Source organism: Grammomys surdaster, unplaced genomic scaffold (genome assembly GCF_004785775.1).
Source record: "Grammomys surdaster isolate TR1022 unplaced genomic scaffold, NIH_TR_1.0 546, whole genome shotgun sequence".
NCBI classification, from domain to species: domain Eukaryota; kingdom Metazoa; phylum Chordata; class Mammalia; order Rodentia; family Muridae; genus Grammomys; species Grammomys surdaster.
Genome location: NW_021604965.1, coordinates 359,717 through 431,805, shown reverse-complemented (window position 1 = coordinate 431,805; position 72,089 = coordinate 359,717). Strand labels below are relative to the sequence as shown.

General features: G+C 39.5%; 3 protein-coding genes across 4 annotated transcripts; 1 reads left to right on the top strand and 2 right to left on the bottom strand.

Annotated features, from left to right (window-relative positions):
- Positions 1 to 42,340: 42,340 nt before the first annotated feature.
- LOC114633178 (C-C chemokine receptor type 5) lies at positions 42,341 to 47,919 on the bottom strand. Its single transcript, XM_028781787.1, has 2 exons — positions 47,825 to 47,919; positions 42,341 to 45,193 (listed from the first exon to the last, which is right to left on the bottom strand). Exon 2 carries the CDS (start codon positions 45,180 to 45,182, stop codon positions 44,121 to 44,123), a length of 1,062 nt encoding a protein of 353 aa, XP_028637620.1. The 5' UTR covers positions 45,183 to 45,193; positions 47,825 to 47,919; the 3' UTR covers positions 42,341 to 44,120.
- An 876-nt stretch (positions 47,920 to 48,795) lies between these two features.
- On the top strand, positions 48,796 to 49,284 carry LOC114633184 (H/ACA ribonucleoprotein complex subunit 3). Its single transcript, XM_028781797.1, has one exon. It carries the CDS (start codon positions 48,856 to 48,858, stop codon positions 49,048 to 49,050), a length of 195 nt encoding a protein of 64 aa, XP_028637630.1. The 5' UTR covers positions 48,796 to 48,855; the 3' UTR covers positions 49,051 to 49,284.
- Positions 49,285 to 58,668: 9,384 nt separating this feature from the next.
- On the bottom strand, positions 58,669 to 66,362 carry Ccr2 (C-C motif chemokine receptor 2). Of its 2 annotated transcripts, XM_028781785.1 has the most exons (3): positions 66,169 to 66,362; positions 63,354 to 63,449; positions 58,669 to 62,162 (listed from the first exon to the last, which is right to left on the bottom strand). In XM_028781785.1, the coding sequence occupies exon 3, from the start codon at positions 62,147 to 62,149 to the stop codon at positions 61,031 to 61,033; it is 1,119 nt and encodes a 372-aa protein (XP_028637618.1). In that variant the 5' UTR covers positions 62,150 to 62,162; positions 63,354 to 63,449; positions 66,169 to 66,362; the 3' UTR covers positions 58,669 to 61,030. The 2 variants fall into 2 exon arrangements, with proteins under 2 accessions (XP_028637618.1, XP_028637619.1); XM_028781786.1 differs by lacking the exon at positions 63,354 to 63,449.
- Between the last annotated feature and the right edge of the window lie 5,727 nt (positions 66,363 to 72,089).

Genomic DNA, 72,089 nt, shown 5'->3' with positions numbered 1-72,089 from the left:
CAATGACAAAGCAGAGGCATTTAAGGGCTCTCTTAGCTGAAAGTCATCAAAAAACATATGTAAATTATAAAAATGATGGACAGAAATGTCTCTGGAGTGCTGATCATGTACTATAAGGTCTTAGCTGAAAATCAAGTAAATGGCACTGTGGAAGTAGATTTTTCGGGAGCCAATCCTGCCTGTCAATCATAACGCATGATAGATGTATCAGTGCCACAATTCTCACACATACAAAGACAGAGAACACAAATTCAGAAAATATCAAGGAAAAGTCACCTGTGCACTGTTTTTAGAGGAACAGTTTGCTGAGCTATTCAAATCTCACAGTAAGGCTGCTTTAGCATCTAAGCAGGCTGGCTCAGAGGAAGGCCACAACTACTTTCATGCAAGACCAGAAGGAGTTCATTTTAGTTAGCCTTGACTGCTCTCTGTTTCAGGGCTGGTATCACTGTATAAAATTCTATTTTAAAGCTTTATTCGTGTGTGTGTGTGTGTGTGTGTGTGTGTGTGTGTGTTGCGTGTGTCTTTGTACAGTACCAACAGAGGCCACAGGAAGGCAGGAGATGCCTGGAACTGGAGTTTCAGCAAATGGTTAGCTACTATGTGGTTTCTGAGGATGAAACCTGTGTTCTCTGTAACAACACCCACTGCTCTTAACTGCTAAGCTATATCTCTAGTTGTGTTTTTTTTAATTAAAATTCATTTTTATACATTTTAATTCAAATTTATTATATCACTTTCCCCACTCCTGTCCTTTCTCCATCACTTCCCAAATTCTTCCCAATCAATTTCCTCCTTGTTAAGTATGTGTGAATAAGCATGCTCAGATACATGAATAAAATTTGCTGAGTGTAGTTTTTAACAAAATCTTAATTGTTTCACTTTACCAATGAAGACTTGAAGCCAGATGCTGGGGTGAAATCCTGCAAGCTCAGAGATGAAGAGAAAACACACAGCATTTCTCTGTCCTTCATCCTCAGCCAATGTCCCAAAAGGAAGAGAGAGCTCTCCTTCTCCACTCCGTCTCTAACAAACTTTCAGACTGAATGTTTCTCCTCTCTACTTCCTGTGCGTCTCTCTCTCTGCCTGACTCCCTCTTACTCTCTATGGTTTTTTTCCCTTTGTTTACTTCCTGTCAACTGGTTGCTCTCTCTGCCTCTTTACCTATAGCTTCCTTTATTGATTCTTGGATCAAAGGTGTGTGCCAAGGTTGAATCACATCACAACTAGAAAACAGGTTTTTCCAGTAAATAGCACAATCTCAGTGTGCACAGTGTGATCAAATATCCTCCAACAGCTGATTCCATTTCTGTTGGCTGTGTCTATATGGTTTCAGAATTGACCACATTGCATTGGATAGTCAAAGATGGAGCTTGTGGTGGTTTGAATACAGTTGGTCCAGGGAGTGGCATTACTAAGAGGCATGGCCTTGTTGGACATAGGGTGTCACTGTGGAGGTGGGTTTTGGGGCTTCTATGCTCAGGCTCTGCCCATTGTGAAATGGGATACTCCTCCTGACTGCCTGGAGAAGACAGTCTCCTTCTGGATGCCTTCAGATCAAGATGTAGAACTCTCAGTTCCTTCTCCAGCACCATGTATGCCTGGACGATGCCATGCTTCCTGCCATGTTGATAATGGACTGAACCTCTGAAACTGTTAGCCAGTCCCAATTAAATGTTGTCCTTTATAAGAGTTGCCTTGGTCATGGTGTCCTTTCACAGCAATGGAAACCTGAACTAAGACAGGGCTCATCTTAGCCCGAGGCTAATTTTCCCACGTATAAGAGAGTTCCATTCTTTAATGAGCAACAGGATGTTGAAGGCACAAATGTACTTGCTCCCACGGATCACTAGGGAAACAAGGAATGTCAAACACACAGGGGCTTCTCAATGAAGGAGATAAATACCTGCATTCAATCCAAAAGGCTGGGAGTAGATTTTGTTAATGATCTGGTGACTTCTCTGCTATATGTGGAGCCAGACCTCACCCAGATTCTCTAGAATGATTATTGAAGACTCTTTCCTATCTTCCCCATCGTTAAGTGAGATGTCATATATATTTTATGGCTGGCTGATCTCAATGCTATTGGTCAGAGTCCATGATAAATTCTAGGCCTCTTGGCTATAGAAGCCACCCTCACTGTCACATGTACTTTATAAAAGAGTTATGTAGTCACATCTTAAGCATTTTTATGCATTTGGCATTGAACTGATTAGACTGATTGTTGCCTAGAAATCTTTTCCAAAATTGTACTGTGTTTTAAATATGCTGGTAATGGAGTACCTAGTATTAAACTCCCCCAGTCTGATCCCTCAAGTCAATTTGCACCGGGTTTCATTCTCATCTCTTAGTGTGTAATTTGTTTCCCTCTCTGATACCTGTAGGGACACTCCCCACCCCCAGAAGTCTTCCCCACCTAGAGACCTAGAAATCCTTGAACAGGAAACATTATTAGGAATAGAAAACTTGGGAGTGGAAAACACCTCAAAGGCTAAGAGCACTGAGTGTTTTTCAGAGCACTCGGGTTTCATTCCCAGTACATAGAACAGTTCATTGCTATCTGCAACTCAAATTCCAGAGTTCTGAAATCATCTCCTGGTGTCCCTGGTCAACAGGCATAAGTAGGGTACAAAGACACTCACACTAATAAAGTAATGTCTAAAGTTGGTTGTGTGTATGTGTGTGTGTGTGTGTGTGTGTGTGTGTGTGTGTGTGAGAGAGAGAGAGAGAGAGAGAGAGAGAGAGAGAGAGAGAGAAAGAGAGAGCTTTCACTGTAAAGCCTACCAACTCAGTTTTTGAAGAAACCCCATTTTGTATGAGACCAAGGGCTAAACTCCAATTCCAGGTAGAAATCACAAATTCCACTTCAGCAAACATGCAAAGGCAACCCCCTGCCCCATCAGGTTACAGTAGCAGAGTCAAGGTATATATATATAACCTAAGACATCTTGCAGAGAACGGATAACCTAACCATCCTGGTTTTTTTGCTCTCATGTATGGATCCTGCAGATTAGGCCAGAAACGCACTTTTTTCCAATATTAACTTGCTGACCAGTATTCTCACCCATAGTGCAACCCATCTCAAATGGACCTAAAGGTGAATATTATGGTGTCAAGTATCAGGAAGGAACCACCAAAATGTCATGAGGTAAAAATTTATTTTATGGCTGGGCAAGTCTTGCAGTCTCTTCTCAAGTAAGAGAGAGATGTGATTAAAATTCGGGGAGTATTTTTATATTCAAGCTCAAGGCTGAGGTACATAGCAAGAGATAATCAAAGTGGAGTGTTACGCTGTTTGTAATTTAGTTACCCACCAGCGAGTTCTCAGAATATATCATGAACAGGGGAAACAATTTGTGATGTGTAAACCTGAAGACTACAGAGGAAGAACAAGTCAAGAAAACAAGTGACCTTTAACTTGGGACATAATTAGAGAAAACACCATAGGGAACAATATAGAAACAAATCAAATTTTAACATTAGATTTAATTATGAAAATGAATAATGAAGTCAGCTTTCCCTAAACAAATATGATTTTAATTTTTTTCTTTGAGACAGAGTCACCCAGATGACTGTGATTCACTAAGAATATATAATATTTAACTCATACCTAATCTGTAATAAACAGCAGTATATATTTAATCCTATGCCTTTGGCCCTTCATTCCTAGCATGACCATCTTCTATAGAGTGGAGATCTGTAAAGTTATTTGATATTGCTCTGATTAGAAGTAAAGAAAATATTCTTAATAGGGCTCCTTCTTTAGAAAAGTCTAGAATTGTAAATTTGAGATCACTCCCAATCCCAAAGACTTTGGACTGATCCTAACTGTTTGAGAGCTAAAGTTACAAAAAAAATTTCTCCCTGGTATATATAGTTGGAGTGGGAGATTGCTATGTTCTTATCTTCAACAGAACTATTCTGGGTAGTTACCTTTATATTGCAGTCAAGAAACACACCATGGCCAAAGCAAGTTATAATTGAAGGCAGCAAATTGGACTGAAGGTTCTAAAGGGTTAAAGTCAATGATGGCAGCATAAACACACTGCAGCAGGAATAGCTGAGAGCTCATATTTTGGACCTTAGACCAAGACGTATCAAGCACAGGCATAGTCACATGGCAGCTTTTAAAGACTCAAACTGTATCCATGTGACAAACCTATTTCAAAAGGCCACAGCTGTGCTCATTCCCAAACTGTTCCCCAAACTAGAAAATAAGTATTCAAACGTATGTCTCTATGGGAACCATTCACATTTAACCACCACATTTCTGCAACTCTTAGATAGTGAAAACTACTTTTTAATCCTACCACACTCTACCATATTCTTAAATGAGAATGTTATATTTCTAATACACAGTGTCACAGAATGAGATACTATTTCACAAAAGAATCAGAGCATAGCAAATAATGAACAGACCAAAGCAACACCAGCAGGGAAACCCTCAATCTTGTAGCTCCTGGTTAAGCTACTTGATCTTATGATGAAATTGCCTGGATTCCAAAGGACTTCGGCATTCCCGCTCTTCCAGCTATGTCACCTGAAGCACTCACAGCTTCTTTTAGGTCAACTCCTTTACCTGTCTGCAGCTTTGCTCAAAGCTGGTCCTTAGAAATCTCTTGTGTATGGTATTCTATTTTATTTTAGTGAAAGTGGGTTGGTGAGGGTGGAGAGATCATGCAGAGCTCTGTATGAACCAGTTTCATTCCTAGCACTCACATGGCAGCTCCCAACTGTCTGTAACTACAGTTCCATAGAAACTAATCTAAAGAGTGGGTATAAGCTGGTACCTAGCATTGACTTGGGTGATTACCTATATGAATGGTTTTCTGTGAGTCCTGATGTGAGATTAAAAATGTATAGTGATATAAAAATGTACTTCTGTCCTACAAGGGAACATGAGAAAGTTGTTTGAGTTTCTGTCCTCTGACAGTAACTGATAACAAGTGAAGTGAGGAATGAAAGGTATACTCTAGCTGATAGCTGAGGGAAAATACTCCATTATGGTAGGGAAGATATGGGGACAGCACTGGGAATCTAGCTTGATAATTGGTCTGATGTCAAGATTCAGAGATCAAATAGAAACTTACAACAGATTTAAACCTTGAGTCATTACAAACAAACCAATCCTCAACGGAGGCTCCATTTCTGAAAGGTTGCATGACTGTATAACAGTGAGGCCAGCTTGGGATCTAGTGTTCAAATCCATGAACTCTGGAGATTATTTCATATTCAAGCCATACGTGTTAATTCTTGACCAAATTATCAATGACCATGTGCTGAGGGCCATGCAGGAGGAGCAATAAACGGCCTTAGAACCCATGGAATGTGGTCCAGAGCTGAGACAGCCACACTGGGTGAACCTCAGAGAAGCATGGCCCTGAGGACCATGTTCTGAGTACTTCATGCTGTTGTGAAGTTTTGCTCTGCTTGCTGCCCTCACATCCTATTTAATCTAAGAACTGTATGAAAATTCTAAGGGGCCTTCCAGCCCCTTACTGGGCTGTATCTTTGGTACTCACAATAATACTACTTAACCTCTTTCAGACATTGCTACTAGATCAGATTTTATGATTCAATCACCACCCTAGGAAAGAACTCTTAGAGGTGTAGATTTTCATCAATGGTCATCATCCTTAGAAAGGGTTTTGAAAAATTGTTAAAGAAGCCAGGTTGAGATGGTTTCGCTCTTGGCTCTGATGTAGAAAATCTTAGGGAACAATGTGAAGTTCAGAAAGGAACACTCCTAATAGTTAAGCAAGGGACTTTTAAGGTCAGGGAACAAGAACAATGGCAGCACTGGCTGACATGACTCTCACTAAGGCTCAACTGGTGTTGATTGATTTCTTTTACTCGTTTTTGTCCTTAGCATCATGATATGATGTAATAGAAATTTCTGATGAATAGATGTGCGTTCTGAGGATTTAAAGTAGATATGACTGATTTTTATATAAAAGTCTAGATTTGTGATTCTTTAAAGATTCTTATAAGAATAGTTTTAAAGATCAATAATAACACAATTAGCCCTTTCTTTGTAACTGCACATTGCTGCCTTCCAGCAAGAGAAACTGGCTGAGAAAGCAGCCTCACTGGCTTACACTTTGTTAACCTATAACAAGTCGCTTAGTTATGAATGTACGTGGATTCTTGGGAACAACTTGTTTTCTTTACCTCTACTATGCAATGCTATTTCTTATAAAGGGTTTGGGGAACATTCTGTTCTTTCATAGTCATTCACTAGAAAATGGAATCACACTGTAATTTTATACAATTTGAGAGATTTTGCTGGGATATAAGCTTCAGGAGGAAAAAAGTTATTGGAACTTTGTTTCATCCATCAAGTCTGTCTGTATGTACACGTGTAAAGCCTGTGTGGGTGTGTGTTGGAGATTGTTCACCAACTCTGTGTACATGTGTATGTATGTGTGAAATGCTTGGAACCTGCTTGTTGTATCTTTGTTCCCTCCACTCACCAATTATGTATGTATATGTGCATATGTGTATATGTACATATGTGCATGTGTGTATATGATATGTATATATGTGTGTACATGTATGTATGTGTGTGTGTGTGCTATGGTTGGAGTCTGCTTGTTGGAACTTTTTTCCATCCATTCAATGTGTGAATCTCTGTATATATCTTTCAGTTTGTAAGTATTTATGCATGTAGGAATGTATGTATGTATGTATGTATGTATGCATAAATGTATGTGTTTGTATGTATGAAGTTATTGAAGCCAGCATGTTGCTTCAACCACGTGTGTGTGTGTGTGAAATTTCTCTTTCCTTTTCTTTCTCGATGGCCCCTAAGAGTTAAAAGAGTTCAGAGTTTTTGATGGTCACTGGAGTGCCGGCCCCAGTGAATCAAGCTTTGTTCCTTCAGAGAAACGTCTGTTGAGTAATTTCTCTAATCACTGGCTGCCAGAGGCAGCAGCCTCTATCAATCTCTATCTGGACTGACCTCTGTCAGGCCCTGTTGGTTCTGACCCCACCAGTTCCTGGGGTCAGCTGCTCTCAGCATTGATCCCAATTACTAATGCTGCCTACACACCATGCTGCCTGCCTAGATTTACCCCTAGATGGCAGGTTAATGACATCCTTGGCACCTTTGACAATCATGACCTAGTAAAACAGATTAGATTAATACAAATTCCAAGTTCTTGTATAATAATAGTCTCATAGGTGTTTTTCACCTACAGTAAGAGAATAAAGAAATTTTTGAATAAAAGCATTTAAAATTTAGTAGTGAAAGCATGGTGTAGGTATGTTATATAAAAATAGGGGTGGGGGAATGCCTTTTACAGACTTCAGGTTGGACCTCATGACAATGTTAGTCTCTCAGTGGGTAAACACTAAGGTTGAATGACAATGAGGAGTATGAGCCTCCTTCCTGTTAGCATTTTGTCTAAGTTCCGCCCCACAGTTACCTGGCAACTGCCAGGTCTGCTCTGCCCTACAGAACCTGGCAACAGCCAAGAGTACCTGACTCAGTATAAAAGGCCCTGCTTGTTCTTGCCTTCTTGCTCCCTCTCTGTCTCCTTGCCCCTTCCTCATTCCCCTCCCCACTCTCTCTCCACATGGTCATGGCTGGCCTCTACTTCTCTCTATCTCTCTGTCTCTCTCTCTTTCTGTGTCTCTATCTGTTTGTCTGTCTCCCTGTCTCTGTCTCTCCCCTCTCCCCTCTCCCCTCTCTCCTTTCTCTCTGTCTCTCTCTCTCTCTCTCTCTCTCTCTCTCTCTCTCTCTCTCTCTCTCTCTCTCCTACCATATGTGGGGCATAGAATCCAAGCTAACCTGAGAAAGTCCATGGTAGAGTCTCCCAAAAAATGAAAGTGTGGCTCCTAAGGCCCTGCTGAGCTAACAAACACTTGAATGAGGCCCTTGAGGCCACAATTTCACTCGGGCCAACAGATATAGTTGCAACAGATCTCCCCAGGTGGGTCTGCCATGGGAGTGGGCAGAGGACTTTACCAAACTAGCCTGGGTAAGAGTCACACTCCTGCAGTTGCTAAGAGTTGCAGCAGTGGCATGACCCAAGCTCCTCAGGATGTCCATGGTGGCAGAACTCGGCCTGCAAAGACCAGAACTGGACTAACTACTGTAAGTGTCCTGAGCTGAGCAGCAGAGGGAGACAGAGCACACAAAAAAGGAAACTACATTATAGACCTGACCAAGTAAAAGGAGTTTAGAATTAAATGTCTTAACATTAAGAGGAAAAGGATCTGGACACAAAATTTCACAGACAAATATAAATGACTTGAAATAAATAAATTTAAAGAAATACAGTATATAAAGATGAGAGGCACAATATTACAGAGATTTTGGAGTTTATCTAATGCCCTTTTAAATGGGGGAAAAGACAGAGAGAGAGAGAGAGAGAGAGAGAGAGAGAGAGAGAGAGAGAGAGAGAGAGAGAGGATCTGACATGGTACTGGTTATGATTATTGTTGAATTAATAATCCTCATTCTTTTCTTAAGTAAGGATACTAGTTTTCTATGTCTTATCAAAGAAGATCTTAGTGAAGCAACAAGATTTAGAGGAAAATTTACAAAAATTTATAAATTGGATTGAGGAAAATACTAAGATAATAAAGGTATAGAGACAAACAGAGGAAATATTAGAAAAAATTATAAACAAAGTTGAGGAAAATTTTAAGATAATAAAGATACCAGAAAAGGGAAATAATAAAAATTGGAAATATCTTAGATGGAAAGTTACAAAAAATTATAAATAAAGTTGAAGCAGATCATAAAAAGCAGAAGAAGGAAGGCTAGAACCTACAGGAGCACTTTGTAACAAGACTTCACAAGGGCAGGCTGTATCTGTTTAAAAAAAAAACCCAAAAACTAAAAGGCTTCTCCCATCCTTAATAAAGAAATTAGGCAGAGATGAAGGAAATTCCCTGAGTAATCAAGAATTCGAGTGGCAACCTATAGAGGCAAAAATTTAGAACTATTTAAGGAAGCAGTGACAAGCTATGGCTTCCATTCACCATATGTCAAACAGATACTTAATAACTGGGCCACACAGAATTGTATAACTCCAGAAGATTGGAGAAACTTGATGACAGACATCCCAGAGCTTGGCCCTCAATTACAGTGGCAAGCAGGATGGAATGAGGAGGCTTCATCTGTGGAGCAATGAAAAAAGATTAGAGGCATTGACATTGTAAAGGACCCGTTACTAGGTGAAGGTTTGTACTCTGGGTTAAGAGTACTTTTGAGGATGCTGTTCTAGAACAAAGTCACCAAGAGCCTAAATGCTTGAGACGAGCTTGACGGATGACGAGCTGAATCATTTACAAAGATAACCCAGTGTAAAAAGAATCGTTCACTGACTTTTTACAAGGATTAACTCTAGCTCTGAATAGAACAATATCAGATACATCTGCTAGAAAAAATTCAATTGAATCTCTAGCTTTGGAAAATGCTAATGCCAAATGCAAAAAGGCTATTAAATCTTTGAGGGCAAGATCTGTACCTCTTTATGAATGGATTATCTACTACTGTAGATAAAACACCAAATTCTTAGGGATATGGTTGTACTCATCTACTTTCCACCATGACAATAAGTGCCAAAACAAAAAACAAACAAAAGAAAACAAAAACAAAAACCCCACAACTGCTCACAATACAGTTGTGACAATTGGACAAACAATTACAGTAGATGCCCATAATCAAACAGTTCCTAAGAATAAATTCTTCTATAATAGTAATAGTTAGGGGAGGAAGTTTCCTATGCAATTTATTGGAAGGAACGGTCGTATAGCTCATGAATGTAGGTCATACAAAGATATCCAAGGCAATTCCTTAATGTTGGAAAGCTCAAGTCAAGACTAAAAACGACATGAGCCATTTGTTTCCTGTTCCCAGGGAAAAATATTTCTGAAAAGCAATTAGAAAATTCAAGGCCTTATGCTCAAAATGTAAGTAAAATAACAGAGATAGAGCAGCTCCTAGGGATAAAACAAAAGATTTTAAGGAAAAAACCCCCAGCTATTTTGGAAAACTACTGTAAATTATAGTTAAATTAAAAGTTAAAATTACAACTAGATGGACCTGGTTACTCTGTGCTCCATATTCCAGTTCTACAACTCGAATCACAACCAAAACACCCATGACCATCGTGGATCACTAGGTGAGAGAGATTAGGTAGGTGGCAGGTGATTTCCCTACCTGCCCATCACACTAAGGAAACCCAGCAGCAGTAAGCTCCACTCTGACCCAATTGTACTCCATTTCCCAGGCCATAGCTCCACGTATATCCCTGGAGGCCTGCTGCTGAGCAGGACAAACAGAGGCTTGAAATCTTCAGGGACCACCAGGCCTACCAGGATCCCTGGAGACCTGCCCTTATCCAGGACAACTAGCAGCTTGAAACTACCAGGGTCTACCAGCTCTGCCTGCATCTCTGGAAACCTGCTATCACCAAAGACAACGAGCTCTACCTCCAATTCCAGAGACCTGCTCCCATCAGGGACTACTAGGCTTGCCAACACTAGGGACAACCAGATGGCTAAAGGTCAGCATAAGAAAACAATCAACAAAAGTCAGGGCAATATGGCAATCCTAGAACCCAACCCTCCTACTACAGCATGCACAGAATATCCTACCACAACTGAATCACAAGAAGATGGGCTTAAATCTAATCTTATAAAGATGATAAAGGCCTTTAAAGAGGAAATGAATAAACCCCTTAAACAAATACAGGAAACTACAATCAAACAGATGAAAGTAATGAATAAATCTGTACAAAAGTTGAAAATGAAAGTAGAAACAATAAAAAAAAATCAACCTGAGGCAATCCTGGAGATGGAAAACCTAGGAAAGAGGACAGGAACTATAGATACAAGTATTACCAACAGAATACAAGAGATAGAAGTGAGAATCTTGAGCATAAAAGATACCATAGAAGAAAATGATACATCTCAAAGAAAATGCTAAAGCTAAAAACTTTTTAACACAAAATATCCAAGAAATTCTGGACAAAACACCAGAACTAAGAATAATAGAAATAGAGGAGAAAACTCCCAATACAAAGGCCCAGAAAATATCTTTGACACAAATCATAGAAGAAAATTTCTATAACTTAAAGAAGGAAATGTCCATAAACGCACAAGAAGCTTAGAGAACACCAAATAGAGTGGACCAGAATGCTTTGACCACCCACTTCTAGCCCGCCATCCAATGGTAGGAGAGAAAAGATGGCAAATATAACAAGGGATATGGACCTGTTTAGAAGTAGTTTTGGGGGTGATTACAATCTTCCAGCAAGAACCCCAGAAGTTCTCTGCTGTGCCTATCTCAAGAAAGTGAAGAACAAGGAAGACGTGAGACCAATGAAGCGTTGCAAGGCCAGCTATGCAAACGAGCCACCACTGGCCATTGAGTCCTGTTTATAATCTCTCTAAATGGTGCATGTCCTCTCATGGCTCTTGCCTCAGCAAAGCACCGTGTGAATCTGCATCATATGACATATCAAGAAACTTCCGCTTCAATACTCAGCAAAACTTTCAATTACCATAGACAGAGAAATGACAAAAAATAGGAAATGTGTTAGAAGCCTCAAAATTTCACGAAAATCATCATATTAATAGGAGAGGTTGAAAGAAAATTTTTCCATCACCTGGCAACAAACCAAAGAAATAATAATTTAAAATATCCTATATGTTCTCTATGCAAACAAATTCTGTTATCTGCTGGTTGTAACCCTAGGGTACCAAAAGAAATGACATCTGGCATATGGATGTTTTCCATTTTTCAGAATTTGGAAAACAAAGGTATATACACCAAACCATTGACACATACTCAGGTTTTCAACGGGCAACAGCTTTAAGTTCTGAAAAGACAGATTGTTTTATTACACACTTATTGGAAATAATGCCAATTATCAGAATATCTGCACAAATTAAAACTGACAATGTTCCTGTGTATGTATCCAATAAAATGAAATAATTCTTTCTATATTACAGTATAAAGCATGTAACTGGTATAACACACAATCCCACGGGACAAGCAGTTATAGAAAGAGCCAATTGTACCTTAAAATAGATGCTTATTAAACAAAAAGGCAGAGTAAATCCTCCCAGAAACAGATAAAATAATGCCTTCTTAGGTCTAAGTTTGGAGCAATAGCAGAGAGACACTGGGTTATCAAAAAAAAAAAACTGAAAAACTAGGCCAACACACTATAAAGATGTGTTGACATTAAAATAAAAACCTGCTATAGTTATACAATGGAGACATGGTTATGCTTATGTATTTATGAGGAATGAGAAAAATGTGGTCACCAACAAAACTTATAAAGATTAGATCTTTAAGGGAAACCACATAGCAGCAGAAGACATTTGTGAATGTTTTCACAAAGCAAATAAACCTGGGTGATTCACTCTCGCAGACTGTTTCAGTTACTGATTTCTACAAAATATGAGTGCACATCAACTTCAAAAGGGCTAGCCCAAATGATCAATCACACAGAGACTGGACAACATATAGGCTTGACAGACAACACATAGACTGGATAAAAACAGAGACTGTGTAACAAATGCAACAGTTAATTGTTTTTTGTTTGTTTGTTTGTATTAACCATTTTTTCCTTGGGCCCCAAACAAGAATTCTTTATCCCAATTCAGCATGAGTTAATTATAAGAAGACCGTTGTCCTGATCTCTTAAGTTGAAATGGATAGTTTTGGTTGTTTGATGTGCTATGGCTTTTATCATCTTGGATGGTAGGTTCAAATTACTATATACTGATAGAAATTTAAAGTTGTTTTGTTTGAATTATTGATAGAAATTTAAGTTTGTGTTTTTTAATCATTGTACATTGATAGAAAATTATGGTTGTTTTATTTTTATTATACATAAATAGAAATTTAAGGTTGTTTTGTTTGAATTATTGTATGATAATAGAAATTTAAGGTGGTTTTGTTAGACTATATTGTACATATGCTATTTATTTAAAATATGATGTAAAGTTCTACTTTTATGGTTCTTATAACTATATTGTACATAGATTGTTAATGTTAGGGAAAAGTACAGTTTTTAAACAAAAGTGGGGTTATGAAGTATAAGTTTATGGTTGTGTCATGTGATGCAGACACAGATGGCGTCTTGCTGAGGCAGACTCACATAAGGTTTTGCTGAGGCAAGAATGTTGGGAAGACGTGTGATGTTTGAGAGAGTATAAACAGGACTCAATGGACAGTGATGGCATGCTTACATAGCTAGCTTTGCAATGCTTCATTGATCTTGGGTTGTCACTGATCTTCACTTCATTAAGAGAGGCCCAGAGAAGAATTTCTCCTGGCATCCCAGCTGATACTTGTTGTTCCCGCTGACCTGTACCAATTCAGTGGAGGCCTGGCTATTTCTGCTGGATTGTGCCACCACTGCTAATTTGTGTTTGGTATCCTGATACTACTGAACTGGACTGCTGGTATCCTGACAAATGAAGATTTGAATCATTCCAAAAGAACTACTTCTAATCAGCTCTACATCTCCTTGTTCTATTTACCATCTTTTCTCCCCTACCTTTGGATGGTGGGCTAGAAAGAGGGGTAAAAGCATTTTTGAACCCTTATTAAAAGTATGTTTCAAAAAATCAAAGCCTACATAAAGGGGTTAACCATACCCAAGAAACACAAGAAATAAATCATCCCAGAATAATAAATCAAAAGAGAAGGAAAAAATCCTCACACAATCACCACAAAATATCAGGACTCAGTAAATACCACACATTGATAACTTTCAATATTGATAGTCTCAGTTCCTCAATAAGAAGACACAGGATAATATAGAAAACAGGATCCATCTTTCTACTGCATCCAAGAAACACACTGTACCCTCAAGGATAGATACTATCTCAGGGTAAAAGGATGAATACATGTATTCCAAGAAAATGTCCCTAAGTGGTAAGCAGGTATTGACATTTTAATGCCTGATAAAATAGTCAAATCTAATCAGAAGAAATAGAAAAGAACACTAAAGAAATACAGAAAATTACAAACAAGTGAAGGTTATGAATAAAACTCTCCCAGTCCTGAAAAGGTAAATTGAAACTAAAAAGAAAACACAAACCTGAACAATCCTGGAGATGGAAAATCTAGAGAACAGGAACTATAGATGCATAAGCATCACCAACAAAATACAGGAGATAGAAGAAAGAGAATCTCAGGTGTAGAAGATATGATAGAAGAAATCAATAAATAAGTCAAAGAAAATGCAGAATCTAAAAAATCTACTACACAAAACATCCAGTAAATCAGGGACACTTTGAAAAGACCAAACTTAACAATAATAAGAATAGAAAGAGGAGGAGGTAGAGGAGGAGGGGGGGAGGAGGAAGAGGAGGAAGAGGAGGAAGAAGAAGATTCCTAACTCAAAGGCCCAGAAAACATCTTCAACAAAATCATAGAGGAAAATTTCCGTAAGCTAAGGAAAGAGATGCCTATAAAGTTACAAGACATTTACAGAACACTGAATAGATCAGAACAGAAACAAATCTTTCATCACATAATAATCAAAACACTAAATATATAGAACAAAGAAAGAATTTACCAAGCAAGCAAGGGAAAATGGCCAAGTAATATACAAAGACAGACCTAACAGAATTACACCTGATTTCTCATCTGAGACTCTAAAAGCTAGAAGGGCCTCACTATAGTTATAGCAGATCCTAAGAAACCACAGATATCAGCCCAGACTACTATACTCAGCAGAACTTTCAATCACCACAGAAGGAGTGTGAGTCACCATCCTCTGCACCTGTGCTGTTATGCCCGATCCTCCATCTCTATGCATTTCCCTGAGAAGACTGCTCAAGGAGAAATCCAAACTTAGGTGATAGGCTGCCAAGTGTGTCTTCTTGTTCCTGTTTTGATCCTTGTTCCTGTTTTGATCCTTGTTCCTGTTTTTATTCCTGTTCCTGTTTGTGTTCCTGTTTTGTGGGGAGTATAAAAGGGAGCTATGCAGTTGAAAATATAGCATTTGGTTCTTTACCAGATGACTCCTTGTCTTTCTTTCTCTCGCCCTCAGCCCTCTGCTGAACCAAGGAACTCAGTCAGCTATGCTGGCGTAGCTGACAAAGGAGATATGAAGAAATTTTGTTTTGTTCCATAACAAAACCAAATTTAAACAATATCTTTTTGCTAATCCAGCACTGCAGAGGATACTAGAACAAAATCTCCAGCACAAGGAGGGTAACACAAGAAGTAGATAATTCCACACAAGCAAATTCAAAACGAGAGAAACACATATACACACACAGGGGCGGGGGGGGGGGGAGGGACGGAAGAGAGAGGGAGAGAGAGAGAACGAACTACCACCAATATCAAAATAAAAAGGAATTAACAATCATTGGTTATTAAAATCTCTACATCAATGTTTTCAATTTCCCAATAAAAAGGAGCAGGCTAACGGAATATATGCATAAACAGAATCCATCATTCTGGTGGATACAAGAAACACACCTCAGCATCATTACCTCAGAGTAAAGGGCTGGGGAAAGGTTTTCCAAACAAACAGACCCAAGAAACAAGCTGGAGTAGCTATTCTAATATCTAATAAAATAGACTTTCAAACACAAGTAATCAAAACAGATATGGAAGGACATGCCATGCTCATCAAAGGAAAAATCCACCAAAATCATGTCTTTACATCCATGCTCCAAATGAAAGGCACCCACATTCCTAAAAGAAACATTCATTAAATTAAAATCATATATCAAACATCAAACATAGTGGGAGACTTCAACTCCCAATTCTCACTACTTGGTAGGTCATCAAGACAGAAACTAAACAGAGAAATAACAGGAAAGTAACAGGAGTTGTGAATCAAATGAATCTACGAGACATCAATAGAACTGTTCACCCAAACACAAAAGGTTATATTTCCTTCTCAGCACCTCATGGAACATTCTTCAAAATTAACCATATACTTGGTCACAAAGCAAGCTTAAACAGAAGAAAAGTGAAATAATCCCTTTTAGGCTATCAGACCACCATGGATTAAAACTGGGCTTCAACAACAACAAAAATAACAGAAAGCTGTTGTTCGTGCAAACTGAACAACCCTCTACTCAGTGATCACTGGGTCAGAGGAGAAATAAAGAAAGAAATGAAAGACTTTCTAGAAATCAATGACAATGAAGGCATAACATACCCAAACATATGGAACACAAAGAAAGCAATGCTAAGAAGAAATGTCATAGTCCTAAGTGCCTTCATAAACTGCAGTGTTATCATACTAATGATACAGAAGTACACTGAAAAGCTCTAGAAAGAAAGAAAAAGAAGAAAACACAAGCAAGAGGAGTAAGTGGCAGGGAGTAATCAAACTCAGGCCTGAAATCAATCAATTAGAAACCAAGAGAACAAGAAAAGAATCAATGAAACCACAAACTGTTTCTTTGAGAAAATCAACAAGATAGACAAATCCTTAGCCAAACTGACTAAAAAGCACAGAAACAGTATCCAAAATAACAAAATCAGAAATGAAAACGGAGACATAACAATGGACACTGAGGAAATTCAAAGAATCATCAGGTCTTACTTCAAAAGCTTGTACTCCACAAAATTGGAAAATCTAAATGAAATGGATGATTTTTCTAGACTGACATCACTTTCCAAAGTTAAATCAAGAGCTGATAAACATATCTAAATAGTCCTATAACCTCTAAGGAAATAGAAGCAGTCATTAAAAATCTCCCTCCCCCTAGAGAAGCTCAAGGCCAGATAGTTTAGTGCAGAATTGATCAGGCTACATGCCAAGATTCCTCAAACTATTCCACAAAATAGAACCAGAGGCAACATTGCCAAGTTCATCCTATGAGGAAACAGTTACACAGATACCTAAACGACACAAAGACTCAACAAAGAAAGATACTTTCAGACCAACCTCCCTTATAAACTTTGATGCAAAAATGCTCAGCAAAATACACACAACATGAATCTAAGAACACATCAAAGATATTATCCATCATGATCAAGTAGGCTCCATCCCAGGAACTCAGGTGTGAGTCACCATCCTCTGCACCTGTGCTGTTATGCCTTCTCCCTGTCTCTACGCATTTCCCTGAGAAGACTGCTCAAGGAGAAATCCAAACTTAGGTGGTAGGCTGCCGAGGTGTCTCCTTGTTCCTGTTTTGATCCTTGTTCCTGTTTTTATTCCTGTTCCTGTTTGTGTTCCTGTTTTGTGGGGAGTATAAAAGGGAGCTATGCAGTTGAAAATATAGCATTTGGTTCTTTACCAGATGACTCCTTGTCTTTCTTTCTCTCGCCCTCAGCCCTCCGCCGATCCAAGGAACTCAGTCAGCTATGCTGGCGTAGCTGACAATCAGGGATGGCTCAATATAGGAAAATCCGTCAATGTAACGCACCATATGAACAAATTAAAGAAAAAACACATGATCTTCTCATTAGATGCTGAAAAAGCCTTTGACAGAATCCAGCTCTCCTTCTTGTTAAAAATCTTGGAGAGAACTCTCAGGAGCCATCTAGGAGAAGCAAAAGCTAGTAGACGACCTCCCTTGACATGGCCCACTGTTTTTGTGTGATCTGCAACAGGTAAACGCCGAATTGCAAGGCCTTCAGAAATCTCATCTCAGGATTGAATCTCATTGTTGATATGCCTGTCCTGCCATTATTGAATTAGTCTAATGATCCCTCCGCATTACCCAACCCTATCGGGCAGATTCTCTGCAGATCAATGAAGATGCATTCTCTTGAAGTAATGCTATGTAGACAAACTGAGGATTTCTTAATTCCTAATAATGGTTTTATAGAATTCATGAATTTATACTAGTAATTTTGAACCTTCTATAGAAAAGGCTGCAATTAGGACTCTATAAAACTTCAAATGTCATGGATAATTGCACTAAGATAGAAAGCAGGTTTGAAGCAGATTTACAATCAGAGAAAACATTCCTTCTGGACTGGCTGTGAAACCATTATGATAACTGGTGTTGTAAACTTGGACTAGACTTTGCCGATGCAAGGACAGAAGATGACATATTGTCTGTTCATTCTGTAGAAAAATTCAGGGCTGATAAGACACAAGGCAGATGATTTGCCTTTTGACAAAACCATGCTAACTTATCACATAAAAATTGTTGTTCAATGAACCTAGGAACTAGTGACAGACAATGAATACTTAGATAACAAGTCTTAATGGAAACACATATAAACATTTCTGCTGTAACTTCTTACTCAATTTATATTTGAATATATGTTTGGGCTTGTGAACTTTTGAAAAAAAAAGGTGTTTAGAATACTATGTGATCAATTATCCTGAGAAAGTACAAGAACAAGGAATGATGACAGTAAGAGACCAGAGAGGGAGGGCAGGCTTTTTCTTACCATGAGAGGATTTGTTGTTGTTGTTTGTTTATTTTTTTGTTTTGTTTTTTTTTGTTTTCTTAACAGCAGTTTTCTTCTTACTGAGAAGGACATGGATTTTTCTTACTCAATAAAAAGGTGGAAGTTTTTTCTTTTTCTGAGCAATAAATTTGAAGCTTATTTTTTCATCCAGAACGAGTGAGTTCTTTCTGCGCTGGTGCTTGTTCAATGAAACCTGCTCATGGAGGCTTTTTCTCCATCCACCAAATGTGTGTGTGTGTGTGTGTGTGTGTGTGTGTGTGTGTAAGTGTGCATAATACTTGTTGAATGGCTAAGATAGGCAATCAGGCTCCACATGAATGTGTGTATGAGTGTGTGTATAAATGTGTGTATGAATGTGTGTATGTGTCTCTGAATATTTTTTTGTATAAAGTTTTTTTTTTCTGTAAGCATGACCTTCTTTTTCTGTTTCATGATGAGTTGTTTCAGATCTCCCTCTGGCCTGACCAGCTCCAGAGAGATGAAGACTCCAGGCAAATGAGAAAAGAAATCTAACAGTTCTTTACTTAACCCCTGCTGCTAAATAGCATATGTTAATTTGCCAGACTTCAGCACTTATTTAAGCACAGAATAAGTTTTTACCACAGAACAGCCACAAAAAGTTAAGTCTTCATAATTTAATGAAACACATAATAAAACAAAGTATAGAGAGTTAAAGAGAAAAGGAGCCAGTGGTTTTCAGCCACATAATAAGCAAGAAAACGTTTAGTTTCCCAGAAGCTATCAGCTTCTTTTTCCAATACACTGGAGAGTTAAAAGGCCTGAGATCAACAGCACTTTGGCCTGCATCCCTCACTGTGTCCCACTTCAGACCCAAATTTTCCCCAAGCTGAGAAGGCACCCAGCATAGATCAGGGATAAGAAGCACTCATCTAAACACGATAAAGGCAGTATATAGCAAACCAATAGTCAACATCAAATTAAATGGAGAGAATCTTAAAGCAATTTCACCAAAATCAGGGACAAGGCAAGACTGTTCACTCTCTCCTTATCTCTTTAATATAGTAGTTGAAGTTCTAGCTAAAGCAATAAGACAACTGAAAAGAGGTCAGGGGAATGCAAATTGGAAACAAAGAAGTCAAAGTATCACAAAGTTAAATTTATAGATGATATGATAGTATATATAAGTGACCCCCCCCCAAATTCTACCAAAGAATTCCTATAGCTGATAAACCGTAAGCAAAGTGGCTGGATACAAAATTAACTAAAACAAATCAGCAGTCCTCCTTTATATAAACAATAAATGGGCTGAGAAGTAAGGGAAACAACACCATTCACAGTAGCCACAAATGATATAAAATATCTCGGTGTAACTCTAACCAAGCAAGTGAAAGTCCTGTATGACATGAACTTCAGGTCTCTGAAGAAACAAATTGAAGAAGATATCAGAAGATGGAAATGTCTCCCATGCTCATGGATCAGCAGGATCAGCACAGTAAACGTGGCCAGTAAACGTACAAAAAGCAATGTATAAATTCCATTCAATGCAATTCCCATCAAAATTTCAAACAATTCTTTATAGATCTTGAAAGAATAATTCTCAACTTCATATGGAAAAACAAAAAGACTTAGGATAGCTAAAACAATCCTGTACAATACAAGAATTTCTGGAGGAATCACCCTTCCTGCCTACTTGACTGCAAGCTGTACTACAGCAATAGTAATTGAAATGCCCAAGATGCAACTCACAGGCCACATGAAGCTCATAAAGAAGGAAGACCAAGTGGGGGTGATTCGGTCCTTCTTAGAAGGAACAACAAAATACTCAAGGGAGCAAATATGGAGACAAAGTAAGGGACAGAAACTGAAGGAGGGGCCATCTGAAGACCATTCCACCTGAGTATCCATCCCATGTGCAGTCACAAAGGTAGATGCTGATGTGGAAGTCAGGAAGTGAATGCTGATAAGAGCCTGATATAGATGTCTCCTCAGAGGTCTTCGGGAGTCTGACATATTCAGAGGCAGATGCTCACAACTAGCCATTGAACTGATAATGGGGTTCTCAATGGAGGAGTTAGAGTGAAGACTGAAGGAGCTGAAAGGATTTGCGGCACCATGAGGAGAGCAACAATACCAACCAACCACAGCTCCCAGGGTCTAAACCACCAGCCTGGGAGCACTTAGGGAGGGATCCAGGGCTTTAGCTGAATATGTAAGAGTGGAGGGCCCTGCTGGGCATAGGTGGAAGAAAAGATCCTTGACCTCATGAAGGCTGGATGCCCCAGGGGGTGGGAATTTTGAGGGTGGGGAGGTGGGAGTGGGGGGGGTAGATAGGAGTTACATCCACAGAGAAGAAGGAGGAGGGGTGAGGGGATGGCGGTTCCTGGGTGGGTGGGGGATGGGGTAAGGGGACAACATATGAAATGTAAATAAAACATCCAATAAAAAATTAAAAAAAATAAAGACATATAAGTTTAATTTGTTAAAAAAAGAAAAGAAAATTGCATGGTATTGGTTGATCAATGGAAGCAAGCTGAAGACTCAGAAATAAATCCTCACACAAGTGGACACTTGATTTTCTACAGAGAAGCCAAAACCATAGAATGGAAAAGGGAGAGCATCTTCAACAAAGGGTGCTGATCTAACTGAATGTCTGTGGTAGACACCATGCAGGAAGAGCTGCAGTGGGCAAGTGAGCTCTTGGGAGACAGCCCACCATCTTATCTTGCTCAGCTGTGATGGGTGCATTCTGATGAATCACAGCCCCAGAGGCTTCATCCCAGGATTTCTTCTTGCTACTGATATGCTTTCTCATGTTTTTCATTGCCATTCTTCACACGTATTTGGCTTGGTGTGAGTAGACACCAAGAGACTTTCACTGCCTATATCATGATGTTATTACTCTCTGGGTGATAGCCCACCCTATTGGGCAAATTTCCTGGAGATTAGCATGAATGTGAACTTTCATGAATTAATGCTGTTTAGATGAATTAATGACTTTATAGAATTTCTGGGCTGATTAAAATAATTTTAGGAAGAAAGTTTAAGAGGCAGTTTTAGTTGTTTTGCCAGAAAGATGTAATAAAGTTTGAATCAAGAATAAAATGTGCCTCTTCTTTATAGAATGAATAAAGTTTGCATAATAAGGAATACAATGAAATTTTGTAAATTGCACCAAGAAGAGAAATTGGCTTGGGACAGATTTGTGATCAAAGAAAAGCTTTCATTCTAAGTCAGGTCTAAGTACAAAGGTCTAAGTGTGCACTATGATAAAGCAAGACCATGTGAAACTGTTGCCTTGAACTTATAATGAGCTTACAGAATGAAACACTGCTCTGAACTTACTATCAACATCCTTCTGTAACCCTCCTTTTGTGTAATATTTGTCTGTGAGGTAATTTTATAAAGAACTTTTATCTAAGAATGTATAGAAAGGCTGAGAGAATAGAATAATGTGGGAAATGTGGTAGAGGAGTTGTGAGGGGGGCTGGGAGAAGGGAGGGCTGATATTGGAATGTAAAGTGAATAACTAAATCAGTAATTTTAAAAAAGAACTCTTAATAGAACAGAAAGTGGAGAATAGCCTTGAACTCAGTGGTACAGAAGACAACTTGCTGAACAGAACACCAATGACTCAAGCACTATGATTAACAATTAATAAATAGGACCTCATGAAACTGAAAAACTTCTGTAAGGCAAAGGATACTATAGATAGGACAAAATGACAACCTACATATTGGGAAAAGATCTTTATCAATCCTCCATCTGATAGAGGGCTAATATTCAAAATATATAAAGAACTCAAGAAGTTAGACACCAACACCTCAAATAAGCCAATTAAAATTGTGCTACCAAGCAAAACAGAGAATTCTCAACAAAGGAATCTCTAATGGCCAAGAAACACTTAAAGAAATGTTCAACATCTTTAGTCATCAGTGAAATGCAAATCAAAGCAACTCTGAGATTCCATCTCATACCTATCAGAATGGCTAAGGTGAAGAACTCAAGGGAGAGCATAGTCTGGAAAGAATGTGGAGCAATGGGAACAAACCTCCATTGCTGGTAGGAGTGCAAACTTGTACGACCACTTTGGAAATCGGTTTAGTGATTTCTCACAAAATTGAGAATAGTTATATCTCAAGACCTAGCTATACCACTCTTGGACATATACCACAAAGATGCTCTACTCTCTCACAAGAACACTTGCCCAACTATGTTTACAGCAGCTTTATTAGTAATAGCCAGAAACTGTAAACATCCTAGATGTTCCTCAATTGAAGAATGGATAAAGAAAATTTGGTTCATTTATACAATGGTATGCCACTCAGGTATTAAAAGTATGGACATCATGAATTTTGCAGGCAAATGGATGGAACCAGAAAATATCATCCTTAGTGAGGTAGCCCAAACCAACTCTTACTTGATAGTTTTCATAATTGTTTCATAATTACTTTTATTATATATAGTTTGTTATATATAGTTTATTATAAGAAAAGAACCTTTTATTGGTCTAAAAGGGAGTGGCGATGCTAGGGTTAGTTTTGTGTGATGGATATTCAGAAGATGAGTTCTGTGTCCCTGATCAGACTGTTATTTGATATTGGGGTATGTTCCACAATAATTCATAATTAGTTAATATAAGGCTAGAGCCTGTGACTGGGAAGGAAAGAGAGGAAGCTAGAACTTGAGATTGAGTAGGGGATCTCAGGTAGGTACCACAAGGAAGAAGAGAGAACAGAAAGGAGGAGGTTGTTATGAGGCAGGGTACACCATGACCACATGGCACAAGAAATCAGCAATGAGAACACACATGGAGCAGAGTAAACTGGGCAAGACTCAAATTACAAGAAACACAGGATCTATGCTTTGAATACAACTTAGAATAGCACAGAATTTACCCAGTTTAGGTTTCTAGCTTGTTAATAAATTCTGATACCTCCATGTTGTTTACTCATAAACTAAACAGGAAAGAGTGGGGCACAACTCCACTCCCATAAAATGACCACATTAAACCCCCTTTTACTAATCTGTGTTCTGCCATGTGGCTCATAATCTCTCAGTCTCTTAGCTCTTTTTCTCCATGTCTGACTGGCAAGTCTTCCCACACCTGAATCTTTCTCAAAGTTCCTGTCTCTGCCCTAAAGTCCCACATTTCCTTTCCCACCTCAGGTATCAGCCATTCAGCTCTTTATTAAAAACCAAGCAGAAGGCATTGGAGGGAATGCTTACAAAATATTATGCAGCCATAAGAATAACTATTACTAAAGTCCAGCCTGTAATCAGATGTCTGTCAGTACAGAGATCAGCATTTGAATAATACAAAGACAACATTTATATAGTGCACAAAATACTATTACAATAGAGTGCTGGCAATAATTATGTGTGACATCAACGTTTATGTCTAGGTTATGGTTGCTCTTGGAGTGAGGACAGGAAAAGTACAATAGTGTAGGGAGCATACATCAAAAAGAAACCTGTTATGATGAAGGCAAACTTGCAAAGACCATACTGCCTTTATTCCTTCCTTGCTCACACAGAGTGGAATAGAAAAACCAACAGTTGGAAAACAAGTGGCAAAATTTTCATCTTTAATATCAGAAGACACTTCCAGAATGTCTCTTCAGCCGGCTGAAATTATGGAGTAATAAAAGAGCACTTGTATTTCTTCCTTTCCATCTGAGATTTGTAAAACATGAATTCAAACAAAATAGACAGAACAAATATGAACCATTCCAAGTACACTTACAATGGTTCCACCAGGCTGTGTCATGAGGCTGTCAGATGACCACCTCACATGAAAAGCACCTGGCACTGTTGCACATTAAAAAGCGTATTAAAGGGCATCTTACAGTGTAAACTTGCAGAGAGTAGTTCAATGAGAACTTTAAACATGAATTCATCAAGGCTTTCTCTCTGTAAAGCAATAGAGGGCATAATGGCATGAGAACCAGGAAACAAAAACTAGAAACTAAGTTTAGAAGTATACACTTCCTACATGCCTGAATCCTTTGTATTTCACCAGGATGAATACAACCAATATGTTATCCTATAGCTCAACAAAAAACATAGCAGAACACAGCTGTGGCCCTACCAACTGAAGGGGCCTGATGTTGCATCTGTCATGTTGTTCTACATAACTGTTCTCCAGACCATCCTGTGTGAGGATACCATATCTATCTTCCAGGGTCATTCTATGGATATATCCTTCCAGAGGAAAACACAAACTGGATTGGACCCACATAACCATGAATTGCCCTTCTTGAGGGTTGATTTAGCCAATTGTAGGTAAGATCTCAGAAGACTAAACATTTCTTTAACATGTGCCTACTTCCTCAGTTTGGAGGCTATGCTCTGCATAGTCATTAAATACTCAAGGACTTAATATGCCAGGTACCTTTAAGAAGCACAAAGAAGTGTGACACTGTCTTCACTTAAATTCTGCTAACCGAAATAAGATTTGCCAATGAGAAAAGAATATCATGGGTCAAGAGAAAATGGAGTATCTCCTATCTTTTATTAGTTAGAAAAGTTTTCTCACCCCTGGAAGTGGTTTATAGGAACGTAATATTTTGCTCCATTTGGTTATAAAAATGTTTGCAAATATGAAACTGCTCTAACCTTCACAGACAAAGTTGATGAGGTCTAATGTCTTACCTCTTGATTGAACTTAAAGGAAGAAGGGCTTAGACTCTCAGTTCAGGAGAATTGGAATTAATGAGCCAAGAGAATGCTGTTTCCTTTTAAACAGACTGGTCCTGATCTTGAAAGACCAGAGAAACCACAGTCCCAGAGCTCAGGGACCAGATGGAATCAAGAAATTTAAGTTTCTCAGACAGTATGAGGCTCTATTTTGAGCCACTGAGAGAAACTAGGAAATTCTTCTTTTCTCAATCCTCTCTGCTACCCAATCTTTGACTTCTCTGTTTCCTTTAGTCCTCCAGGCCACTCAGATAAGGGAAGTAAGTTACTATTGTTTCCAATGCTAGAGGAAGCATAACAGTTCCCACTGTCTCCAGTTCAGACCCAAGAGTCCTAACCTTCAAGTACAGTGTCTCACTAGCACTGATGGAGGTCCATACCATAAAATAAGACAATCTGTGTCAAGGAACATAGCATGTGGCATATACTTGTGTCTTTACTGCCATACTTGAAGGATGATATGCCTGACTAGAGATGAGATCCCAAGAGAGGATTTAGAGAAAATGAAAGTCATATTATAGGCTAGGAAAAAAAGTTGAAGATAAAGTGTGGCAGAAACTGGCGTTTGTTCTGGTGAGTGGAGGGCTTGCCCAAGTGTTCATGTTGAGTAAAATAGAAATGTTGCTAGAAACAGAGAATAATCAGTGCTGGGATGTTTTCAGGAGCTTATTCAGCTCACAAAAGGATGCAGAGGAAGAAGACTCTGTGAAGCTATAAAAGTGACAAGTCAGATGTAAATACACTGATGAAATAAAGTTTAATAAAGATGGAAGACAAACAGATAAAGAGAGATTGTTACCTGAGCTAGGAAGTTTGAGGAAAAGGTGAGGATATGGGAATGACATGAAAAGGGTTGATCTAAGAAGAGGAACTTAAACTAAAAAAAAAAGTATGAATGAACTGCTCCTGGGCCAATGACTGTGCAGCTGTAATCAACTTGAGTTGGGAACCAATCCTGTATATTGGCATAGTATTTATAATGGCATCACTGGTATTATCATCAACAATGTACCTTTGGAGTAGCAGTTATAAAAAGAGTCCATATAAAAATAGAAAGTGAGGAAATGGTAAGAGAAAAATATATAAAAGAGGACCTCGGTCAAACATGCTCAGGTATGATTCTCCAAAAATGTCTGCTGCTGAAAACAAAGTGTGGGTGGGGGTGGGGGGGAGAAACACAGGTCGATGCAGTGAAAACACAGGCTGTGGCCACTTCTCAGAAGACCCTCATGAAAGTTGACTAGCAACTGGGGACACCTTAAAGAGCCAGGTGCACAAGATAAATCATGCATTTCTTCTCTTGCTGCTTGTCTTTGCTACTTTGTGAGTAACAAAGACAAGCTTCTTGTCTTTTTCCTATGCTCTATCCCTCTGGTTTTACCCCCTACCACTAGATAGAAGAGAAAGAAGGGTAGTGGCGAGAGTAGGAGGATTCCTGAATCTAATTTCTTTTCTAACCTTTTCTCCCAGTTTTCAGCCTAGTTCCTTCAAATATTTCCCCCAACTGTTCCTCCCTCAGTTCCATAACAGTCCACTTAAATAGTCCCTTCTCCCAGGTTTCCCAAAACTAGCAGCCTCAAACTAACAACTTTTCTAGCATATCTGTTCAGCTCAGCTTCTCCTGGCTCAACTATCTCCTAACAATATCTTCCACACAAACTGACTTCTCATTCCACTCAATCTCTCTTTCTCAGTCCCTGCTGGGTTTTTTAAAAGTCATTTTTTATTCCCAGAAATCCAAGAGGCAACCAACACTAAAAGTCATATGGTCAAACAGTTCTAACTGCTAAGAATTCTTAAGGAGACAGTTGACAAGCAATTGGAGATCATTTAAAGGTCCAGGCACACAAGATATATCACACTACACCCTCCATCTACTCAGTGCATGGAGTTCTATGAGAAAGCAGGGGTCATCAGGCCTTGGAATGCAGTCTGCCTATAATGGCTGCCACAACCAGAGTTAGTCATGCTCCTTCTTCTGTGTCTTTCAGGCAAGCGACTTGGAGGACAGTAGGACATCCAAGACCATGTGTGAGTTGATAGGAGGTGTCTCGGATAATTGTAGACATGAGAAACAAAGTCATAAAAGCGCACAAGCTGCTTGTTACATGGCTAAATGGAAGTTAAAATGAAATAGCAACCTAATCCTACCCGTGAATAAGTTTGAATAAGTTTGGCCCTCATAGATTCATGTTTGAATGCTTGGCCCATGAGAAATGACACTATTAGGAGGTGTGGCCTTGTTGGAGTATGTGTGGCCTTGTTGGAGGAAGTGTGTCACTGTGGGGGTGGGATTTGAGGTTTCCTATGCTCAAGCTCCACCCAATGTGGGACAGTCTTTGCTGCTTTCAGATAAGATTGTAGAACTCTCAACTCTTCCAACATCAAGCCTGAATGCATACTATTCTGCTGAATGCATATAATTCCTACCATGATGACAATGGACTAAACCTCTGAAACTGTAAGACAGCCCCAGTTAAATGTTGTCCTTTATAAGAATTGCCTTGGTCATGATGTCTCTTCATAACAATGAAGCATTAACTAAGACACTAACCTAACTATAGAACTTTATTGCTTTATGTCACAGAATCACATGATGCTTAGTCTTCATAAGAAAAGCACCATTGTGTAAATCCAGGATCATTCCAACTTCCCACTTGCAGCATCAATTTGTCTTGCTTTATTTTATTCTGCCTAATAGTGTTCAGATGAGGATAATTTTTAGATATCTTCAGAATTAGTATAAAGGTAAAGCTTAGAGGTTTGAATTTAAGTAACAGTGAAAATCCTTTTTACCATTTTAATGAGTGACAGAAAATAAAGGGACATTATACCACTCAGCCTTCCATGGCAGACAGAATATCTGAGATAACTCAAGAAAGAGAGGGAAAGTTGGACCCAGGGAATGGGTGAAAGACTAGAATGTGTAATCCCAAGGGCCAGAATTCAAATGCCTAGAACCCATGGCCAGGTACAGTAGCTCAAGTCTATAAGCCTGGTATATCTATAGAGAGACAGCAAGAAGAGACAGGAGAGTCCCCAGAAGCTCACAGGCCAGATAGGCTGGCATACACAGCAGCAAATTACAAAATATACAGCCTCAAAAAAAAGTCTCAATGAGGTCTGACACTCAAGAATGCTCTCTTACCTCCACAGATGTACTCTGACACCTAAACTCATACAGACATTTACACACACTTAAATAAACAAACACAGAGAGAGCACAGAATGAGGACCAAGCCTTTAGAACATAGGCCTTGGAGACACTTATTGAAAGAACATTCATGCCTTTTGGTGGCACTAAACCATGTCCTGTGGCTTTGTCCCTTGAAAACTTTAGCTTTGAAAGTCTGAATTCCTTTTTAATCACAGTAGTTATTTCCACTTCCATAATGAAAGCTGTCACTTTGTACTCTCACTATTCCCTTCATGTAAATCATTCATTCATTCAACAAATATTCATAGGTTGCCCAGAATCTGCCCAGCCCTGTTCTAGATGCTGGGGATTCATCCATGAACAAAAGAAGATAAAATCCTGACCTTCATGGGGCTCACACTCAACAGTCAAAAATAAGTAAGTGAATGGTAGGTAGTAGAAATTTTCATGGGAAAGTAGCTATAAAGGAGAACTGAAGGACAGGGTGGATCTGTAGCAAGGCAGCCTTGTTTAGAAAATGGGCAAAAAATCAGCAAAGATTCTTCAGTCCTTCCCTCTAGCTCTTCCATTGGGATCCCTGGGGCCAGTCCAATGGTTGGCTGTGAGTATCTGCATCTGTATTGGTCAGATGCTGGTAGAAGCTCTCATGGAACAGCCATGCCAGGCTACTGTCATCAAGTGCTTCTTGGCATCAGTAATAGTGTCAGAGTTTGGTGTCTGCAAATAGGATGGATCTCTAGGTGAGGTGGTCTCTGGATGGCTTTTCCTTCAGTCTCTGTTCCATTTTTTTTTGCCCCTGTCTTTCCTTTGGACAGGAACATTTCTGGGTTAACAATTTTAAGATGGATGGGTGGCCCCATCACTCAACTTGGAGCAGTACCTATCTACTAGAGGTGGTCTTTACGGGTTCTATTTCCTGGGGACCCCAGAGGAAGATCTAGGGGAAGGACTGAAGGAGCTGAAGGGGATTGCAACTTCATAGGAAAAACAATATCAACTAACCGGACCACCCACAGCTCCCAGAGGCTAACCACCAACCAGAGTATACATGGAGGAATCCATGGCTCCAGATACACATGTAGCAGAGAATGACCTTATCTGACATCAATAGAGGAGGCCCTTGTTCCTGTGGTGGCTTGATGCCCTAGCATGGGAGGATTGTAACAGCAGTAAGGAAGGAGTGGGTGAGTGGGTGAGTGGGTGAGTGGGTGAGAGCACCCTTATAGAGGAAAACGAGATGGGGGAGAGGCAGGATGGGGTAGGGGTTTGTGAAGGGGTAACCAAGAATGGGGATATCATTTGAAATGTAAACAATTGAAATAATTAATAATAAAAAGAGAAATCAGCAAAGGATCAGTCCAATTAAAAACAGCAGTTGGCCTATTCTTTCCTGAAAAATTCTTATATCTAGGGTGCTGAAAGCACATGCTGGGTCGTAATTTTAGCAATAACTGTTTAGGATAAACAGAAGTGTTCTGTAATGTAATATTGACTCAATTTTAAAAGTGAAGGACACAGCATCATCAATCATCCTGCCTTCAGCTCCTGCTCCACTCTTTGCAGTATCGGACATAGACTCTAGTGACCACCTTTCACTGATTTTGCAAGCATCCTTGCTATGATTTGGATACAGCCTGTGTTTCACAAAATTTCATGTTTTTGAAGCTTGGTTTTAGTGAGGTCATGTTGGAGGAACACCTATTTAGCCTAGCTGTATCTGCTTAAACGTACCTGCATCACAGCCTCCAAAAGATAACTAGCGCTAGCATCGGTGTTGTTCATTGCTTACCAAGTGCAGGATATGCTTCTACTTCCTTTTTTTCTGTTGAGCTCCACCCAGACAGCATTTCTCAGTAATCCCCTCCCGTCCCCCGAACCCCCACCCCTTTTTCAGGCCCCACATTAGGCACCATCTGTAGCTGCCAGCAGTCACGGATGAACTGAGTTCACCTGAGAGGAGGGCTGGAAATGAAAAAGGGACAGAGGGGTGAAAGAAGCATGAAGCCAAGACAAAGTTCTTTGATCAAAGTTTAATAGTCAGCACTTCGGTTATATAGGGGAAGCCCACCCAAACCCATCCTTTGTTTCAGCTGGATAATGTGGCAAAGCAGGCTCACCAGACAGTCCTGTCTAAGTTCTTGTAGAAAGTTACAAGAGTAAACAAAGCAGCTGACTTCACCTAGGTGTTAAAGTCCTGTAGGAAGTTGTAAGTGTAAACAAAGGAGCTGACTTCACCTAGGCATTAAAGTCCTGTGTGGCAAGCAAAGTCTGTTCAGTCTGCTCAGGGCTGGGAAGGGCCCAGAAAGGCACTGATGCAGTCCATACAGGGTCTCCGTAAGTTCATGTAAGACTGAGCGAATATAAATAAACAAGAATGGTAATGTCTTAGGTTTCTGGCTTCTTATCCCACTATGTGACTTTACAGTTTTCCTCATTCTCCTGTTATAAAATGATACCTTGAGTTCTTCATCAGAGCTGAGTTTATGTGAATCCACACCCTTAAACCTCCAAAACTATGAGCTAAATAGAACTCTTGGTGTTTTCCTACTGAATTTTTCTGACAGAATAGGTAGCCTCTAGTTAAATTTTCTGGCAACTTGGTAATATATTTCTTAATAAAGCGCATAGTCACCTTTTCAAAAGTATTAAGGTGTTATTTGGCAGAATTTACCTGGGGAGACACGACACAAACAAATTCACCCCAGAAAAGGGATCTATTACATACTAAAGTAAAGATTGCTTCAATGTACAGTTTGATAAACCAACATTTTTTATTGGGGTAGTTAACAGGAATATGGGTGAGGAGTTACTTAAAAGAATTAAGGATGACGCAAAAGTAGCTGCATGACTCATAAAAGCCACAACACTGGAGCTTTCTGTACAGCTTAAGGAAACCAGTCAGAAGATCTCTTTTCTTTGCAGATGGGATAGTCAGAGTTTCCTCCCGCCACAGTTGTTTGCATGTGGTTTCCATGAAGGAAATGGTTATAAAACATAATGAATCAATTATTTATTTTAGTTTATGGTTTCAAAGATGTCAGGAGCAACCTTGCTTATACACTGAAGGCCTAAAGTCAGCCATAGGCCTAAGTCAGACATACATGCCTGCTAACACAAAGTCTTGGTATCTGGGGGAAAACACTGACCCTAGAACAGATAGCTATAGACTTTGTGGACTGGTAACCTTGGTGGAAAACTACCAGCTTAGATAAGAACAAATGAATCATAGACAGAGTCATAGTGACCTGTTCCCTGCTTCTTCACCCAGCCAAAATCCTGTTCTGGAGGATATCTGTACTCCCCCTGAACACCTACACTCCTGCATTATCCCCTTCCCCACATCCTGCCTCTCTATGTGTATGTAACCCCTGTGTGAAAAAATTAAAATGGCGATTTGATCAGACTATAGACAAGCTGTGGTTCTTTGTGTTCACTTGTTCCCCCATTCTCTCTTTCAGGTGATCCCCCCAGACCCTGTTCACCACCCTGCTGTACGGGGCACAAAAGATATCACTACTTCCTGCATATTGAAACATTTAGGAGAGGTAGAAGAATCATGAGACTCACAAGAAACAAATATTCAGAAGCCCATGAAACTGGTGCTTCTTCACTGAGGAAGCATAAATAGCATACATTTTTCTGGGAGAGAGGAGACTCTTCAGTGGAGCTGCCTGCAAATTGCCCAGGAAGTTCCAGTTCTATAACTCTAAACACCCATAATGGTGTGAGCTTTTCAGTAATATGACTGCCTGAGTGTTCAAGTTTCTGTAAGTAGCCCCTTAGCCATGTTCCTGTAAGTAATTCCAATAAATTCAATGGTTTACCAAGCTATGCTTAAGCAGAATCATATTCTTGGCCTGTTGTATTTGGCTTATTTAGAGAAAACATACATCTTATTACCTTTTCCAAGGAAATGTTATATAACAGGAATATTCAGTTCATATTTGCTTGGCCCTGTACACTTGGTCATAATATCATGGTGGTAAAGAATGTGATGGAAGAGTTTATTCACCTCATGGTTAGACAGCAAGCAGAAAGAGACAGAGGAAGGAAAAACATTCAAAAGCACACCTACAATAACCTTCTTTGTCTACTAAAACCATTTTCCCAAATGATTTTCACCACCTCCCAAAATACCATTACCATCTGGCATCAAGAATTCAACACAATAAGCTTACGGGGGGACATTTCAAATTCATGAGATTGCACAGAGGCATGAAGGATACCTAGAGAAACTCTGTCTTGTGAATATCATTCATATATTTGAGAGTTTTAGAGAACTACTTTTTGGTAACATGGAGATGAAGCATGGAGTGTGGAGGGGGAAGCCACAGAATCCAAGTGGTAACATTTTATCACCTGTTGACATCTGTAATTTTCAGTGAAAGTGAGAAATTAAAACCAAGATCTAGATCATTTGGATTCCTGGAGATCCAGAGCTCCAAGAGGGTATAAAGCACGTATGTGGAAACTTTGTTGGTCAGAGGCTTCCCTATATAGGCCAGGATGAGGAATCAGGCCACATAGAAGGAGCCATAATATAGTAACAACCAGAATTCAACTAATACTATAAAGAACAGTAGAGATAAGATGTCCTTGAGGTGTTGGAGTACATTGTGTAAAAGTGTGTCTCTGTCCTTCCTCACCTAACTAAGGGATTCTCTGATTGGCTTTAATAAAAATCTGAGGGCCAATAACTTGGCATGAAGTGGAAGGCAGGACTTCTGGTAGAGAGAAGAGGACAATGGAGAAAAATCAGAAGCAGGGATTCAAGGAGAGGATTTGGATGGATACGAACATGAGCAGAGAGGTAGAACAGGTCATGATGGGACATGGGCAGAATTAGTCAGGTTAGAGGACCTGGGAGGTAGCCCAAGTTAAACCCTAAACTATATACAAGAGTCTCTGTGTCCTTATTTAAATAGCTGACCAGTCCGTAGAAGTCCAGCTACACTGAGAAATTTTCTGAATGTGGGAAATTGGACCAAGCCTTTCCATCAGCTTCTGTATTCATCCACTCACTACGAAGCATTACAGCCTGGACAGGGAGTTCCAGGTCTCAAAAGCTCCATGCCTAGGAACCAAGGGAGTGGTAAGTGTATTGGCCCAGAAGAGAGCACCTGAACAGCTCTCACAGCATCCTTTACAATTAGAAAAGAGGATATGGATTTCTTACAAATTTTATTTACTCTGAATAATAAGAAATGAAAACTAAAATTCATAAAACCACAGTTTTGTAAGACTATAGAAACTACACAGGGACACGTCACCCTGAAAGAGGAAGTCATGTGTCCGGTGAGGGCACAGTATCTATTGCCTCACCAGATCATTAGGCTGGATTTTCATTCTGTCCACAAAATGTGAACAAAAAGATCAGAGTTTGAGACATCTGCTCAGCCCCCATTTTTCTAACTCTTCTATTTCCTCTTCTTGGATGTCTATTTGGACATCCAAGATTGATGTGGTTTAGATAGCCTCTAATAAAAATGTTTTATGTTTCAGTATTTTAAAATTAATAAATTAGATACATCCTCATTTTACAATAGTACTTCTAATAAGATTAAATTATGACTTATTCTAATTGTACAGGAAAAGAGTCCCAGTCTGTGCTACAGCCTAGATGGATGTCCTGGGTTCTAAATCCTGTTGAGCACTTAGAAAGCTAGGCTTCTTCCCTGCCAGATAGCCCCTGGGGCAGTCCCTGAGACTCCTCAGGGGTTGTACATCATTACTTTCACAGGCTCCAGAGTCTTCAAGGATGTGATTTGAGCCACTCCTATCTACCCCAGAATTGATGAATCTTCTCTCAAAAGATTCAGCCACATCCTCTGGAATGGTTCTTAATAAATGCCTCTACCCCAAGTAAACCAGACTCTCTAAACCACAAGGCTGGCTTCATACTTTCTGAAGAGACAAGACATGGGGACAAAAAAAGAAGTGCCTTTCTGGGGTAAAGAAAAAAGTATTTTTTGTTTTTCGCTCTGTTTGTTTCAATTCATTTTTCATTCTTTTGCAACAGATCACTGAGGAAGAAGCAGGCGGGAACTGAGTGGTCTGTCATTCTTATACCATCACAAGGCTGTGAATGTTTTGTTGTCTACCCATGTTATGTGCCAATCTTCACAGCATTTACAATTGCTGACACTTTACTTCCTTTTCCCTGAACTGCTATGTACTTCTAGTATGAAAGTACTCCTGACTCTCCTAGCAAATTTTCTTGTTCTTTAGATGCTTGCATTACTTTTTCTGTATGAGGTATTTTGTTCACCCTGTGGCATCCATTGCCCATGACAACCACGTGTATATCTCTATTTAGTTACTATTCTTGGTGCCCTTCCAGTATTTCACACCCAGTTTCCCTACTGCCTAGATTTTCCCCGTGGTTTCTAACTAAACTTGTCTTTAAAACTGTAGTCATTCTCCCACATTCTAAAGCCAGTGTTCTTCATTTCCATGAGTTGAAAGCCAAGCTTGACTTTTCACCTCTCCCTACATTCAAGTCTTTATGATCTTCCAACTTCTATCACATTTAGAGCATTAATGCCTCCATTCAGGGAATGTATATCTGAGACAACGCCTCTATTATATACTCAAAGAATCACTAGTCACATCTGTCTTCAGCCTGATGCTTCCACCACTGTCTCCACAAGCTATATCACCAATAAAAGGTTCAAAACTGGCACTCATACTGGATTCTTCACCCTGTGTGCTTCACCCAAAATCCATCGTATATGTCTTCTGTCTTCACTTTCTTTGGGTTCTCTGCCTCAACCTACAGGCAATGGCTTCAATCTTCAGTGCTTTTCTTGTATCATTTAGAGTTCTTACTCTCTTTAGCATTGAGGGGGAAGATATGCTCTGAAAGTAGGACTGCCATCCTACAGGTTAGGATCACAGATGGAATAAAAAAGAAGAAAAAGAAAACCGACCAAAGCAGCTCTTCTTTCTATGCTTCCTGGCTATGATGCTTGATACTCTGCTGTACTATTTTCTTTCCACTGTAGTAGACTAACATCTCTGTAATGGATCCCAGTTCCATTGTTTTTTCAATTCTGCCTCGTGCGGGGTCCCTGCAAATGTCATGATCAGAAGTAAAACAATCCACAAAGAGGTAAGAATAAAAACTTGGTTCAGTTTCACTAAGTTCGGTTGGATCAAATTTTGGGAGTCTATGCCAAGCGGTTTACTGACAACACATTTAAACAGAGTACAATTTGAGGAAATGTTCCCCCAAGTACTGCAACCTCCAGTGCACAAGAAGGAATAATTGCATTGAAATTCAATTTAAACTACATTCCATTTCTTCCAAGAAAATGGTTTCTTGAAATAGGCTACATGTCTCAATCTTACAGAGAATATAGAGGTTATTTGGGCTATTATCTATCTCTATTATTCCTGGTGATGGGAGCTTGATATACCCTAGCCCTGCAGATAAAGCAGATTTCCAGGCTATTATCACTTCTAATTCCAAGACTTTTGGATGAAAAAGATAATAGGTTATACATTCTTTCTGTGGAGGAATTTTAATCCAGCAATATGGATGCTTTGGCAAAGGATCACATCCAAAGGCCTTCTAGATCTGTGTGATCTGACTGGAATAAAGACATGTCACACACCTTTAATTCCCCTGGCTGGAATACAGACATGCCCTTAGTACACATCTTTAATTCCAAACAGTGAACGTAAGGTTAGTTTATAAAAGGAGGCAGCCATGTTTGAAAGAGATGTTTAATTGAGGGACAGATAATGTGACAAATCAGAGAAAGATTTGACAGAATGAGTCAGAGATACGATACACCTAACTCTCATGAGGACAGACAGGAAGGAGAGGCCACTTAAGAGAGTAGCACAAGACAGACAGACAGACAGACAGACAGACAGAGAAAGAGAGACAGAGAGATAGAGACAGAGAGAGAGACACAGAGAGAGACAGAGAAAGAGACAAAGAGACAGAGAGACACAGAGAGAGACAGAGTGAGACAGAGACAAACAGAGAGACATACACACAGAGAGGGCAGTTTCATTGGGACAGTTTTACAGAGACATATTGCAGGTGGAGACAGAATGAGTCAGAGAATGAGAAGGAGCAAGAAAATTAGAACAGATTGCTAAAGTTAGTTTCAGGCCAAGCAGAGCAATTCAGCCAGAAACTTAGACAAGCCAGTTTGAAGCAGTCACTTGGAGAGGAGGTTTGAGCCAGAACTGCTGAGTTGAACCAGACAGCCAGAGTTCAACTAGAAAGAGTGAACTTATTAAGCAGAAAGCCTCTGAGATGACATCTGGTTAATAAAACTAAACTTTCACACTTTCCTTTGAGAGGAAAATCTTGTGTATTTAACATTCTTTGTTTCCCCTCGTGGTGATCTGTGGGTACAAGGACCTTTGTTCTCCCAGTAACCCAATACACTTCATTCTTAAAGAATCCAATTAGCTTTTTGAGGTTGCTTCCATGTTTATACACAATTCCCATTGGAAATCGATTTATTTTTCTACAGATATACTTTTATTTATACTTTGTGTAAGAGATTAAACCCAACCTCATGCATATTCAAACTAAGAAGGATGTCTAGTGTCAGAAGCCATCTATGAAAGGCTATGGCAAGCGAGTTTTCTCGAGATGGCCCAATGTTTTGCAGGGCTGTGTTAGGTGTTTTCTGAGATGCAGGGTCCTCATAGACTTCATCCCAGTATTGCTTCTTGCAGCTGATATTTCTTTCTTGCCACTATTACATAACCTAATGATCCATAAGCATCATCCCACCTTATTGAGCAGATTCCCTGCAGAATCAACATGAAGATGCACTTTCATGTAGTAATGCTGTGTAGGTGAGCTGATGATTCCAAATTCTTGATAATGATTTTTTAGAACTCATAAACTGATACAAGTAATCTCAAGTCCCCTATAGAATCAAAGCTGCAAATAGAGCTCTGTAAACCTTCATGTATCACAGGATAATTGCACTAGGAAAAGAAAGCAAGCTTGGAACACATTTGCAATTAAGTAAACATTCCTTCTAGGTCCGGAATGAGGCCACTATCTGGTAACTAAATGTCAAAACCTGGGAATGGGCAATTTATTGTAGATACAAGGACAGAAAATAAATGATGGATTAGTCTATATATACAAGACTTCAAAATAATAAGACACAAGGCAGATGACTTGTCTCTTGACAATACCTTGCTAACACGACACAAAAATTATTGCTTTAAACTTATAATGAACTTATGGAGCTGGTAACAGATAATGAATGTTTAGTCAGGAACTAGTCTTAATGAAAATACATATAAACAATTCTGCTATAACTCCTTAAGCCTTGGTGACCTATGACATAAATTTATGTCTAAAAAAAACCAAACAAACAAAACCCATGTGATCAATTATCCTGAGAATGTATAAAAACTGAGAAAAACTACAATAAAACAGTAACTTGGCCTTTCTCTCCTTGATCCAGTATGTGTGTGTCTCTGTATGTGTGCCTTTCTTTTCTTCTTGCTCTGATTTCTTTTCTTTTCCTTTTCTTTTTTCTCTGGCTCAATAAGAGTTAAGGAATTCCAAGTCTCTCGCCTGGCCAGTGAGAGGCCTGATCACAAAGAAATGTACCAAAGTAATTAAGTTTCTTTTCCCCTGCTGCTATTCTGGAGGAGTTAAAGTGCCAGAAGCCAGTGGCTTTTGGCCACAGAACAGCAAAGAGTTAAAATAAGAGTTAAATTGCCAAAAGTAAGCATCTTTTGGCCCTGGAATCACCAATGCCACCCTTGCTGCCTTTCTCAGGGAACTGTGATGCTAGGCTGGACCCCAGCAGTCTAGCACTACCATGAATTATGTACACCTTACCAGTTAGGACACAGGCTACATATGCTCATCAGATCCACATATGTACTAAGGAAGCTGAGAAGAGGGGAATTCTGAGCCCGGGAACAACTCATGAAGAGAGGCAATGGATGTAGCATGACAATACTTGTGTAGATTAAAATAAGGTGTCTGGAGACACTTTGAGTCTCCTGTGGTCAGGCAAAATATCAGGGACATTCTATGAGTAAAAATTCAACCACACAAATCAGGCAGAGCCTGTACAAGTCTCCTCTTTTTGAAGAGCCCTCTTTCATGCGGCTATGGTTAGCTGAGAACACTGCAACAGGGTTTTCAATCATGTTACTGTGGATACTCTGGACTTAAGTTTTTCTAGTGGAATAGTGTGATGTATCTTGTCCACCAACCTGATTGGATTGAGAAGTACCTAGAAGAACATAATAACACCCTCCTCTAGGTAAGTCTTTGAGGCTGTTTATAGACAGACTGATCTAAAAGCTCATGTTCTCGTTGAGTTACACCATAAGTCAGTTCACACAGAGTCATTAGAGTCTCATGTGCCTTATGTGTTTCAAGATAAAAAGCAGATAGACATTCTCAAAAAACTTCTACAATAGCAAATATCTACAAGGATGTCTGTGAACTAGGTGATACTATGTTAAGGTCTCACCATCCAGTATCTTATTTATCCCCTCATCAAAACTATGAGACAGATATTATTATACTCAGTTACAGAGAAGAAAGCCAAGGCTTAAAAATAGTACACTTCCATAGTAACTCAATACCCGAATGACTAAACACAAGTCAAACTACACTATTTATATGTACACCAGACTTGGAATATTCAATATAATAATCCTGGCCACATTAAAATTAAATATAACTTATAATCTATATTACCTACATTCTACATTCATGCACTATGCTACCATATTAGAAGATACAGAGAGAGAGCATGGCATTAGGGAAATTCTATTGGGCAGCCTGGTATAGACATTTTCTATCCAAAACATCCCTGTCAGCTAATATTAGTAGTCTTCAAATTACCAAAAGGAGCCAAAGGCTATAAGAACTCAGATTACTTCCTAAGCTCCCACTGCTTCAAGACGATGTTCGGGCAAACATGACTTTTAAATTCTTACCTTCTGAGCCCAGAGTTTGGTCTTTACCATGCAGAAAAGCCTGAGTTGTCCAATCAACAGATGATTGATTTGATTATATATTGAGAAAACATTATAACTTCTTTACAGGATATTTGTGAGTAATCTAAGATAATGGAAATCAATGTAAGTACAAAAATTCTGGAGTAAATATAGACTATCCTGAAGCATTTCCACTATGTTTTTATTTTTAAACTTAGTTGCATTATGTTTAGCTATACTTAGCTTCACAAAGGGGCCTTGTCTTGACTCAAAACAAAAACGGTAACTTATATTTGCTTTTCAGAAATAATCCTCACAGGGTCATGTTTTGTGTATAGCAAAACATGTCCAGACAGTGACACTATTGATAAACCCTCTTTAGGAGATAAGGTCTGGCTGGCTTTAAGGCACTAGGGATGATCCTTTGAAAGTTATAGCTTGCCCTTGATTCTGGACTTTGCTTTCTGGACTTCTGTAACATGAACAATCTCTGGTGTACGTGCCCATGAATTTTCATACAATGCTATGACTTCCTCATAATGAACTAAAAATATGAGCCAAAGTAGACTTCTCCTTCCTTCAGTTGTTTTAACTGAGTACTGTGGTCACAGTGACACAAAAGTAACTAATACAAGCCAAGCTTTGTTTCATGTGTATGTGTGTACAGAATCAAATTAGGTGCCAGGCTATCTAAGAGTTACTCTCTTAATGCTAAATTTTCAATCTTTTCAGAATTAACATTGCCTGACCAAGTCATGATTTTCTTCATACCCCAATACTCACAGTGTATGTGACAGTGCTCAGACTCCAACCATTGTACCCAGTATGACAGACTTCAACCCAGTCTTCACTCCCAGTATCTCAAACTTGACTACTTTGAGAGCCACCTGGCAAGTTTCTAAGAGTTAGAAACACAGGCACATGTGGGTTGATTAACCAGAATTGTTTGATGTAGAATTGCAGTGGTACTTAGTGCAAAACTCCCCATGTCATTTCAAAGTGAAGCTAAGACTAAGCCAGGACTAGAATATAGCCTTCGTTAATTGTAAGCCCAACTCTTGAATTTATCTAGGCATGATTGTAAGTGGTATCAGACCCTCTCCCCACCTACTTACTCAATGGCTTATCACTGACTGCACATTGAGATTGGGAAACACTGTCATAACTTGCTAATTCTTGGGTCCTCTGAAACCCTCTTTGAGGGCTTGGAGTAGACCCTGCTTTTCACCTACAGAGGGAGGCGTCTGGACTGAGCGATCCTCAACAGCCTTTCCCTTGTAAAGGTATATAGTTTCGTGAGAGTGTTTCATCCATGTGGAGGAATAACGGTAATGAAGAAAAGAGGATAAAAAGAATCAAAGAAAACCACCTACATCTCAACTTTATTGGAACACTGCAAACACTTGGGAAATGCAGGGTTAGAGTGAAATGCAAGGAGAGTTTGGGGCATTTCATGCATGTGAAAATACCTGTTTATAAATAATTTCCAGAGCCTTTTCAAGGTCTGGGCTCCAGCATTCTGCAGATCCACCTGAAAGAATGATTTCAACCAAAGTGTCAACTGGTGTCCTCAACTGATGTCCTTCCTGTTCTTCTGAAGCAGTGAGAAAGAGCTGTGTGTCATCTACCCTGAGCTGCTCTGGATATGCCTCTGTCCACACTGGAATTAAAGACACAAACAGTAAACAATTCAGTGAAACCATGCTCCTTAGTTGTGTGATGTGGTCCATGCTGGTTGCCAAACATCCTTGTTATTCGATAGTTGGCCACTGGAGGGCAGAATAGAATCAATATAGCCTAGGCTATTTGTAGTTTTTAGAGCTTTCCCTTTGACTCAAGCAGGAAAAAGGGTCATTTTTCTCTATGTATGCGTTAAAACTCATTTTTGAACCAGGCAATGATGGTGCACACCTTTAATCCCAGTAATTGGGAAGTAGAGGCAGGCATATTTCTGAGTTTGAGGCCAGCCTGATAGACAGAGGAAGTTCTAGGGCAGCCTGGACTACACAGAGAAATCCTCAAAACAAACAAAACTCCCTATTTTTAAAACAAAATATGCTCTTGAGGCATTACAGAATTATAATAGCACAGAAATTATAATTCATCTAAATAGAAGCAATATGGAGCTAAATGGGACATTAAAATATTTATAAAATTATGAAAGAAATATATACATAGTCATATGATACCTCAAGCAGTTTTTCTTTGTGAAGTCATCTAACATTTGGAAAGGTAAGAGGGAGTGTGTATATCAGCTATAACAAAAAAAGAAATGAAGAAACAGATATTTTTGTAATGGTTGGTACTGATTGGTTGCTTTACTAGATTTAGAATTAACTAGGACACTCATTTCTGACTGTAACTATGAGGATGTTTCCAGAAAGGATTAGCCAAGAAGGGAAGACCCACTCTCAATATGAACAACACCATCCTGTGGACTAGGGACTTGGACTGAGTAAAAGGAGAAAGAGAGCTGACACCAGCATTCAACTCTGTGCTTCCTGGATGTAGATGTGATATGACCACCACGGTCACACTCCTCACACACCACAACAGAGTGTATTCCTTCAAACTACCAACAACAGTAAACCGTCCTTCCTTAAGCTGCCTTTGTCAGATATTTTTTCACAGCGACAAGATAAGTTATTAGCACACTTTCCCTCATCCCCACTAACGCTGGCTTTATCATAGCAGATAGAGGTCTCCCTTCCCCCGACTCCTTTCTCTCTTCTAAGCCCAGATGCCTTCCACTCTTCTTTGATACTTTCTACCTTCAAATCTAAAAGATGAAAAGCAACCCTTTGAATCTGGAAGTTACTGAACCACTCAGCCTGTTTTACTTTCTATTTGTTTGTTTCTTCCATTAGGAGCACAAACAGCCCGACCATCTTTGCACACCTTCTTCAGAAACTGAGGCTGTAGCAGACTGAAAACCAGCATGGTCCAAACTCTCCTTGGAGCATCTATCCTCTCCCTGAACAAGAAACATGTGCACAGAAATCCCAGTGTTATAGAAGATCCATTACTGAAATTATTAACACACTTTTACAAGAAAGAAAAGAAAGAAAGAAAAAGAGAAAGAAAGAAAGAAAGAAAGAAAGGAAGGAAGGAAGGAAGGAAGGAAGGAAGAAAGAAAGAAAGAAAGAAAGAAAGAAAGAAAGACAGTGCTCACCCTCCTGATCATGTGATTCCCAGTCAAATACCAGACCACAAAGTTGCATATCTTTATTTTCAACCAGATTCTTGACTTCTGAAATAAATTTGTAAATATGTTAAAACTCTTTTGATGGGGAGTAAGCACAATTTAAAATTTACAATCTTTCAAGGCAACACTGCTTAGAAACTGCATGCTTAGACATAATATCTTTAACAACAAATTATTATGAAAATATTTTTCAGGAGGAAAGTTAACACTAAAAATACTTTAAAGGAAATATAATCATCACCACCACCCACTTAATCTAAGAACTCTATATTTAAACAAGTATTATTTGGGGGTGTTCTCCAAAACAACTACTTACAAAATACTCTCATAATTTTATGTACTATTCACTAAATGTACACTTGATTCAAAGTATAAAATGCAATTTTTTACAAAGCACTTTTTATAAGATTCATTACCTTCAAAGAATTTATAACTTTCTATATGCTAACAAATATAAAAATACAGCTGGGTGTGTTCATATATACTTGTAATCTCAGAACTTGAGATGTAAGCAGGAGGATCATGAACTTGATGCTAGTCTGGGCTACACAGTGGGGAAGAAGATGTGTATCCCAGGAAAGAAAAAAAATCAAACATTCACTTCCTGCTGACAGTCACAGGACTCTGGTTTCATAATCGGAGCTTGAGAGAAACCAGTAGCACCTCTTGTTAGGCAGATACTTTTATCTTCTGAGAGATTCTAACCTCTTTGTTTCCTCCCCTAGCCTTCACTACGAAGATCTTAACTGTTCTAAAATTCAAAACAATTATCAACTCCCAAAACAACAAAAATCCTAAACCTTTCTGAAATGGCTACATTTAGCATTGTTTGTGTGGAGAAGCCATCTGGAAAGTGTGACTGAAGCCCTCACACTCAGCCTGGAACACAGAGGGCAATAGTTAGGCTTTCATGACTCCTGGAGTGCACAACTTGCTTCTAAAATGAATCTCCCAGATATGATGATTGCTAAGTAAATAGAGAAAATTGGTGTTCTTCTCTCATCTCTTGGACCCTCTGCTCAAGGTTATAAAGTTCCGAGTTCAAACTATGTAAACAGTCCTCATCTAGAATCACAAGGGGTTCGTGTTATTCCTAGACCTCAGGCTCATGATTCACAATCCTGGTGTTTCACAGCCGTCTGGCTACCCTTCAGGATCAAAGCTGGTATGGTAAGATTTAGGTCTGAAGGCAGGAGCAAAATGCCAGCCTGAGACAACATTATATTCAGGCTGTAAAATGAGACTACCTTCCTAGGCCAAACTCTTTCCTCTATTTTTCCCTTGTATTTGCTGTTTTCCCCAACCTAATTAAGCCTAGGGGTTCTTGTTCACTTCTAATTCCAATTTACCTCAAGTTCTGCTGACTCTACATTTTATATGCAGAAGTGGTTCTTCCCTGTTGGCAATCAGGCACATCCGTGGACAGCAAGAAGCGACTTTATGCCAACTAGGCATATTTACAGCCACCTCTCAGGAACCCAGCTACGAGACATGTCATCTCTAGGTAACAGTGGCACCCCTGCGTCCCTCCCTTTGCACATGTGCCGTGGCCCCTGCCTCGTGTCTCTTTGTGCATGCTTCCCCTCCCAAAGACTCTTTCTCCTCGCCTCCCCCGCCCCCATTTCAGCTTTAAAAGACCCAATCTATCTAAAATAAATATCAAAAAGATGCACGTATCTTGGGCCCTCTATGATACTAATTTCTTTTTTTAAAAGAACAATTGTATCCCCTAAGTTACATAGAAAAGCTAAGTGATACACAAAGCTCAACCCAGGTCATAAACCAGTAGAAACTTCTTGTTCTCCCGTGGACCGTGTATATACTGAGCTTACACGATCTGGATTATCGTGCTGGAAAATTGAACAGCGTTTGCAAAAGCGTTTGACAATGTGTTTTCGGAAGAACACTGAGAGATAATTCCGGAACTTCTCCCCAACGAAGGCATAGATGACAGGGTTTAGGCAGCAGTGTGTCATCCCAAGAGTCTCTGTCGCCTGCATGGCCTGGTCTAGTCTATTAGAACTACTGCAGTTATTCAGTCCAAAGAATTCCTGGAAGGTGGTCAGGAGGAGGACAATGTTGTATGGAGCCCAGAAGAGAAAGTAGACAACCATGATGGCAAAGATGAGCCTCACAGCCCTGTGCCTCTTCTTCTCATTCCTACAGCGAAACAGGGTGTGGAGGATTCCTGAGTAGCAGATGACCATGACCAGTAGGGGCAGGATCAGGCTCAAGATGACCATCTTTAATGTTTGGAAACTCTTCCAGAAATGATATTGAGTGTGTGGAAAATGAGGGCTGCATGTATAATGAAAACCTTCTTTCTGAGACCTGGTAAAGATTATTTCTGGGAGAGAGGCAAACACAGCCACCACCCAAGTGACTACACTTGTTATCACCCCAAAGTTGACCGTTCTGGCTTTTAAAGCAAACACGGCATGGACAATAGCCAAGTACCTATCAATCGTCAGGAGGATAATGAAGAAGATTCCACCGAAGTATCCAATGTGATAGAGTCCTGTGAATACTTTACACATGATATTCCCAAAGACCCAATCATTTGCAGCATAGTGAGCCCAGAACGGGAGCGTGAGGAGGAAGAGCAGGTCAGAGATGGCCAGGTTGAACAGGTAGATATCAGTCATGCTCTTCAGCTTTTTACAGCTTATCAAGATGAGGAAGACCATCATATTGCCCACAAAACCAAAGATGAATACCAGGGAGTAGAGTGGGGGCAGGAGCTGGGCTGCAATTTGTTTCACATTGATTTTTTGGCAGGGTGCTGACATACCATAATCGTCATAGGCATAGGTAGCAATTGACCCTTGAAAATCCATCTTGCAAAAGCCTATGAATAAATAAAAAACAATGCTTAATAAAGTTTAAAGCAGTTACTGGCCTACCATAATTATTGTTTTATAACTTAAGTAGATCTTTGAGGCATAGATTTCTACATTTAATTTTCCCATCATCAGATGGGTCGAAATTCACCAAAGATGTGTTTCATCAAATAAAATTTTGCTTTCCATATCAATGTGGGGTGAATTAATCTGTGAAACTGAGTCAGGGCCTATGTAACTCATGGGCTTAAGATCTCTAATGAAGATGCTGTTTCTAGGTGTTTATCCATAAATGCTACATTTCACACAAATGCCAGTAAGAATGAGTAGCGGGTGCTAATCACTATTCAAAGCTTCTTACATATGCATTTGCTAAATGTTTGAGTTAATTGTTTGAGGCAGACAATATACTGTTTATGTCTTTCTAGACAAATCATTCCCCAAGTACAGAGAGAAAGAATAAGTTAATACAAAACCACACCACCAGGAAGTAACTGACTTTGAATTTGGACAGTATGAAACCTTAACTGACATATGCTGCTTGTCACTCTGGTAACTAATAAGATCTCTCTCTCTCTCTCTCTCTCTCTCTCTCTCTCTCTCTCTCTCTCTCTCTCTCTCTCTCTCTCTCTCTCTCTAACATGATTTGCTCTGAGCTTCCCAGAACACTGGCTCTTTCTAGATGGTAACCGATTGGGAGAGCAGTAGAAGGGTGGGGGCCAAAACTTTATTCTCCAAGAATAAAGGTTGCTTAGTATAAATAATATTTATTCTCCTTGAGTCTGCATTGTTCTGGGGCCAGAAGCCAAAGGCTTCAGAGTAATTAACACCTGTTGCTTAACAACAGGGGATTAAGTAAAGGATTTGTTGCAAGTGCTCTTTTCTCTGGTCAGGCAGCCAGAACTGGTTAACGCTTCTTGAATCAGAGAGAGAAAGACGTCGCTCACACAGATACATACACACTAGGTGAAACAGAAAATGACTGCATCACTACATTTGGATGGATGGATGGATGGATGGATGGATGGATGGATGGATGGATGGGTAGGTGAGTAGATGGCACAGATTCCCATCCCCCAGCTACCCCCTCATCTTTATTTCTTTTCTCTGGCCTTTTTACAGACAAAAGTTATTAGATAACTACCTCATAGATAAAATGTTATACAAAATGGGAGTTACAAAAGGATGTTGATATTAAGTTTAAAGCAGTTTTTCATTCTGTATGCTCATTTTAAGTTCATAGTAACGGTTTCACATGGCTTTGTCTTATCACAGTGCACACCTGTGGCTTCATTCTTGGACCTGAATACTTTTTCCTTGAACACAAATTTGTCCCAAGCATATTTCTCTTTTTAGTGTAGTGACGAGAGCTCATTGTATTTCTTATTATGCAGCCTTACTTACCATTATGAGGAGTGGGCACATTCTATTCTTGATTTTAACTTTATTACAACTTTCTAGCAAACAACTAAAACCATCTCTTAAAACTTTCTTCCCAAGATTATTTGAATCAAATCAGGAAAATTGTGAATTCATCTGACAGCACTGATTAATTCGTGAAAGTTCATCTTTATGTTGATCTGCAAGAAATCTCACCGATAGGGTGGTCTGATGCCCAGGAATTTTTAGGCTATGTGATAGTGATAGGAAAAGGCATATCAGCTGTAAGAAGCAATCCTGAAGTGAAGTCTCTTGGGACCTTGCCTCTCAGAGCTTTGTCCATGCAAAAAGGCGGATCACCTCCATGAAGGCCACCAGCTAGCCTTAGCCTTTCCCAGATGGCTTCTCTGTAGTCAGGATGAAATGAGCTAATGTCCAAATACTCAAACAGTGTCATAGAATACAGCATCAGTAATCAAAGTAGACCATTCTCATTTTTTTCTCTAAAGTTATTTCTGCTTCCTGAGATTCCACCGTCAAGAGTTCTCACGTAAGTAGAAGAGATGGTCAAGTAGGAAATGATTCTCCATGGGTGATAGTCAGTGTCCAGCCTCTACAGCCAACTGGCTTGCCCTATCTAAATTCCACTGTTTTACTTGAAATTTTTCTCTACTTAGTTCTCTAAAGCTCTTCCTACTTCCCAGTTAGGCAGCTAGGAGAAGCACCCCGCAAAAATTCTCACCTTCAAGTGCTAAGCCAGAATAAGAATTCACTACTAAGTGTGCTGTAGAAACTTTGATACTTGTGATCTGATACAAACTTAGACGATTTTTAGGTTTCTCTATTTTCTTGGACACAGGCAGGGCATGGAGAGAAGGAGAGAACAAGGGAGCACAAGAAACTTAGAGCTTCTGGTACACACATGACCCATGCAGAGATTTCACCTCTTTTCAGCTGATTATCAAACCAGATTTCACGAAATATCATTGCTCTAGAAGCTATTTTTAAAAAGTAAGGATTCTGCTTGTTTTATAAAAACATTGTCTCTTTTAAATATTTCATTCTCAATTATGTTTTGTGCGTCACACGCTGAAACATATCCTAAATTCTTACCTTTCCTGTGTCTTAGAGATTATATTTTCAGATAATTCTGTGAGCACCTGGTGCTGACAGATGTCCCCTCAGGATTTCCTGTTAAAGTTTTTACTCATCACCGAGGCTGAGCTAACTAGTCAACCAAGGGCTGAGAGGTGACTTACCAGAGTTTCTTGTAGGGGGAACGGATGTTTCACCTCCTCTGGCTGGGAGAGCTGTACAAATCAAAAATACAGTATAAAGTAAGAAACACAGTTTCTTTCAGAGAGGGTGGAGTTTAATGAGAAAAGGTATTACGTAGTGTTCAGGGTTGGGGCGGGGGTGTCAGTTCAGTTCTTCTTTTTTTCTTTAAAGTTGCACTTAAAGTAAAAAATAGAAGGCAGCTCTGGTATGAAAGGTTTTTTTTTTTGAGGAGATTCCTTCTTCAGACTCTTTTACTTGTGTTCTCTGCTCATCCAACTACACACTTTGTTAGAAATTAGGAAAAAAAATAAGAGGGTATTAATGCCAGAAGAACAGGTATCCATTAATTAAAGCCCACATTTGAATTGAGAGAGTCACTGTCTAGGAGACAAATAACGCATGCAGTATCTCTGATTCTCACTGGTAAAGCCAAAATGGTGAGAAAATTTATTCTCCTCATAGTTGTTCTTAATTAAAGTAAACTCCAGCCAATTTAAAGTGAGATGAGGGCCTTATCCCAGACATCAACCTTGCTACTGCTTTTACTCATCCTCCCTTCCCTGTCCTAAATTTCACACTCATAATTTTTACTGCTCAGTATGACTTTTCCGTGTAAACTAAAACAACTGGTTGTCAAACAGGTACACCATACATCTTCCTGGAAACTAAACATAGTTCTCTTTTCCCTCATATATCTGGTTGCTAGTGAGATACAAAATTATGCATTTCACATAGGCATTTATAAGTGCCTGTTCTATATCAGATTTGAAGGTAACAGAATGTCTCACTCCAAGAACATAATTAATCTGGAGCCATGAAGGATTTTTCACCTAACAATGAAGAGAAGCGCATGATAAAATTCAGGAGACTATAATAATGCCGTATGTAACTATGTCAGATCAGCGGGGTGGTTGGTGGAACTTTAAAAAAAACATCAAGAAAAGACAGCAGAGACTCGGGGCAAACGCGGCTGGCGGTAAACGGAAAGGTGTCTTTCTGCTGTGGGGCAGTCATGTTTCTCCAGTATTACCTCAATGAGCAGGGCGATCGCGTCTACACCCTGAAGAAATTTGACCCCATGGGACAACAGACTTGCTCTGCCCATCCTGCTCGGTTCTCCCCAGATGACAAATACTCAAGACACCGAATCACCATCAAGAAACGCTTCAAGGTGCTCATGACCCAGCAACCGCGTCCTGTCCTCTGAGGGCTCGTTAATCTCTTGTGCTGCTAGTCCCCCGGCCGATTATCAGCAACCAAACGCACTGTAAGCCTTGAAGCCTTCCCATGCTGTTTAGAATGCTGTCTTACTCACTACGTGAATGAGTCTATATTGATGGGCCTCGCCCGTAAAAGGAACAATTTTTTTTATCATGTTTTGACTTGCTGCCAGATTATTAAAGATACAATGACTTGAAAGTTCAAAAAAAAAAAAAAAAAAGAAAAGACAGCAGAGCTAATAACACAGCACAGAGCTGCCAGCGAGACGCAAGAGACCCTGAAAGACACAAGACTTCTGTAGCCAGTGTGTCAGGCTGAATAACAGTATTCACTTCATGGTTTGTTGTAACAGGCTGTTGTCTTCAATAACTCCATTTTGCTTTGTCCTTACTCCTCATTCCCAAGATATGGCTTTCTCTTTGCACTCCAGAGCATCTTGTCTGCAATGTAAGTCTAGACCACCACCAGGATAACAGTAACTCTGGCTAGCATAGGATTATCTGACTCAAGTTCCTGGGAATGCTAATTCTATACATTACCCCTAATTCTCATTTTCCCCAAAACCTTGGAAGCAGGGAGTTGAGGCTTCAGTTTGCTTCCTTCTGGGTGACTGGCATCTTTAATAAAGACTGTTTTCTTTTGCTCACTGTATGCCTTCTGATGATTAATTTTCTTCGTGGTAAATGTCCAGACCTGAATTTGGTAGCAACAGGAGGTTAACAGCAAGTTTATAGACAAACCACAACACAATAAACAACACTCTCTTAATTACATACTCAGAAATCTTTTCAAAATAAACACAATTTAAAATCTTCATGTTTTAAAATCGTTTTCTGAGATAAACTTCTTCACTGCTGCTAGACAAATGTTATAATTCTGCATGTGAATATTATTTACTCTTATTGTCATCATGTAGATCTAGGGCTTAGCCCTGTGCTGACATAGTTTCACAGGGTAGCTGAAGACACTGGAGATCTAGCTCACCCCCCAGAGGGCAGTGTGGAGCCCTATACAGGCCCAAGAGTCACTCAGACAGGACCTCCAGTGACCTTGGCAAGATACTTCACTTCTGAAATTCCATTGACAATCCTGTTCGAGATGTGCTAGCAAGTATGTAAAGGAACAAATGCTACCAGAGATCATGCAGTTTGAAAACTATGTCTTGGAACAGAGCCAGGACAAGATTACAGTCTGCAGAAAGAAGCCCAGCTAAGCAAGACATTACCCCCTGTTAAGTGCCTGGTCCAGAGGTGTGTTCCAGTCACCTCCTGGATAGGTTTTCCTCAAGTATGCACAAAGAAGTGAGGGACTATGGACCCATGGAGAAATCTTTACTAGCAAATAAATTTACATTTTATGTGTATCACAACCATAGCACGCTGTGCTGCAACTTGGATTTCATTCTCTGCTTCACTCACTGCTTTGACCATCCCAGTTTGCATGAATTTGTTCTTATATATGTTGTACTTAGACATCAACAAAGTAATGCTTATGGTTAATTTGTCCCTCTAGACTCAATGCCCATATGGAGTATCTCAAGGCATCTCTCCTTCTGGGACACCAGTAAGTCTTTGAGCAAGTTCTTTATCTCTAGTGATTGTATTAATGTTCCTCTCCTTGCTTTGATCTCATTGCCAACAATATCACTGAACCAATATTCAGAGCATTCTTGACCAATAGAGAGATGTCAATCTTTCCCTTTGAGTTCAAGGGAACTCAACATGAACATGAGGACACAGCAACTTCATTCTAAGTCCTTATCAATAGTAAACTGAGCTGTGTAAACAGCAAATGAATCTTAGAACACAAAGTATCTAGGACTTGGGAAAGAGCTCAGTGGGTAAACTGCTTACTGTGAAAGTATGAGGACCTAAGTTTGCATTCCCCAGCATTCAGATTTTTTTTTAAAGAAAAAAAATTAAGTGTAGTAGTGCCTGTCTATAACCCCAGTCTTGAGAGACAAAGCCAGGAGGATCCTAGGGGCCTACTAGCCAGTCTAATCAGTTAGTGAGTTTCTGGGTCTGAAAGATGCTGTCTCAAAAACTAAGGTGAAAAGTGATAGAGGAAGACAACTGATTTGAGCTCTGGCCTCCACATGTGCACATACAGGTGCACAAACCCACATACACATGCGTAGACCACATACAGACAAACGTCTAATTATAACATCAACTACACTTATTATACGAAGTGGAGGAAGACAAAAATAAGAAAAATAGTCACATTCTCATAATAAAAAACTAGTCCATTTTAATACATTTCAATACTTACCCTTTCCCATGAACCCTTTAAAACTGTTCTCACACACAAACCACTCTAGCATCTGGTGATTTTTTTGTAATGTTTCTTCAATATTTTAGCACAGTAATTTACTTGTGCTTTTAAATTCTTTATGGGATAGACATAATGGGACACATTTACTCACTGAGTATGAGGTCAGCCCACTATACATAGAGAGTTCCAGGCCAGTTAGGACTAAATAGCAAGAACTTGTATCAAAAAATTTTTATTATGAATATATTTCTTTAATTGCAGATTTAATTGAGGGTTTATATCTTATTTGTACAGCTTTTCCAGTTCAGATTTACATAGACATAAAACCACCATCAAGATCTGGTGATAAGGTATATGCCCTCCATACAGCCCAGAAAGGTACTGTCTATATTGCCTAAAAAGTAAGGCTCATTCGGACCTTAGATAGATCAGATGGTTTTTAACTTCATGAAGAGGGAATCCCAGATGCTTCCTTCCTCCTGCCTGGTGTCTTTCGCTCCACATCACATTAGCTGTGTTACAAAGCAGATAGGATCTTTTCTGTAATTTGCTAACAGGAACAATGCCATACTTGTTAGTATTCTGTCTACACTCCACCTCTACAGCTACCTGACAACACCCAGGTATGCTCTTCCCCACAGTTAACTGGCAACAACCAGGTAGGCCTGCCCACTATAAAAGGGGCTGCTTGCCCCCTCCTCTCTCTTGCTCCTCTTGCCCCCTTACTCCGGAACCTGCAGGTTGCCCTCTCCCCTCCTCCTTTCCCTTCCTCCTCTCTCCACGTGGTCATGGCCAGCCTCTACTCCTCTACCTCTCTGCTCTCTCTCTCTCCTCTCCCTCTTTCTCCATGCCCTGAATAAACTTCCCATCGTAGAACCGTCTAGTCTACTGTGGTCTGTTCCAAGCTACATGTGAAAATCTAACAATACTAACTGCCATTGTCGATGTTCTTTGATCATATCAAGGACGGAATCCTTAGTGCCCACAAGGCTACCTTTAGGGTAGCCAGAAACTCCTCACAGTCCTTAGGGAAATAAGAAAATTCTACTCACCACCTTTCAGTGTCACACATTATCCTCTATGTGCTTGAACAATGTCGCTTGGGTTCAATGACTCCCAATCTTTTTACCTCCTGCCTCACACTCCTGTCATGAGAACTGGAATTGGGAAGTATTATGACATTATCCTATTTCTGTCTTTGTCTTCTAGCTATTTGTAATGGAAAATATAACTCTTTCCCCAACTTATATACCACTTATATGCACCATGGAAAATAACAAACCATGTAAATACTCAGAGCATGTTTGCTGTATACATTCATTAGATCTGTCTGAATGAACATGCTATAAACTACTGAGCTGAGTTTAGAATTCTTCCCAATGTATTTGGAATCTTGATTTTAAAACTGTGCTAAGACATGGATCTAAAGCAATCTTGAGGATGGTAACAGGTTCTAAGTACCGACTACGGCTTACAACATGCCACTGTCACCTTGAGTGGCTGAGATCACACCTGCAGCTCTATGCATAACAGGATATTATGTAAGAATCTTCTGATGACTCTGGAACTGGCAACTATAACCTATGGCTCAGGGCTAGAGTGTTAAGTGCTTCAACATTATAGAGGAAACCACTGATGCTTGGGGTTAGACACCTCTCCTGGGCTTACTAAGAAGTGACAGAACTAGCCCTGTGCTGTCTCACCAACTCTTCCTAATACTGTATAAGTAGCTAATTAGGGGAGGACAAGATTGTCAGAGGCCAGCTCCAGTGTTCTTGTTCACTATTTTTTTAATTGGATATTTTATTTACTTACATTTCAATGTCATCCCCTTTCCCCATTTCCCCTCCCTAGAAACTCCCTATCCCATCCTCCTCCTCTGTTTTGCTTTTATGCCATTTTAATACATGCAAATATTAAGGTCAGTTCAAGGTTGAGGAACTAGCAATACAATAGATGCAAATAGTCAAGGAACAAGCATGACAATAAACACAAATAGTCAAAGAACAAGCAAGACAATAAACAAAATTCTATGAACACTCCTGTGATCACTGTTTCTAAAGGCTTATCAGAATGACAAAAATATCTGAACCTACTTTCCTGTCCTAGTCCAAAGTCATTTTCATGTCTGAAGCCTATACCTTGTTCTAGCCTAAGATTTAGATTCCTGCCTGAAATTACTTCTTTGTTCTAGCCTAAGATTTAGATTCTTGCCTGAAATTACTTTTTTGTTCTGACCTAATGTCAGATTCCTCCCTGAAGCCGTCTTCCTTTTCCCTGGACAATGTCATATTCCTGACAAGCAGCCCATTTCCTTTTTCTTGGCCCATGTCAGATTCTTGCCAAGCAGCCCCTAAAGCTCTCCATATCTCCCCCTTTTTTACTTCATAAACAAGATTGAGCTTGTCTTAGGTCATTCTGATAAAAATGTCTTCCTTACCCATCATGAAATATGCATTATCAAAAGCAATGCACTTCTGTCTTAGGTTGGTAAGGCTCTGTGCAGAATCTTACTCATCCTTGGCTTGCCAGCCTGTTAATTTAATAATTCTGTCTGGAGGTCCATTTTCCGTTTCAAGCAGTATACTTTGGCTGCCAACACATTGATGTTGTTAAAGATAAGCTTTAACATGATGAGCAGGAATAAAAGTATTCCCAGGACAAAAAGGGCTAGCATGATCAAGCTATATATGCCATTCTTGAAGCTTGACAAAGATAGAAATATTTACCTCAGGCCATGAGTAATCAGAAGTATCTGCCACATCAATGCTCAGCAGAGCAGCATTCTTGTTCACTCTTAAAGAATGCTGTGGGGAAAGAGTATCAGCGGGAGTAAGACTTTGTCTTGAGAGACATTAGGGTTACTTTTTAATATTAAAACATGTACCTGTCTTAAATCTAAGTTACTTACTCTGAAGAGGTAACTGGACTGCCTGTCTTTCCTCTGAGGCCATAAACTCCAGAGTCTATGTTTAGCACTTGATTGCCGGGGAAGGGTGGGGTACTAAGTAAAGTAGCCTTTGCTCTTATCTGCTCAGGAACTTCAGGGTTCAAACTAAGAGTGAAATGGAGGGACCCATGGCTCCAGATGTTTATGTAGTGGAGGATGGCCTTGTCAGGCATTGGTGGGAGAGGAGGTTCTTGGTCCTGTGAAGGCTGGATGTCTCAGTGTAGGGGAATTTGAAAGCAGGGAGGTGGGAGTTGGTAAATGGGTGGGGGAACACCCTCACAGAAGCAACAGGAGGGAGGACAGGATAAAGGGTTTATGGGGGGGGTGGGAAAAGGGAATAACATCTGAAAAGTAAATAAATAAAATATCCAATAACAAAAAAAAGTCACAGGAAGAAAAAGAGGACTCTTTGAAAAGTGATTTAAATCTTTATTTTTAAGTTTTTCTCCAAAAACTTTCTCTTCTCCAAAAATTCTCTCTAAAAATTCTCCAAAAATTCTCTCTTAATTTCTAAGCTCCCTTTTAATGTCTAAGTTATTCTACTCTGCAGTTCTGATGTAATAATGCCATGCAATGTTCCTTCATTTTTATACTTTTTCTAATGGAATAGATCACATTTTTTTCCCTAGGCATCCTTTTTTTAAATTATTTTTACAAACATTCACTAAAAGCTCAAACATAAATTTAACTCATAAATTAAATAAGAAGCTTACAACAGAGAATGTTTACATATGTTCCCACTAAGGCTAGTTATTGATTATTTGTCATTAGCTCTACAGGTTCATAGAGAGTTAAAGACCATAACTAAGTTATCATTGAAGTTTTGTATAGATAAACCCAGTCAATATTTTATCTTCTGTCCTTACACCTACAATAAATCTTTTTTATGATGTTTGGTTGTTTTATGGTCTCTTGGAATGTGTTGTAAGTTGTAAATGCCTTCTTTATATCTCAGAAGCAATTAATGCATGACACTTGAAGACTGGCAGAGTTCTTCTTGCAGTTTTTATATCAGAGATGGCTTTAATAGCACTCCTGTTATAAAGGGCTCAATAATTACTGGTATACTTTCAGAAATATTTATAGAATCATAATTAAGATTTAAGAAATAATCTATTTGTCTATATAGCATCTCTAGACAGTACATTTTGATTGATCTTCAGAAATCTGCTCAAAAGGGTGGGATAATACCTAGTAATTGTTATATATATAATAACAGGAAAATCATATTAATAGTAGGAATCTATTCTAAAATGTATTCCCCTTGGCCTCATCCACCATAGTTTTACAGTCTACCGTGAACCATCTCAGGAAAATCACCTGCTAGTTTTTAGCTTCTCCTAGATGGCTCCGGGCAGTCCCTCCCTTCAGATGTAGGTAGAAAACTAGAAATAGGTGCTTATAATAGGGAAGTGTTGCATTTCTTATACCACAGTCCTTCATAGGGTAGTCATCCAGTTGAACAGGGGACTAAGGGATGGAATTGGAGGTGGAAGATAGATGCTGGGTCTATAAATGAAGAATCAAAGGTATCTCAATACTGCATGTTCACTAAGTTGCACAGTCATCAAAGGAGGCAGCAAGTCTACAGTTGTATTGAGGAGCCCACTAATATGTAATATTATCAACCAAGCAAAGATGAGTTGAAAGAAGCCCAGTTGAAGAAAATCTTGCATATCTAATAAGTAGTCATGATATTCATCACTAGCTTTGAGTTCTCTGAAGGAAGAACAAATTAGTGTTGATCTTTCCAGGCACCTTTGTCAACATAAAAGGGCCTGTGGCAGGGACTAGCTATGTAAACACATGTGTCCCTTCTCCTGGCCATATCCTCTTACTTCATGGCTAACCTATGCCAGGAAAGGAGAAGCACAGGAGGTCATCTCAAGGTAGACCACAAACCAGGGTTAAGGATAGGGGTGGAGTTGAGACAGAAAACATTTGTTTTAGGCACAGTCTTTCAGAATCCAATTGACTCTAAGGACCAATTAAACTTTATTCAAGAGAAAAAAATATTTCATATTGCAAATAGATTACATTAAAATGTTTAATAGTCATTGTCAATGAACCAAAAATTACTCAGCTGAGGTGGACCAAACTTTATGCTGAGGCCAACAGGGATACAGGTCTTGATTTATATAAATACACACACACACTCACACACACACACACACACACACACACTCACAAACATACTACATACCTCACCATACCAGAACCTTCTCAATGTTACATATAATATGTCTGGTGGTTTGAATAGGAATGGCTTCTCATAGATTTGAATGCTTGGTCACCAGGGAGTGTCACTATTTGAAAGTATTAGGGATTGTGGCCTTGTTGGAGTAGGTGTGGCCTTTTTAAAGGAAATGTGCCATTATGGGTGGGCTTTGAAGTTTCAGGGGCCAAGCAAGGCCCAATGTCTTTCTCTTCCTGCTGACTGTGGATCTAGACATAGAACGCTCAGCTACTTCTTCAGCACTATGTCTTCATGCTGCCATGCTCCCCACTATGATCTTAATGGACTAAACCTCTAAAACTATAAGCAAATCCCAATTAAATGCTTTCCTTTAAAAGAATTGTCATGGTTACGGTGTTGAAGAACTGAAGAGCATGTTGGCATCAGACATGAATACACAGAGTTTGGGGTTTGCCCTGCTGAGTTTTGGTCTTACTTTTGTCCAGCATTTCCTCACTGTGCTCTCTTTCCTCCCTTTTGGAATGGCAATGTATATTCTGTACTATTGCATGTTGGCACTATGTGATCTTCTCTTTTATTTCAATTTTACAGGAGTTACAGTTAAGAGATTTCCTTGAGTCTCAGAAGACTTTGAACTTTAGACTTTTAAACAGTGTTAAGACTCTGATAGCCTATGGAGACTTTTGAAGTTGAACTGAATGCATTTTTGAATTATAGTGTGGTGACAGGTTTATGGGAGCCAGGGAGCAGATTTTGGTAATTTGAACGAAAATGGCTCCCCGTAAGCTCATAGATTTGACTGTGTAGTTTTCAGAGAGTAGCACTATTTGAAAGTATTAGGTGATGTGGCTTTGTTGGGGGGAAATGTGTCACTAGAGATGGTCTTTGAGGTTTTAAGGACGCAAGCCAGGCCCATTGTCTTGCTCTCTCTGCTGCCTATGGATTTGGATATACATCTTTCAGCTACTTCTTCAGCATTATGTATGCATGCTGCCATGCTCCCTGCCACTATGACAATAGTCTCAGCCTCTGAAACAATAAGCAAGCCCCAATTAAGTACTTTCCTTTACAAGAGTTGCTATGGTCATAGTATCTCTTCACAGCAATAGAACAAGGACAAAGACAGTATATCAAGTGTTCATATCTTCTAACAAATCATAACCTCTTGTGGTCACTCCCTAAACCTATGCCCATTCTTTTCCACTATATCCCTGAGCTGCCTTGCAGAATCACTCATAGCCCAGACTCCTTATCTCCTTAGAGATACCTGGGTAGTCATCCTTGCTGGATAATCTCATTTGAAATAATTTCATTTGTTAGAGAAGTCTAAATAGTGAGTAAAAGCAGGAAAAGGACAGGTTTTAATGGAGTCCTTACAGGTAGTTGCAGGGCCCTCTGCACATGCCCAGCCTCTCCTTTGACGGGACAGTCAAAAGGCCATTTTTTCCAATTATTTCCATTTTCTTCCACCTGTCCACTCAAAGCTTCTCCCCAGATGACTTTAGAGCTCACCTCTGGAAACACACAGCAGGTAACTCCTACAAGACAGTTTATTCTGTGGCAAGAAAATCCTACTATAGATGTTTATATTGTGATGCATGGCCATCATTGAGTTAATCCCCAACCTCTGGGTTTTCAAAAAAAGTTTATGTGTTCATATCTGAGCCCTCTGTACCCACTGTCTGTCTACAGGGACCTGGGCTGTAAGGTCTAAACGACATGAAGATCATGGCAGTGACACCCATTTTCATCTTACCCACCACAGTCTGCATGCACAGTAGAAAAACATTATTTTAATAAACACTCTGTCCCATGTATATTTGTCAGCATTGTATTTAACAAATAACCCCCTGACCCAGTGGCTTATCATAGTGGTCATGGATTTCTTGCTCCTCTTCTCCGTGGCTGTGGTCCTGGCTTCAATCCTCAGATCTGCTTACTCACCAAGATATAGGGCTACATTTTACTGAAAAGAGGCTCAGCTCAGCCCTGCTGGAGCTATAATTAGAAGAAATTGATGCCACTTTTGTTTGTCTTCTAGAATACTAGCTATAGAAGTATGTATAGCCTGGAAGGCAAGCTGTACGTCATATTTCTCTATCAAGTACCAGGTATATACAATTGTAAAGTAGTTCAGGGAAAGAGTTGTATAGTTCTGAACAAAACAGTCAACCACACTGATATGACAAAGCATATACTCGTTTCTTTTTAATATTTCTAGCAATATAGACAGAGCATTGATTTATTTTCTAAATCATAGGTTTACAGATACTTGCGTCTTATTATCATTAAAATAAAACTATTAGGCTATCTGAAGGTGACATTCTCATATCCTACTTCTTTCAGAAATTTCTTCTCGTCATGTGGTAGTAAAACCAGACCACAATGACTTTCAGCTCTTAAGTTGTCTGTTCCTTTGTTTCTTGCTTCTGTTAGATAAGAAATGCATTAGTGGACAGGGAAGAACATTTTTGGCTCAAATCAGGGGAGACATTTCTCTTATGAAAAGGAGTTTCTCTAACTTCTCTCCTTTTTATATTTACTTTTAAATCTTTGATAAGAAGTTAATTTGACTTAGGAGTTCCCATTCACTCTAAGGACAATCTGTCACCAAGCTCACATTTAGGACAAAAGATCCAAAGGAATTTGAGGAAATTCCTCAAATTTGAGGAATTTGAGGAAATTCCTCAAATTTGAGGAATTTGAGGAGCAAGTACAGCACTTGCATGTACACATGACAGCTATGTAGCATATGCTGGGATCCAGATGGCTGAGGGTCTAAATCACCATGGTTGGGTAAGCCCACAGACCCCAATACCCAAGTCCTTGTCAATTCTGAGCTGTCTATTTTAGTTCATATGCTCAAAGCCAGAATTTTTTCTATAACTAATGAACTATTTTCAGGCTTGGCAAGGTAAGAACTCTTACAGAGGTATTTCCTCACATTTAGAAGTTAAAGTTATAAGTCTTGATTTTATTTTTTTCTAATTTCAAGTTTTAAATATTTGAATTATGTTTATATCCCAAAATAAGGCTTTGGAAGATAGTCTGTGACACATGTCTTCCCACTCCATCTATAATCATTTTTTTATCCAGGCTTATTTTGCCTGGTAATTAAGATATGTTCCCAAGAATTATTTTCAAAGCAAGGGTTTCTGTCCCTGTTTCATCCAGTCCTGTTTTACCCACAAAACATAATGGTGCTTTATTTCCTCTCCTAGGACTATCCAGGCTTTCACGTTTGGCTATTCCATATACACCTTTCCCAGGTGGAGATAAAGGTTATGTGCAAAGGTAGTGGGGAGACAGAAAATAGCAGCGATAATATAAAAGCAGCTTATATCCAGACAGAAACCTTCCCTTGGTGCTGAGGCAACCATTTTGCTTATGACTCTATGTGGTTCTAAACACACCACTTCTATTGTCCACATATTCCTGCCTTTTTGCTGCAGCCCTTTACGCCTGATGGAGGAATTGACTTTTCTCCTCATTCATGGCCATTCACTACCTCCAGCCTTCTGATCTGCTTGGAAAGATCAAACAAGAGTCCTTATTATCTTTAGGCTAATCACTAATGATGCATACTTTATAAAAAATAATTTTGTAAATATCCTGCAAAGAGCTGTGGCTTGAGAAACATACAAACAGTGGAGCGTGGTATTGAAAGGATTTCCCATGCTGTCATAGATAAAAATAACAAAGCAGAAATGTGTTGTGCAATTATGTATAAAACAACCATGGGATTCAAATGAAGTTCCCAACAAGCTATTACAGCTTCCAGATTTCCCACAACCCCATAAAGCCTTCAAAATTAAACACAGGTGGGAGAAGGAACCAAAGACCAGGACATTTCTTCCCAAATGAGAAAGAAATGAGAGGTCCCTGCTCACACTCATTTCCATCTTCACCCAGGATCAACCGTGCATATCTCCTGCCCCTTCTGACTCAGTCCTGATAGCCTCACACCCTCCTTCCTATACATTCCATGTCTTTCTTGTTAGAAATAAGGGAAAACATGGTAAAGATTGGTAAAATAGTATTGCCACAAGGCAATGAGGCTCTTGATAGGGGCAGAGTTCACTAGAAAGCTGAAGAATCTACCAATGATTATTCTAAAATATTTCCTGAACATGTATTATATATACAAGAAAAGCTATATAATCAGTTGCGGCATAATCCTAAGGTTCTGGACACCTAATTTATAGGTCTCTATTGTTCAATATATCTATGAGCTATGAGCAGTGGTTCACAACCTTCCTAATCCTGTGACCCTTTAATGTAGTTCCTCATGTTGTGGTGATCACCAACAATAAAATTATTTTTGTTGCTACATCATAGTTATAATTTTGCTACAGTTATGAGTTATAATGTAAATATCTATGTATTTTTGATAGTTTTAAGTGAACTCTGTGAAAGGGTCATTTGACCCACACACAGGGATCATGACCCAAAAGTAAGAATCACTGTCTTTAAGGCTTGTTACTATATACAAACTGCTCCCTCCTTCTCTGCTTATAAAAAAAGAAAGGCAAACTACCAGTTACTTTACAACCCAACTGAGACTTCTTGCTCCCCAGTGGATGGAGTGAATGTTGAGCTCACTCGATCTGCTGTCTCCCTATAGAAAACTGGGCACTGTTTGCAGAGACGTTTGGCAATGTGCTTTCTGAAAAATACGGAGAGATACCTTCGGAACTTCTCCCCAACAAAGGCATAAATGACAGGATTAATGCAGCAGTGTGTCATCCCAAGAGTCTCTGTCACCTGCATGGCCTGGTCTAGTCTATTAGAACTACTGCAGTTATTCAGTCCAAAGAATTCCTGGAAGGTGATCAGGAGGAGGACAATGTTGTATGGAGCCCAGAAGAGAAAGTAGACAACCATGATGGCAAAGATGAGCCTCACAGCCCTGTGCCTCTTCTTCTCATTCCTACAGCGAAACAGGGTGTGGAGGATTCCTGAGTAGCAGATGACCATGACCAGTAGGGGCAGGATCAGGCTCAAGACATTTCTCATAATTGTTTGGAAACTCTTCCATGGTTGTGGAAAATAAGGGCCACAGGTGTGATGATTATCTTCTAGTTTGGATTTAGTAAATACGACTCCTGGGAGAGAGGCAAACACAGCTACCACCCAAGTGACTACACTTGTTATCACCCCAAAGGTAACTGTCCTAGCTTTTAAAGCAAACACGGCATGGACAATAGCCAAGTACCTATCAATCGTCAGGAGGATAATGAAGAAGATTCCACCAAAATAACCAATGTGATAGAACCCCGTGAGTACTTTACACACGATGTTCCCAAAGACCCAATCATTTGCAGCATAGTGAGCCCAGAACGGGAGCGTGAGGAGGAAGAGCAGGTCAGTGATGGCCAGGTTGAACAGGTAGATATCAGTCATGCTCTTCAGCTTTTTACAGCTTATCAGAATTATAATGACCAACATGTTGCCCACAAAACCAAAGATGAATACCAGGGAGTAGAGTGGGGGCAGGATCCAGGCTCCAATTTGCTTCACACTGGTTTTGTGACAAGGCTCACCGTCTTCATAGTCATACGGTGTGGTAGCCCCTTCAAGCTCTTGAATACTTCTTATAAATAGAGAATGAGATGTTGATAGTACGCCATGGATCAACTGAGGTAACATATTACTGCCTTCCATTTCCCTTTTGATCCTGTCGAAAGAGAACAAAATGATTACTTATAAACACACACATCAAATTCCTTAATCCAAATAGCCCCATTTAAGCAGCATCCCTGCCCTTGGTTTCTCCTTTAGAGTCATCTCCTTGATACTGTGTGTACATCACTTTTCTTTTATTCCTAACAGCAGTCACAGCTTGTCAACTCTGCAACCATTTCCTTAACATCCTAGGTATTCTCTGGTGAGCATGTTCCTCAGTGTAAGGCTACAACAAGGGCATGTCTTCATCTACTACTTCTCTGCATGTGGTGACCAGGTTTATGACCAGGTTTATAACCAATTAGATGTAATTAGAGTCTGCTAGGAGGTTTCTAGGGAGTTTCTTCCACAACAAAAGAGATACAGAAGAGACACTGCCGGCCCCTTCTCTTTCAACTTGTGTTGCATAGGCTTAGTGCTTGGGACTACAAAGACCTAGACAAGCCATGCAGAGGGCTCACGTTCTGACTTCTTATTTCAGAAAGAAAATAAACCGTCATAAATTGTATCATCTATTCCTTGTAGCCAAAAGCATTCTAAAAACCCTCTCAAGTTCTGTCTCCACCTTCCTCTCACACTTCTTTTGATAAGGTTTCAATAATTCAATGTCAAATGCCTTAGCTTCATTCCAAATTCTTTTCATTGAGCATGAATTTCCCCTATTCAAAACTCTTTTTAAGGGACTGGAGATGGCTCAGTGGTCAAAGGCACTTACTGTTCTTGCAGAGAACCCAAGTTGATTTCCTACACCCACAGCAGGGAGCTCCTAACCACCTTAATTCCGGTTTTAGGAGATCTATCACTTTTGGGGCTTTAGGGCACCTACACACACTTAAGTCACATAAACTGTAGTAGGCATAGATACTTACACAAAATAAATTAACAGATAACTCTTTAAAACTTTGTTTTTAGCTTCTAGAAAGACACACCTACGTGGCTGCTTATTATTTCTGTGACACCTCCCTGCACATGTCATAAAACCTCCAGGCAGTGTACTAAGATGAGGTCTTCATCTTAGTTATTATCATACACTACGTTTTGTAAGAAGAAAACTCTGGTATTATTCCAAATCATTCCTCTTCAGAAAACTAAAGGTTGTTTGTCAGAACCAATGAGGTTAGCTTCAAACCCTGCCTCCAAATTAGATGACTAGAGAGATGACTCAGCAGTTAAGAGTACCTACTGGTTTTCAGATGATTCAAGTTCACTTCCTAGGACCTGTGGTGAATCCAATGCCTTCTTCTGGTCTTTGCAGACAGCTGAACTTGCATTGCATTTACTAATACAGACACATACATATAAAATAAATAAAATAATAATAATAACAATAATAATAATAATAAACATCTCAAAAATAAAAAATTCCTGCCTTGAGTGTCAATACTAACCAACCCAAGCTCCCAGGGCCTAAACTGCCAGCCTGAGAACACACATGGAGAGACCCATGGTTCCAGCTGTATATGTAAGGGAGAATGGCCTTGTCTGGCATAGGTGGGAGAGGAGATCCTTGGTCCCATGAAGTCTGGATGCCCCAATGTGGGGGAATTTGAGGGCAGGGAGATGGGAGTGGGTGGGTGTGGGAAAAAAACATGTGTGGGGCGGCTCAGGCCCATGCAGCAGCAACCCGCAAGGGCAGGCAGCAGCGGAGTCCCGGGGGCTTTCCTGCGGGCGGGTTTCCACATACTCGAGAAGGTCTAGGGTTCCAGAGGCTGGAACCTTGGCGGCAGGAGGCCCAGAAGACATGTGGAGTCCAAGAGATGAAAGTTTTATTGTCCATGATGGTAGTTGGATCTGGTTGTGAATGCCTACCCCCAGAGCCAGGGGAGAGCTAGCTTAAATAGGGGAGTGGAAAAGAGGAGGGACTAGGGAGGAATAATTTAATTATCTATGCCCTCCAGCCTTTAGATAACTCATTAATATGTAAATCTCTTGAGTCAGAGGCCTGTTAGTCACACTCTCTACCTGTGTCTTATGTTACTGCGTCTTTCTTACATTACTGTGTCTTACGATACAGGTTAAGTGGAGATGAGACTGCGTGTCAGGGCTCTGGGTTCTGGGGGCATGGCCGGACACCTGCAGTCTCAGAGTTCCAGGCCCATGCCAACCAGAGAACCAAGATACCCTTCTACAGCCCGACAGATGGGTGGGTGGGTGGGTGGGGGCACATCCTCATAGAAGCAGGAGGAGGATAAAATAGGGGATTTTGTGGGTGGGTGGGAAAAGGGAATAATATCTGAAATGTAAATAAATAAAATGTCCAATATACATAAATAAAAATACTACTTTCCAAAACAAAAAAGTCCAATATATGTATCTCACAACTCCTGCCTCTAACGTGAAAGCTGAGTAATTTACAGTCAAGCATCTGTTTTCCTGTATAGAAATGCACTAAGTAGCTGTGAGGTCCACCAGAGGTGAGGGCTTAGCATTGCTACAGATATATGTTCTGTATTAGAACTGTATAATAAGAATAATAAGAATTCTACCCCTATACTCTTTCCAGACTCATCCTCTCTGCCCTCTATGGGCTGCTAGTTTCTTGTCTCACCTGCTACTCACTTCGTATTGATCTCTCCTTCCCTCATAGCTCATCCGCCTCATTCTGTCTGCCCTAACAGTCAGCACTGCATACTCACTCCTCAGCCTGAAACCCCCCAATGGCCACATGACTTGGATGTGGTGGGACTTCATAGTGGTTGATCTGCTCTCACATTCCCAGTCCTGTGCACACCCACAACCGTCTTCTCTCCATTTCCTCCAAACTCACCACTTCCTTTATGCCTCAGTGATTTACTCTCTTCTTGTCCCTTGGCCTAAAATGGCCCCTATTCATTCTACCTCTTACTTAAAGTCCCCTTCTCTCGTGAAGCCCGATCTGCACCTCTGACAAACCCTTCTGCTCTTGTGAAATCTAAGTAACCTCTTATCATGGCATCTTTTACATACCGTGCACTCCTCTGAGGTTAAGCAATGTTTTTAATCTCTGACTCTTATAATTTCATCTGGCTAAAAGAGTAACCAGTAAATGCTCACTCAAAGAGTGCACAGATGTCTATAATAATTACAAGATCATAAAATGTAACGTCACTAGTCTTTGACTGCTTTTTCCTGATAGTGACTATGAATTTGTTTTCATCCACCTATATAGCACAGCACTTCTTCCATCCCTTAAGGGATAGCCAGATGAAGCTTGCATTTCACATCACTGAGCCGTATCACTAGACTGCAGAAACTAAATGAGATCTTTGATGAAAATCAAGAAGAAAAATGCATGTGCCTGAAGAATTACACTGCACTAAAGTTCTAGTCTGTTCTGAAGTTCCAGCTGTTATGGAAAATACTAGGCAAATGCTAGTTCATCTAACCCTATGGCACATAGCCAGCACTTAGCTACTACTGTACCAAGCAGTGTGGAAAGTACTGGCCTATGTGTCACTTTGGTCATTAAGACATAGCTAGCACCCAGGACTGTGGGGAAGCTGCCTCCCGAAAGAAAGAAAAAGAGATGATGGGAGGAAAGAAGGAGGGAGGAGAGAGAGAGAGAGAGAGAGAGAGAGAGAGAGAGAGAGAGAGAGAATCTTTTCGGCCTGTGTGGCTTTCATGAGGAGAGACAAAAGACAATTTAGAAGGCATAGATGGACTAGAGGTAAAAAACTTCATGGTATAAACTTCCAGAAATGTAAGCCCTCTGCATGTTAAGAGAGACAAAGTAAGCCTGTGGGTGTGTAGAAGCTGATTAGGTAGAGTGCCTTTCCTTCCTTCCTTGTCCCCTTTTATCACCTGATCCCAAAAGAATGGTCCCACCCAGCAACACCCTCATCTCTGCACTGCCACTAGGGTCTTTCTAATGTTTCTTGGTGCATGTCACACTCTCTTCTTTCCCCAAATCTTGATCATTGCCTCCAGGTGCACAGGCTGTACAATACCTCAGGCTGTCTCCCCAGGGCCCTGCACCTCAAGCTTGGAAATGCATAAAGTCATGGAAAAAAATCACTCACCAGGTACGGCTTCTTTATGATGGCACTGGTATCTCAGGCTCCTCAGTAACAGATCTGGAGGTACAAACTTGGTATGCAGAAGTAGGAAATAAAGTTTCCTGCAGAAAGAGAAGGCGGAGATAAAAGAGTGATGGTAAAGATTTGAAAAAAAAAAAAAACTAAAGATCTACAGTTCTTCTTTTCCAGCCAGGAGTGTTGTATGCTGGGCTGAGGTCTCTATAGGATTAATTTTGAAATCTTGCTTATGCAATTCTGAGTGTGAGCTAGCCACGCCCTATCCCCCTGCTTCAGTATATTTCAGCTCAGGGCTTCTTTGTCTTATAGGTTTATCATAGCTTTTCCACTCTCTGTTCTCTTCTCTGGGTTAATTGGCGTAACTCAAGTGCAATAGAACCTATCACTCCCAGAGAATAAATGCTAATGAGGCCATTGGTCATAATGAATACAATTCAGAAAGGTTTCACTGAGACATCTGTGTTGCTTTCAAAGTGCTGTGAATTGAAATCTGGTAGAAATCTCACTTAAATGAAGTTTTCTAGTGAAGGGGAATGCTTAGTGATCTTTTGTGTTAAAAACAGTTTTAGCAGGGAGAGCTCTGTTATTATGGTGATGATGATAAACAGAGCCTGAAAGAGGCTTTTTTAAAAAACAAAATTTGCATTATAAAGCACCTACTTAGGAATGTTCTGAATTTTCTGCAAACCTGGACAGAGTTATCTGAGCTGGCCTCTGGAATTCTGCAGAAACCACAGACCTGGCAGTCAGGGTCTTCTATGCTTTGATTTCCCCCAGTGTCAAACATGAATCATAAGAGCTCTTGGAGCCTTGGATGGGTAAATGAATAAAAACAGCTTATGAATGAACTGGTGTGAGGTAAACATTCAGAAGTGTCAACAAAAAGCACCAAAGCCTTATTGAGAGCAGTAGACAGAAGGGTGCAGCCACTGTGGGAGACAACAGCAGCAGGGCAGTCCTCTCCAGATTTCAGCAAGTTAGCAACAAAATTAGGTTTTGTAAAGCAAAAAGGTCTCCAGTTTTTCTCAGAAAACTTGTGTTTCTGGTTCTAGAACAGATCCACTTCCATGATCGAGACCCCTGGTTAGAACCACTTTTCACTCTCCATTTTCACACTCTGTAGATCACTGATTCTAGCCATGGCATTTTGAAGACAAAGAGAAACATTGTATTGGGTAGATTAAAAAAAATGATCTGGCTCTAGAGCCCCTGTGTTTTGCAGGAGATCCACTTACCCCAGAGCATGTCTCTGCCATATTTGTTGGTATATTGTTGGTGGTTGGTGAGAAGCTATAAATGCAGAAAGCTCTCTGCCCTCCCTCTTGCCTAAAAGCAGAACACACATTTTTCGAAGCCAAAATGTGTCCTCCCACCTTAAAGAGAAATGGCTAACCACAAAGGACACCTTGAGATCATTATCAACCTAGAACTTATACCAGAAGAATCAGCACTCTCAAATTTTATAAACTAGTCTTTTGCTGCCGTTTTTCAACTGTCTCACAATTTACCACTCAGAGATGTAAATTCCTTTTTCTTTTGTCTTGCCACTTTTTTGAATGGTTACTCTTCTTTGTTGAAGATTCTATACAAGTTAGAACACAAAGCCACATGTTTGAGAAATATACACTCTTCCCAAATATTAAATATACTTCATTTTCTCCCCCGTTAATTTGTCATTTGATACACAAATCTATTTCTACTAAAAAATCTCCAGGGTTTAGGAAATTTTGTTTTCTTCCTTATAACTTGAAGAGTCAAAAACAAAATAAAACCATCCCCTAAGTGCTATCATTGAGAGCTAAAAATCAGTTGCTAGGTTTTAACAAAACAGGACATAAGACAGACCTAAACTGCCTACTCCTACTCTCTGATCCCCTGTCTGCCTCTAGAGATTAGGCCTTACAAGGCAAAAGTGTAGTAGGAAGTGAAGATGTCCCCTGGGAGCTCAGAGTGGATCTTAGGAAACCACAAGGTGTTCTTATCACCCTCATATCACTTATACTATACAAATAGTTAAAAAATTGAGAATTTACATCTTAAAATCTTTATCCACAGAAGGAAAACAGAAAAGATGCTTTTGTGTGAATTTGAAAACTGTAGCTATCTGCCAGCAATGAGTTCACGTTTTTCAGGATTTTTAGGCTGGAAGATGAGTGTGATGTGGCCTTTGGGTAGTCTAAAGAAAATGCATCATCACCTCACAGCTCTGATATACCTGCTGTTAGTATACAGGCAATTCCACTGGACTAGATGCTGTCACGTGTGCAGTGGATGAAAGAACCCATCCATCTTACCAGCTCTTTCTCTGTTGTTGGAGTTCCCTCTCTCTGTTCTCTCTGTGTCCCCTCTCTGCTCATCTCTGCCTCCTCTCTCTGCCCCATGAGTCTCTCTCTCTCTGCTCTATCTGTCTATCTGTCTGTCTGTCTGTCTGTCTGTCTACATATCCACTTGTCTGTCTCTATCTCCTCTATAAGGTTCCTCTCCTCTTCTTTCCCCTTCTCCAGTAAACCTCTTTTATACCAGCTCTGTTTCATGGCATAATCTCATCAGGACACACCTTGACATGACCCACCAAGGATTCTCCCTTGCTACATTATATTCAAAACACATGCTAGCTAAGGAGTATTCTATCAAAGGCATGACTGTAAGATGACTGACACTGGATATAAGATGGTTAAAATCATGTTGAAATCACTCTGAAGGTTAACTGAAGGTTAAGTTCTCTCAAGTGACTTCAAAGGATTCATTTGAACCCTGTTGGAGGTTAAACCATTCAAATTGAAAGTTAAGTTGGAATCAAAACCTATCTCTCTGCCACTCATGTATGGCAAGGCACAACCAAGTGAGAATGTGAGGATAACATGTCCAAAGAGGTGATAGCAGAACAAGAAAGGCTTATTAATACTCTGAAGGCACTTTGATGGTGTCCTTTGTAACTTCCTTACTTTTCTGTGATGGGGTTTTTCAGTTGGTACTTTAAGAATACAAACATCCTTGCTTCTTCTCATCAGAGATGCTTTGGGTTCACTGTGGTTTCTATGGTTTCTATGCTTCCTGTGACCTACTAAAATAAACTAGTGAGTTCTAGGATTTTACACTTTATTAGTTTGGTCACACATGATCTGGACTAATATGATGCATATAGATAAAGCAGTCATTATATTGTTATTTCTTTTTTGGTCTTCAAAACAAAATATACATGATTTTCCGAGCTTTTGTGCCAAGAAATAAAGTAAGACAACAAGGCATAGAAAGTTAAAACAAGAAAAGCTAGTAACTCCAGATTCTTGTAAAGGATTTTTTTTCTAAGATCTTTTCTAAGATCATGAAAAGTGTCTAGATGAAAGAAGAATAGACAAGACTACATTATCAAAAATAGAAATGAGGGGTTGGGAAGAATGTTCAGCAGATAAAAGCATTTTCTGAGCAAGTGTAAGGATCTGGATTCAAATATCCAGCCCACAAGCTAGTCAAGGTCATATAACTCCAGCACAGTGGGGAATGGTGACTGAAGGATTGCTAGGGCTTGCTGGTTGCCATCCTAGCTCCAGGTTCAGTGAAAGACCCTGTCTCAAGAGAATAATGTCGACAAGGTAGGACATCTGATATCTTCATCTAGCATCCATGTGCACACACACAAGGTGTGAACACCCACATATGCAAGCATGCGCGCACCAAACATACACACACACACATCAGAAAAACAATTAAAAGATCATTCAAGTAGTAATTAAGTTTCAATTAAGTTTAATATAAAGGTAGCAGATTAGATCTTTTCCTTCCATTCAAATAAACTTTGAGTAGAAAGATGTGAAGTCAGAAGCTTTACCTTTTACTTGCAAATGAAAAACCAACTCTACCAAATGACTTAATAGGTCTTGTGCAGAACAGTGTTAAGGAACTAATTCATTGTCCTTCTGTAGTTCACATCTCTGTGCTAGATCTGGAGCTCAGTACAGATGTCTTAGCAGTAGCTTAGCATTGGGAAGAAGACTTAGCGGTGATAGGGTGTGACATACTGTTTGACAGGGTTAGGCAACAGTAGGTTGGGAAGGAAAGGATGACATCCATATACTACTGCTCCTTTTCTTGATTCATGATGTGTAAAAGTAGCATAAAAGTGAAAACCATCAGGGTCTGGTTTTATGCCCAGTACTATTGTTAATGACATGCTGCAGGGAGGGCCATGATGCTACAGGAGGCATTGGAAAATCCAGAATGCACTCTTTGTGGATACAGCTGCATGAGAAAAAACACTGAGACCTGGATGTGGCAGAGATTCTAATTGGTAGACATTACTGGTATAACTCTGGGTGGGCAGCAGGTGGTAGAAATAATGTTATGGTCTCTGGTTAACCGCAGCTAGTTGAAGTTCTAGCCAAATCGTGATGATTTTGAAGGAACCATAAACATGTGATAGGGAGACAGGGGGACAAGAATGCGGAAGACAACTCATTTTTAGAGCAGCTCAGGCATGTATCATTTTTTCAGAAGCAATACATTTTGAAAGCAAACATTTATTTTAAAACATCAACAAAGTGACAAACCTTTATCACTAAGATGAGAAGACAGAAGATGCAGATAACTAAAACCAGATGAATGTGCAGCTAACTTTAAGAAAGAAAAAAAAAACTATGAGCAAATATGAATGACTTATGTCAACAAGTTTTACAACCTAGAATAAATAAACAGTAGCTAAAAACAAATTGCCACAAAGTGACTCAAGAAAAAATAGAAAATTACAAAATATCTATTTAAAATTGAATTAGTCATGTAAAATGCTTAGAGCAACAGCATAGAGCAACAGCAAAAGCCTAGGATCAAATAGTTCTACCTATAAATTCCCCCCAAACATTTAAAGAAAAGCTCATATCAACCCTTTTCAAGTTCTGTCTAAAATAGAAGAGGGAGCACATCTGCATCTGTTTTGTGAAGCCAGCACTACTGTGACAGCACAGCCAGACAAAGGCATCACAAAAACATAAGCCTAGAGATCAACATTACCCATTAATGGAGGTTCAAATCACAGAATAAAAGAAAGAAAAAGAGGGAAGGAAGGAAGGAAGGAAGGAAGGAAGAAAAGAGAAAGGAATGAAGAAAGGAAGGAAGAGAGATACTAATGGTACATTTAAAAGATTTTATGTCATTTAAATGGGATTTATCTGAAGAATACAATTGTGGTTCACATTTTAAAAATTGATCAATGTAATACATTACATTGATTAACAGGAAACAAAACCAAACAAAATATTTACATGATCATTTTAACTGACATAGGAAACACCAAATACGATATGCTTCATGACAAAAGAAACAAAAACAAGACAAAACAAAAGAATCCAGAGAAACAGAAAGGAACTTCTTGAACATTTTTAAAGGACATTTGTTAAGATACCATAGCTAACAGTATACTCAATAGTAAAACACTGAAAAGTATTTCTGTGCAATCAGAAATACAGATGCCCATTGTCGCCAGTGATATATTAATGTGATACTGGAAGTTGTAGCCATTGCAATTAAAATACAGGATATAAAAATACATTCAAATATTGTTAGTATTTTGGATTACTTCCATCTGCCCCATTTCCTCTCAGCTTATAGGTATTATTTTGCTAGTATTATTTAGATGACACTATAGTGTGTGTGTGTGTGTGTGTGTGTGTGTGTACTTGCATGAATACTATGGTACTTTTTGTCTTTTCTATTAAGTAATTTACAATGTTGTAAGTTATTCACAAACAAAATATTGGAAGTTATTGACTGGTCATTATCCTCAAAAGATACAAGAGCGTATCAGACTTCTTCAGATCTTGCTTCATTGTCAAGAAAATGGGAAGTTTTACTATTCATTGAATATAACTGTAAGATCTCACTTTATTACACAAGACTTTGGGAAGTGTGGCAGG

Excerpts from the sequence above, each read along its gene's own strand:
- LOC114633184 (XM_028781797.1), top strand. The coding sequence starts at position 48,856 with ATGTTTCTCCAGTATTACCTCAATGAGCAGGGCGATCGCGTCTACACC.
- LOC114633178 (XM_028781787.1), bottom strand. The coding sequence starts at position 45,182 with ATGGATTTTCAAGGGTCAATTGCTACCTATGCCTATGACGATTATGGT.
- Ccr2 (XM_028781785.1), bottom strand. The coding sequence starts at position 62,149 with ATGGAAGGCAGTAATATGTTACCTCAGTTGATCCATGGCGTACTATCA.